Source organism: Castanea sativa, chromosome 4, assembly GCF_040712315.1.
Source record: "Castanea sativa cultivar Marrone di Chiusa Pesio chromosome 4, ASM4071231v1".
Taxonomy (NCBI): domain Eukaryota; kingdom Viridiplantae; phylum Streptophyta; class Magnoliopsida; order Fagales; family Fagaceae; genus Castanea; species Castanea sativa.
In genome coordinates, this window is record NC_134016.1 from 48,541,357 (window position 1) to 48,613,445 (window position 72,089).

At 34.0% G+C, this 72,089-nt stretch overlaps 4 protein-coding genes, 1 long non-coding RNA gene and 2 pseudogenes across 5 annotated transcripts; all 7 read right to left on the reverse strand.

Annotated features, from left to right (window-relative positions):
• Positions 1–5,095: 5,095 nt before the first annotated feature.
• On the reverse strand, positions 5,096–8,664 carry LOC142633060 (exocyst complex component EXO70B1-like; annotated as a pseudogene).
• A 3,275-nt stretch (positions 8,665–11,939) lies between these two features.
• On the reverse strand, positions 11,940–14,204 carry LOC142632103 (exocyst complex component EXO70A1-like). Its single transcript, XM_075806522.1, has one exon. The coding sequence runs from the start codon at positions 14,089–14,091 to the stop codon at positions 12,223–12,225; it is 1,869 nt and encodes a 622-aa protein (XP_075662637.1). The 5' UTR covers positions 14,092–14,204; the 3' UTR covers positions 11,940–12,222.
• A 7,187-nt stretch (positions 14,205–21,391) lies between these two features.
• Positions 21,392–23,199, reverse strand: LOC142633061 (exocyst complex component EXO70A1-like). The gene has a single exon (XM_075807338.1). It carries the CDS (start codon positions 23,197–23,199, stop codon positions 21,676–21,678), a length of 1,524 nt encoding a protein of 507 aa, XP_075663453.1. The 3' UTR covers positions 21,392–21,675.
• Positions 23,200–26,275: 3,076 nt separating this feature from the next.
• On the reverse strand, positions 26,276–28,157 carry LOC142631181 (exocyst complex component EXO70A1-like). The gene has a single exon (XM_075805281.1). It carries the CDS (start codon positions 27,984–27,986, stop codon positions 26,472–26,474), a length of 1,515 nt encoding a protein of 504 aa, XP_075661396.1. The 5' UTR covers positions 27,987–28,157; the 3' UTR covers positions 26,276–26,471.
• A 9,114-nt stretch (positions 28,158–37,271) lies between these two features.
• On the reverse strand, positions 37,272–39,954 carry LOC142631182 (exocyst complex component EXO70B1-like). Its single transcript, XM_075805282.1, has one exon. It carries the CDS (start codon positions 39,614–39,616, stop codon positions 37,622–37,624), a length of 1,995 nt encoding a protein of 664 aa, XP_075661397.1. The 5' UTR covers positions 39,617–39,954; the 3' UTR covers positions 37,272–37,621.
• A 14,408-nt stretch (positions 39,955–54,362) lies between these two features.
• Positions 54,363–58,745, reverse strand: LOC142630485 (uncharacterized). Its single transcript, XR_012843323.1, has 5 exons — positions 57,226–58,745; positions 56,563–56,613; positions 55,620–55,737; positions 55,448–55,524; positions 54,363–54,576 (listed from the first exon to the last, which is right to left on the reverse strand). It is a non-coding gene; the product is annotated as an uncharacterized LOC142630485 (long non-coding RNA).
• Positions 58,746–61,370: 2,625 nt separating this feature from the next.
• LOC142633062 (TMV resistance protein N-like) lies at positions 61,371–66,568 on the reverse strand (annotated as a pseudogene).
• Between the last annotated feature and the right edge of the window lie 5,521 nt (positions 66,569–72,089).

Below are 72,089 nucleotides of genomic sequence, written 5' to 3' on the forward strand. Positions count from 1 at the left end.
TGTCTATCTAAATATTATCAACAAAACCTAAAATAATAGGATAGAAAGAAAAAAAATCCAAAGCATAAAATATTGAAATGTGTAGTTGTATACGTAGAAGTATAGCTAATCCCATGAATAAAAAAAAAATCATTGGGAGGATATACACATGGGAAGAATTGATAATAAATTTATTATTTACTTTTTTTTTTTCAAATATATTTTGCTTTTTTTTGGGGGGGGGGGGGATAAATATCAAAATATCAAATTTTTGGATAACAAAAAAAAGCTAATAATGTTAACAACTTGATTTTTATGGTATATCAGAAAAAAATAATTGTAATTAACATTAACAACTTGATTTTTATATCAACTTCTTCACAACTTAAATTTATTGTTTTAAATAGAAATAACTTCTTATCAACTTTTTTTTTTGTTTAAGTTTACTGTGGTTGAAATTTTGTTTGTTGGATAAATATAGGAATGATTTGGGATAATAGTTTTATTCACATCTTTAGATTTTCAGGTCACTATAAATAATAAGGCCAGATTCATGATTTTTTTTATTAATATTTTGAACGTCCAAGTATCTATCAACGCTTCAAAAAGTAAACTCCCACTTTTATTTTGTTTTTTTATTTTTTTTTTTCAGGGAGTTTCCTTGAGATTTCGAAACACTCAATCAAACAATACTCTTGGTATTGAGTTTTTCTCAAAAAAATTTCTTGAAGTTTATATTTAAACATTTAAGACAAAAATTCAATTCTTATGTAAGTTTATCTACTTTTATTTTTTAATGTTTAATAATTTGGGTTGTTCATAATTCTTAACTATTACATTGAGGTTATCACTTAAATATACTTTGAATCTTTTTTTAAAATTATTGAATTCAAGGTTTTTCATTTAAATATGGGCTTTAATTATGCAAACTCCCTTTATAATTTTTTTAGGCATCTCCTTTTATATTGGTTGCATAGTTATCTACCATATTCCATTCAATTAATTTTGGACTTATATATGATTTTTTTTATTTATTAATAAAACCTTAATCTTACACAATATTCATTCATTATATAACTTAAAGTAAAAGGGTACTTCGTTTAAAAAATAGAGTAAAAGATTACTGAATTTTTATTATATATTTAATTTTACTTAAAATAATTTTTTTTTTCATCAATTTACACATGATTCTTGATTAAGCCGTGCATTGCACAGACATAATACTAGTGATCATATATTATATATAATAGCAGAAGCTGAGAGAAAATCAATTCCTATAATTAAGGAGGTGCTACCATATAGGAAAAGTGTCTATCTAAAATTCAAGCACGTATACAATTTAATCTTTAAAAAATCGTACAGCATCGTTTGGAGAGGCTTCATGTGAGAGTGCATGAAATCCTGCCATGTGGCATTTTAATGTTGCATTTAGCATTTTTTACCTATTTTCATTAAGTTTTTTTTATTTTTTACTGTTTTTTACCCAATAGATTATAGTAACTTATTTTTACTATTATATAAATTTAGCATTTTTTTACTTCTTTCATTAAGTATTTTTATAGTTACCCAATAGATCATAGCAACTTCTTTTTACTATTATATCAAATATGAGTTGTTCTTGACAATTAGACCAATTAGACCAGATGATAAAGAGTATCATTAGGAGTGGATGCCATAGGTTGAAACTCTCTAAAAAAAAAAAGACCAATTAGACCAAAAGTTATTCACTACAAAATGGAATACATTTTAAAAGTAGACCAAATCTTATGAAAAACTCAAACACAGTTATTACCTTACACATTGTGACCAAAGTTTGACCATTCCCACGTGTAAATCAAAGCAAAAACTATTACCCTCTTACAAACTCTCTTCTTCCTCCCCCACGTATAGATGATACTTCTAGAAAATCTCATTCTCATTCTCATGACATCATATCTCCATTTTCCCCCAATTTCAGTTCAATATACTTTTGTCTATTAATAATGTTCTATGCAATTAATATAGAAAAATTCTCTGTCATCAACCAGTGCAACAAAAATATATATAAATCTTAAGATTTCTGAGGTTGTTCAAATAATTAACAAGTGCATATTTTTAAAATTTATAATAACAAAGAGTCTAATAAATAGCATATACTATCTCACAAAATGCCATTAACTTAATATTTTCTTTAAAAAAAAATTCAATGATAGGAATGGTAAAAAACATGATCCTATACAAGAAATACCAAAAATACATGCAAAAAAAAATTTATAGGAGGATTTATCTTTAAATAATATGAAGACAATAGTAAAGACAAAATGCATTGAATGAGATCCTACGAAACAGGTTTGTTAATCATTTCAAATTATACTCATCATATATGTAAAAAAATAATAACACATCATATTATTTACATTAAAAAAATAATACATTTTAATTTCAAAGTTCATTGCAAGATGTGAACTGCTAGGCTATTGTAATAATAAGTTGTAGGGAATTAACTCGAAATTCCCAACCTGTGAGAATAAAAAAAATTAGAGAAAACACACGCCAAAGAAAAACAATCACACGCGCAAGACAATATTTACGTGGTTCGGCAATTTTCCTACGTCCACGGAGTTGCAAGGATTTCACTATTATCAGGAAAAAAATACAAAGTGTAGCCGTACAATTTCTCTCTCTCTCAAAAACAACAACAACAAAACCCTAATCACCAAAGCTGCGTTTTCTATATCCTACGCATAGAAAACTGTACTGCCCAAGCCTCCGCTCCATGGACTAAGTCTCAGAAAATGTCCCATTAAAAACCACGCAACATTATTCGGGTCATCAACCGGATCAAACACAACTAGGCTCCACAAAACCCAACATAAGTAACATTAATACAACAATGGGTTGGTATTACATTTTGTACAATTTTGTGAAATTAATGTCAAACCTCAAGCGGGATCACTTTGGTGTGCAAAATGTGAAACAAAAATAGATCTTTCTATTCCAAAGTTAGAGGCACTCACATTAACTACATACTCTCTAAATATTTATAATATATTTATCTCACTATAACTACTATACACACACACACGCACGCACGCACACACACACAATTGCAAACTACTTCAGATACAGGATTCAAATTGAAATTTTTTATGAAATTGACAAAATGAATTTTGTGATATTTGATCAAGATGCCGAGAAAATCTTAAATAAATCTACACGAGATCTTATTGAAAAATAAACTAAGGTAAAACTTATTTAAATTATTGTAAAACTATTGATTTTGGAGAAGGAATCCCACGTGATTTGATTTGAAAAAAAAAATTTGGAAAAAAATGAATTTTCCTACTTCATTTAAATGAATTCAATTTAAATGATGGTTTTGAAAATCATATAGTTGCTAAGATTTTTGATGCACCTTCAAATGACAAAGAGGTATGGAAGAAAAAAAATATATACACAATCTAATATACTATATTAATTATTTTTGCTGCACTATTCCAAAATTAACAAAAATAAAAAATAAAAACATTTACAAAAAACTGTCACATCATTGAAATTTAATATAAATATATATACCTACAAAAAATTTTAGCGACAAAGTCCAAATTTTGTAAGATCCAATCAAGAATCTTCCAGTACCAATTCATTAGTGATTAACACATATGATGCAACAAAAGGAAAAAGTGACGAAAGCTGAAATGTTGAAAATGGAGAAACTGATGATGATAACAAGCGTCACCATACCGCAATAACAAAGTGTAAGGACCCAAAAATATATATAACAGTCTCCTGCTTTATTTATTCAAGATCCTTGTACAATACATTTTGTAGAGAGGGTTCAACAACAAAAAGTCTCCCCTTCGTAGTCTCTTGATTCCTATTTATATTATTTTCTCCTTTCATCGTAGCCCTACACCTTGCAATCTGCGGTCCTTTTCCCATGACACTTGTCCGTCGGCAATGGAGCAAGATCCTACTTTTGCGTTCCGCACTGTTCAGGTCATGTCCACATTAATGCGACGGATAGAGGTGATGCTTGCTAATTAATGCGGCCAGAATGGTTGTTGCCGAGCATTTAATGCAACCTTCCAAATCAGCCTACCACATCCGGATATTTGTAACATGTCCCTTATGTAGTTATCGTCCACGCCACCTCATCTTCGGGCACACCCGGAGAGACCTCATCTTGCACACTAAATGTTGGCCTTCCTTTCTTCGGGTCTTCGGGTTCTTAGGTCCTCGGGTCCTCACACAAAGCATTGAAGAAAAAAAAAAGATTTTGTAATGAAGCTTTTTATTACATCACATAATAAAAATCAATAATATAGAATGAATTAATATGATTTTATTAACTTTTATTATACAATATTACTCCAAAGTTGTTTAATTATTACTTATTACTTGAACAAAATAATTATAATAGATATATGTGTACAATTTATAATTGTTACTTTTTATGATGAACTCATTACTAACAAAATTTTATAATAAATATGCTATAAAACATTACAACATTTTTCGTGCATCGCACGGACAGCTTACTAGTTAGTATCAATGTTCAAATATGTCATATTTCTGGAAATAATAAGAAACTATTGTGCATTTTGATTATTATCACCTGGCTCCAACCATACGTCAGATTTCCCATTCAATTACACTGAAGAAGAAGAGGTAATCTACATTCTACGGTACTAAATTTTTGTGAAATCCCATTTTACACAATAATGACTAGTTTTCTTGAACTAGCACACACTCAACAATAGAATTGCAATACCAAAATTGATATAAAAATACAAACATGCCAAAACAGCAAGTATACAGTCAAGAAGCCCATAGGACGCCCAATAAAGTATAGACACAAAGTTACTTGAGAGCAATGGGGATTCACATACAAAAACTAAAATCTATAGCACATGTACATTTTTTTTTTTTTTGGGAGAAAATATAGCACATGTACATGCACAATAAATTATTACAGTATATAGCATGGACGACAATTAAGTAATTAACATTCATAAAAACCCATATCTTTAACATCAAAAACTACTAAAATAAATATCATACAATCAATCACACTCATTCTCCACCTAGTACCCTTCATGAGAGCTGGACTCTTACCAGATGCAAGAGTTCACCTTTATCCTATGTACTTTTTCTCCTCATGCAGTACTCGCGGTGATCCCTCAAACAAATCCAACAAATAATTCTCTAAATCATCCGCTGTGTACTTCATGTAATTCCCAGCGTGCCTTCCATTCTATACTTGATTCCCAAACCTTCCCATAAATGAGCGGTAATCTGGGATCACCTTTTTTGATATAAATATCCTAAGCTCTTTCCGCAGTTTAGCATCGGGTACCTTCCAAGCAGTTTGAACCCTATAGATTTCCTCGAAATATGTATTGAAATTCTTAATTTTCTCCTTAAAAGCCACCCTGGAGGCATTACTCGAGCTCCCACCAATCTCGTCATCCTTCAAACAATGCGATACCTTGGTCCATGAAGCCCAAAAATAATTCCAAGCATATATTCTCATCTGTCCACGTGGCTCACGAACCCAATTATTACCAAATAGCCCACCAAGATCCGAATCTTTCACCTTCTGCACTACATACAGAATATTATTCATCAGAAAAATATACTGCAGTGCACCATCCTCAGAGCTTTGATTTCTCCTCAAGATTGGAATGTAAAGAGGTTATTAACACCAATAACCGCCTAGCTACCAGAGTCAATTTCAAGCTATCACTATCACCATTTCGTAAAGTCTCTAATTGGTCATCATATTCACGAATCTCCAACAAGAAGTTTAGAGTATCACTATACTCCACAATCAATTTCACATAATCCATCACGTACCGTGTCAGTGGGTGAATCTCACCACTTTGCATAGGCTCCTTCAAGGACTCACTCTACACCGTGTTCTCAAACTCAACAAATGTCCCACAAGCCGCCTCACCAAGCCCGGAGAGCACATCTCTCGCCTCATTGATCACAACATCATCGGTAACCAATACCTCCAATCTCGTCGTCGCCTCAGCCATCACATCATACATGTCGAGTATTCTAAAGAGCTTCTTAGGGGATCTTCTCCCGATGGCAACAGCTTTGCCAAAATTCAACAACTGCATCACGCAACCTTTCACAGTTTCGTTGAAGCAAATCTCCTTGGTTTCATCGGCGCCACAAAAAATCTGATCACAGAGACTCTTCTCACCGCTGAGAATCAACCAAATGACAATCTTCACAGCTTGAATCCATTGCTTCATCTTCTCATCTAGTGAATTCCACTCGATTTTCTAAACCTCTTCAATGCTCAACTTCTCAATCCCTAAGATCACGAGACACTCATCTAAAGTGTCGTGACGAACAGTACTATAGACTTGAATACACTCTTTCTTAAAGCCAGACCTAATCATTGTAGTCGCGATTTCTCTGAACTGATCCACAGCTTTGGGATTGATCAAATCGACCAAAGCGTTGTCGTCCAAGCTCGGACCACGCTCATCTTCACGAATTTCCAACAACAAGTTCTGAGTTTCACTATAATCCAAAATCAATTTCACATAATTCGTCACGTACCGTGTCAGTGGGTGAATCTCACCACTCTGCATAGGCTTTTTCGAGGTCTCACTCAGAACCGCGTACTCTAACTCAATAAATGTCCCACAAGCCGCCTCACCAAGCCCGGAGAGCACATCTCTCACCTCATATATCACGACATCATCAGTAACCAACACCTCCAAACTCGCCATCGCCTCAGCCATCACATCATACATGTTGAGTATTCTAAAGAGCTTCTCAGAGGATCTTCTCCCGATCGCAACAGCTTTGCCAAAATTCAACAATTGCATCACGCAACCTTTCACAGTTTCGTTGAAGCAAATCTCCTTGGTTTCATCGTAGACCCAGAAAATCTAACCACAGAGACTCTTCTCAACGCTGAGAATCAACCTAACGACAATCTTCATAGCTTGAATCCATTTCTTCATCTTCTCATCCAGTGAATTCCACTCGATTTTCTGAACCTCTTCAATGCTTAACTTCTCGATCCCTAAGATCACAAGACACTCATCCAAAGCGTCGCGACGAACAGTACTATAGACTTGAATACACTCTTTCTTAAAGCCAAACCTAATCATTCTAGTCGCGATTTCTCTGAGCTCATCCACAGCTTTGGGATCGATCAAATCGACCGAAGCGTTGTCGTCCAAGCTCGGACCACGCTTGTGAAACCTTGAGCAGGGCCGGCCCTAGGCCTAGGCCATTTAGGCCATGGCCTAAGGCCCCCTAACATGGAAAGGCCCCCAAATATGGGGGCAGTAATTTTTTTTTTTTTCAATTAAAAAAATATGAGTTAAGTGTACATTTTTTTTAAATGTCTAAGATATTAGAGTAATGCTAGTATGTTACAAGTTTTATTATAAAGTCCTATAAATTTACATTCACCAATCACATGAAATAATTCAATACTCATTTATTCTTTTGTTGAAATGTCACCTCATTACCACATCAATTTGTAAGCTTTTTGCAATAAAATTAATAGTAAGTTTAGCATTTTCTCCACACAAAAAAAAAAAAAAAAAGAATTAATAGAAATGCAACCTAATCTCCATTAAGTGAATGAAAAATGCTAAAAATAATAGAAATTTTGCGACAAAAATCTTACAAATTGATGTGACACTAATATGATTGGTGTCACTTAAACAGTATAATAAATGAATGTTTGAATAAATATGTATTTTTTTAAAATTGGTGATATGCTAGTTTGTAAAACTTATATAGTAAGTATCATTAGCTCACTTTGTGTGAATTATCTATATTAATAATAAGTATGAATTACTAATAAATTTGAAATAAAAAAATATAATAAAAAATAAACTAAAAAACTAGATTATTTAAGTGATATTTAAATGTAAAAGGCCCCTTTATAATTTTTGCCTTAAGCCTCAAATTATCTTGGGCCGGCCCTGACCTTGAGCTCCGATCATCCTCCGAAAAGCTCTCAAATTCACCGCTGTCTTCATCATCATCCTCATCATCATCTTCTCCGGCGATAATTTGGGCATCGTTGACTGGAAACGAAAGGCTCCTCCGGCGGATCGAGCCGTAGAATCTCTCAGCGTCAAGAGGAACAGTATTCCGAATCAAAACAAGTCGAAGCTCATCCTGGAGCCGAGAAATCGCGTGCTGAATCGCCGAATAATCCAAATATGTTTCATTAGATACCGAACTGGCAGTGTTCGAAAAGTAAGCTGGGAAGCATGATGAAATGGAAGGATTTTGAGCTATAATTATTTCATCATTTTCGAAATTGGTGCTTCACCTGTGTGGTGGGAAGATTGCCATTATGGAATTGGAATTGGGACGAGAGAATAGTGAACTACTATCAGTCTCAGACTTGGTGGCTGGGAATAGTGATGAAATGTCAAGTAGCATTCCATTCCATTCCCAACGGCCACTGCCAGATTCCGAGTTGTCTGGTTGAAAAAATGACCCTCCTACGTGTATTCTTTCTCTGTAGACTTGGATATACTCTTCGTCGTAGCTTGAGCCAATCGTTCCACAATCGACGGAAACGTCGTCGTCTCGATCATCCTCAGAGAAGCTCTCGGATCCACCGCCGTCTTCATCGGCTCTCGCCGGTGTGTTGAGACTGTTCGCAATGCCGCCAGTGCTGGTGCTAGTTGTCGTGGTCGTAGCCATGATTTTGGGTTTGAGTCAAGGAGAGAAATTGGAAGATTCAAAGAGAGAAATTGGAGGAGAAAGGAAGTAGAGAGTAATGGTGTAATACTGAATAATTGGTCTTTTGCAGAAAAGGGTGCGAAATGAACGGGCTGGTTGGTGTGGTGATTTTCAACAAAATGGAAATGGTGAGGAAACGAGGGACTACCGCGCGGGAACTTTCTTTTGGAAAGGATTGGGTTAGGTACTGCTTTAGTCAGACATATAAATGAGATAAAAAAAAAATTTCAGTGGTCTATAATTTGTGGGTTTGATTTGCATTCTTGGACCATTAATTGTGAGGCTGCCTCCAATTCTCTTTGTAGACAATTGGGCTTGTTTTGCTTTCCAATTACGTCGAGTTGTCCGAGTTCCGAGTTCCAACGGTAAATCGAGAATGTCTTCAGAGTTGTGGAGGCGTGTTCTTTTGGTTTGACTTGACTTGTTGAAACACTCTGCATGCGGCCCGAATTGGGTCAAATCGACTTCTCCGCTTTTTAATTAGTTTTTTGATAATAAAATTGTGTTGTGTTTTGATTGTGCATCTCCGTTTAGATATATTTGAGAGAGAGAAAGAAAGGAGTTAGGATGAGAAGCATAGAGTAGACAAAAGGATGAGAGGAAAGAGAAAAAATTGTTTATTTTATTCAATTGTGGAGTTTTTTTTAAAGATGAGGAAATCGTTTGGAGAGTGAATAGTACTCTCATAGTCAAGAGAGCTACTGTCGCATTTCTAATAATAATTTGCAAAAGTTGAATTTTAAAAAGGCTGTTAGGGTATCCACAGCAGTGGAGCTAAAATTTTAGCAATTTAGCTGCACAAAAAGTTACTTTATCTATTTTACCTACTTATTTTACAAAACATGCTGCAGCAGTGGATCTATTTTAGCTTTCAACACAATAAAATAATATAAACATCACAATAAAATAATATATCCCACTACCCAAAAAATATTCAACCACAATTTAATTGGAAAGATGAATAAAAAATATTTTTTTTATAGCTCTCAGCTACAAGAAAATTTTTTGTATTTGAGTGGAGCTAAAATAGCTATATAACTATTTAACTCCACTGCTGCAATTGATCTTAGAGCTGATTTTTGTTTTGGGCTTGCTCTCTAAAGATGGGTTTAAGAGCCTACTAGAGATGCTTTCTTATTGAATTGTTTTCGTTGAATCCATTATTTTGTACTTTTTTTGTTTCTTGTACTTAAAAGTACATCATAATTTCTAGTCCAGCTGATATTGTTCAAATAGTACTGGCCCATCACAAAATTCAAAATTAGTACACCCTTGATTTTGTGTCCAGTTATGACGCTACTCCAGATGATGTTGTTCAAATAGTAAGCACAACACAAAAACTCATACTTGTGCACCATGGTGGATGTTGATGTCTGAGGATGCTATTTTGATTGATAAATACATGGCGTTGTGTTTGTGGGAATTGATTGCCAAAGTTTTGAACGAGCTTATAAACAATAAAACTTGATTATGTTCATAGTCATTGTGGAACCTTCAACATCCACGACCTTCCATATATAGATGGCATGGTTTAGTTCTTTTGTTTCGCGCACATGAGTGGCTAATGAGCTGACTTCTTGTCTATTACGTGCATAATAAGTCCTACCTCATTAGAAGTCCATTTCTAAATCAACATTCATATGATGTTATTGATAAAAGAATTAGGCTAGGGAAGTATGCAATTTCATCAAATTTGTTTTTATTTTATTTTATGAATCAGTTAGCATCAAAGTGTTCAATCAAGATGACTCCGGTGACTTGTATTTGTCATGTATAACATATCTATCACAACAAAGAACTTCCTAACAGCTATTAGAAGTTAGCTAGAGAAGCATCATGAGAACTCTCGGAAGGCAATGACAGAATTTACATGAGACTGGACAGAGGCCTTGCCACGGCTGATTGGAGTAACCATTTCAAAAACACCACAGTTCACCATCTCATAGACTCCACCTCAGACCATTGTGCCCTTTTAATCTCAAATGTTCTCTCTGCCCAACCTCCGAGAAAGCGTCGATTCCATTTCGAGGCAATGTGGACACGGAAAGTGGAATGTAAGGAGCTCATTGAAAGAGTCTGGGACTCTTGCCTTGACACAAACACACCTGAAGGCCTCTCACAAGGTCTAAAGCTATGTGCTGCGGAGTTGTCAAGATGGAATCACTCTGTTTTTGGTCACATCCCCAAGAAGATCCAAGAGAACTCTCCATTAGCGAATGACAAGATTACGTGCAAAAGAGACCACACAATAAAGAATTGATTCAGCTGCTTGATTCCAAGAAGATCAACCGGATATATATTGGCGATTTCTTTAATGGTGTTCTATTACTGTCCCAAAACAACAGGGTTTAATATCAAAAATAGCATTGATTGACCTTTTTTGGTACTTTTATTTTTCTTTTACATGTAATGATCTCTGCCCTTGTCCTTTGGTTTCTTGGAGATGGGTTGATTATGGTGATTGCAACATAGGCATTTGTAATTAATTTTCTAAGAAAGTCTGGAGACACAAAAAATTTGACATATATTAATATGATAGGTTGTAAGTGGTAGGTATTCAATTGATGTGAAAAATATTGTCAAGTTTTTTTTATTTTTTTTTTTGTGTGCATGTAGACTTTTTTCCTCCAATGTGACTGAGATAACTTTTTTTTTTTTTTTTGCTGTATCCACGAGCTTCATGCAGAGTGTTCTTCATCAGCATTTGTACATTTTAATCTTAATATTCCATGCTCATTTTCTATATATACTAAAAAGATTATTCCTCAATGCTTTCAAGGTTGTCATCAATAGGCTAATCCCAATAATTAACCAAGCATTTAATACTTAGTTGATATATTTATGTATTTAATATTTTTGGTTAATTGTGCTCTGCCCCCCAAAACTATTGGGCCAATTTCAAGGCCCCACTACGCTATTATAAAGAAATCAACCTCCTGATTGATTATGATATGCCATTAACAATTTTTGCCAATTCAATATTAAACAGAAAATTCACAAGCTCATGATGGGAGAAATTCACTATTTGGACATTGCCCGATTACAGAATTTTTTGTTAACAGCATGGAGTATTTTGTGGGGATTACATTTGAACCTATCATTTAGGGGGACAGAGAGAAATTAACTCTAAGATTATCCTTGAGGACCATCTCTAAAAAGTTCCATGATGCTTCAGTTGGTTGTGGATGAAAACATGCACCTTTGGAAGAAAACACTAGCAGATACACTCAGCAATAGAATTGCAAGAACAAAATTGATATAAAAATATAAACGTGCTAGAATAGCTTCTAGCTAGTATACAATCAAGTAGCCCATAGGGTGTCCAACTAAGTACATATGGACACAGTTACTTCGTAGAAAATGGTGATTTACCTACAAAAACTAAAATCTATAGCACATATTATAAACCCATGTTTATAACATTAACAACAACAAAAATGGACATCATACAATCAAGCTACATTTAACAGGCACACTCCTTTCCAACTAGTCCTTCATCATTAGAGCAAGAGTCCTCCTTTATCCTATGTACTTTTTCTGCAGTACTCGCGGTGATCCCTCAAACAAATCCAACAAATAACCCTCTAAATCTTCTGCTGTGTACTTCATGTATTTCCCAGCATGCCTTCCACTCTCTACTAGATTCCGAAACCTTCCCATAAATGATCGGTAAGCCGGGATTACCTTTTCCGATATAGATATCCTAAGCTCTTCTCGGAGTTGATCATCAGGTACCTTCCATGCAGTTTGAACCCTGTAGGTTTCCTCAAAACACAAATTGAAATTCTTAAATCTCTCCTTTAAAGCCACCCTCGAGGCATTACTCGAGTTCCCACCAATTCCTTCATTCTTCAAACAATACAACACCTTGGTCCATGAAGCCCTTAGATAATTCATCACGTATTGCCTTGTCTGCCCAAAACGCTCACAAAACCAATCATCACCAAATAGACTCATAAGATCATCCGAACCCTTCACCTCCTCTACTATATACAAAACATTATTCATTAGAAAGATATACTGCAATGCACGATCCTTATAGAGCTTCGATTTCTCCTCAAGATTAGACAGTAAAGATGTTATTAGCACCAACACCCACCTAGCCACCGGCTTCAATTTCAAGTGATCATCACTATCATCATCATCTTCACCAAGTTCCAACAAGTTCATAGTATCACTATAATCCAGAATCAATTGCACATAATTCATCACGTACTGTGTTAGTGGGTGAATCCCACCACTTTGCATACCTTTCACAGAGGATTCATTCTGCATTGCGTTCTCAAGCTCCGGAAATTTCCAGCTGGCTGCCTCACCAAGCTCCGTGAGCACCTCTCTGGCCTCACTGATCACGACATCATCAGTAATCAACCCCTCCATTTGTGCCAATGCCTTGGCCATCACATCATACATTTCGAGTATCCTAAAGAGGTTCTCAGGCAATCTTCTCCCACTCGCGACAGCTTTACCAAAATCCAATAGCTGCATCACACAACCTTTCACGGTTTCATTGAAGCGAATCTCTTTGGTTTCATCAGCGCCACTGAAAATCTGATCAGACAGACTCTTCTCGCCGCTGAGAATCAACCTAACCAAAATCTTCACAGCTTGAATCCATTTCTCCATCTTCTTATCCAGTAAATTCCACTTGATTTTCTGCACCTGTCTGACGCTCAACTTCTTAATCTCTAAGATCACGACGCGCTCATCCAAAGAAATTCCATTAACTAGTGAACTATTATTATCAGTCTCTGAATCATTGGGTGGCAAATATAATGATGGTATGGAAAGCTGATGATTAGGAGTTGATGATCCATAACTGTCAGTGTCTGACATATCTGGTGGGAAGAAGTGATAATATGAGGGTATGGAAGGATTTCGAAATATTATTTTATAATTATCGGGGCTGCCTATTTCAGACATGGCGGGTGGGAAGATTGACATTATGGAATATGCGGGTATGGAACGACTTCGAACAATTATTTCATAGTTTTCAGGACTGTCTATTGGAGATGTGGCTGGTAAGAAGATTGACATTATGGAATCAGAATTAGAACGAGAGAAAACTGGACTACTGTCAGTCTTGGACTTGTTGGATGGGAAGAGTGATGAAATGTTAAGAGGGGAGTCTGGATTTGTTTCGTTCCAATCCCAACTGCCACTGCCAGCTTCCGACTTGGCTGATGGAAAAAATGACCCTGCTACTAGTGAGAAACTTCTTTCTCTATACACTTGGCGAACCATTCTAGTCTCGATTTCTCTGAGCTCATCCACAGCCTTTGGATCGATCAAATTCTCCTCGTTGTCTTCATCGGCCCTCACTGATGAGTTCAAACTCTGCACGATGTGCTGAGCAGTGTTGATGCCAGTCACGGTGGTCATAGACATGATTTTGGGGTTTGAGTCAAAGAGAGAAATTGAAAGAGAAAGGAAGGTTTGGAAGAAAGTAATAGAAAGAGGAATGAGCCGTGGGGAGGACCGACGCCACCACTGTTGATGTTAGTCTTATTTGGAAATGGTCAGAACTCCGAATAGAGAGAAAATTGGTGATTTGGGTTTTGACGAAGCTTATTAGAAAGGAAGTGTGACCTTCGAGGAAATAAGGAAGTAACGCCCAGCAACTTTCTTATGTAGTGTGTATTAAAAGGATTTCTTTATTATTATTATTATATATATTTTTTAATGGGATTGGGTTGGGCACAGTTTTAGTCAAAAATTGGGATAGAAATTTCTGTGGTCATTCTTGGTGTTTTTTATGGTATGGGCTTCATTTAAATTTTTGGCCCATTATTTGTAAGGGAAGCTCTGCTAGTATGGATGCATTTGCACATGATGCAAGTCATTTAACCCTTTTTTTTTTTTTGGGTGGTAAAAGTAAGTCATGTAACTTTTCAAATATAATATGCATCTTTGTATTGTTTTCGTTGTATCTATTATTTTGTAACTTTTTTTGTTTCTTGTACTAAAAGCACATCATAAGTTTTGTGTCGAGTAGAATTGATAGATGGAATACGAAATGCAATAAGGAGGCTACCATATAGCTAATGGCTAGTAAAGAAAAATGTATAAATAAGATCATTAGATGCCGAAATTAGTTACAATTACTGTCATTTAAGTCCAATCCCTCAAATAAGATCCATGAGCTTCACAATGATCTTACTAGATGAGATTCTTTTTGAGCTAGACGAGATTGGAGAAAAAACACACACATAGCTCACTACTTGCACCACCAAGCAGGAGCAGTTCTTATGTAAGTAGAGGTGAAACGCGCACACAAACTCAAGAAGAATATTACACCTCACTTCTCATGCTACAGAGTAGGAGCAGGTCTTCAAATTTAGTAGTTTTTATTTCTTTTGTAATTAGAGGTGGAAAAGAATAGGAAACTAGATCAAGTTGAGGTGGGAAATATTGATCACTTGTTCACCTCACCAAATGCTCTGCTTTCCATGTAACTTGTATTGACTGATGCTGAATGAATAGATAAGATACCGAAGTTACAATTAGTGGCATTGAAGTCCAATCCCTCAGATAAGATCCATGAGTTTCAGGACCAGATATGACACTTTTTGTGAAACTTTTGTCTAAAAGCATGTGGGATTATTTGCTCCAATCACCCGGGAACAATGTCAGGTGGGAAGTGGTTAAAGGAAAAAACTCTTCCATCTCCCACTAGGTGATTACCAAATTAAGATCTACCCAAAAAACAAAGGCATTACTTGCAAGTTGTGGAACTACATTCGCAAAGCTACCTCTAAATAACTGAAACATAATAGGCATTTAAACCGCAACCAAAGGTGGAAATGTGGCTGAGTCCTACAGTAACATCCTTCAACTGATACTGCATACTAAAACATAACAATAAGAATCCATGAATAACTAGTAAACGACAAAAATCCCACATATTTTTTGAAAATTTCCCGCACAAACTAGCAAAAAGGTCATAGCTAGTAGGTCAGATCAAAAGGTTGATATATACAATCCACTGCTAAAATGTGTTTGGAGCAGCTTCTACTGTTACACCTAAGAGGTTTCATAATTTAAGTAGCAGAGCAAGTACGATTCATTCAGAACCCAAACCACTTTGTTAGCACAGCTGAATATCTCACAGTGACTCAAGGCATTCCCATTACACACACGCACAATTGATGGGTCATAAACAAACAACCACACTCTTCACAATGATCTTACAAGACAAGATTCTTTTTGAGCTAGAGGAGATTGGAGAAAACACACACACACAGAGCTCACTACTTGCACCATTAAGCAGGAGCAGTTCTGCATCTTTAGATTTTTTTTTTCCTTATGTAAGTAGAGGTGAAACACCCACACCCACACCCACACACCCCACACACACAAACTCAAAAATATTACACCTCACTACTCACACTACAAAGAGGGCAGGTCTGCACATTTAGTTATTTTTCTTCTTCTGCAATTATAGGTCGAAAAAAATAGGAAACTAGATCAAGTTGAGGTGGGAAATATTGATTACTTGTTCTCCTCACTAACTGCTGTGTTCTCCATGCAACTAGTATTGACTGCCTTCATTTTCCCCCTTTGACAAAATTTCTCATCTACAAACTAGTTTATGAAACTATGTAGGTTTGTTACTTCTAAAGATTTCTCTTATCGACAGATGAGAATATTTAACAAGTGGATTCCATTAGAATGAAGTTATCTCCTAATACTTATTTTGTTGAGTTTTCTGAATATACTGCCGGACATCAAATCTATCATGAATCATCTCAAATATTCTGGAACAGAACATAGAAACACTTCTTCAAGATAGAAGCAACCAAGTTGAGGTGGGAAATATTGATTACTTGTTCTCCTCACCAAATGCTGTGTTCTCCATGTAACTTGTATTGACTGCCTTCATTTTCCCCCTTTGACAAAATTTCTCATCTACAAACTAGTTTATGAAACTATGTAGGTTTGTTACTTCTAAAGATTTCTCTTATCGACAGATGAGAATATTTAACAAGTGGATTCCATTAGAATGAAGTTATCTCCTAATACTTATTTTGTTGAGTTTTCTGAAAATACTGCCCGACATCAAATCTATCATGAATCATCTCAAATATTCTGGAACAGAACATAGAATCACTTCTTCAAGATAGAAGCAACCAATTAATACCACCTTTTCATAATCACCAGTGTCATCCAAATGCCACAGAAAGCAACTTCAAAAGCCAGTTTGATCTCGATCAACAAATTCAAAGGCAACCCAATGGTACATGTCGATGTACGGACATGATGGGTGATCAAAACATAATACGGTGCATCCTCATGCATGTAATGACACCCACTAGGTAGATGGAGTTGCTTCATAGGTGTGGTATTGTTTCGGTAAACAGATGTAGCTTTTGAGTAAGGTTTTAATTCTAGGATAAGACATATTTGTTCACTAACAGATAACCCATTCCCAAGGGATGCATAATTGCCTATAAATACAAGTTTGGACACAATTATATCTCTCTGCAGACGTAAGACTTAACGCCTTTGATCACCACTCTGACGAGAATGCCATCCACATTTGGGACCGACACATGCAGCCCCAAACATAAACCCTTTCAAAAAATCCATGTTGCTGATGAAGTCCGATCCTGACAAGATTAAAATTTCTAATACCATATCACTAAAAAATCATCTCCTATTAACGTAATCATAGTGGCACACCGCACACCATCATTTCAGATGTTTCTTCTAGTGTCTACCAAGCTATCCGCACCCACTTAAAATAATGTAGTTAGTCCTATGAGCTTCCTTATTCATCAACACCCTTTGAGAAATCTTCTCAACATGCAAAAGGGCTTCATGCTCCTCTTACTAGTACTTATGAGCCTTAAATAAGCTTAACAAGTATGCCTTAAGAGGTACAAAAATTTAAGATAAATGATTCTTCCACAAACTCCAAGACTGATTCTGCATCTGAGGCGCTTAAAGCTCATAATCTCAACACAATAACTAGTAAAATTTTTTAACATGAGCATCTGGTGTTGAGCAGCAACTTTGAAAATTTTAGATGGATGGACAGTGCATTGCATCTGTTTCTGTTGGAAATCTATTACACTAGAAGATGAATACATTTGTCATTACCAGTACAGTGTGCAAGTTAGGAAGCAGAAAGTAAAACTAAACATGATTTTTGTTACTGTTGAAAAAAATAACCTATGTATCGTAGTGTACAACATTTTTACCTTAAATAGGTGAGCCTCATTTTTACCCACAAACTTAACCTAATGGCCTTCCTTCCATTCAGGGAGAGCCCTTAACTTGTGTCAGATAACTTCCATATAGATGCAATCATTAACTTTTGTTGCACGTGACAAAACCCTCCTAATCTACTCCCTCACATCTTGTCAATGCTACTCCACACAATTCACAAATCACCCGACTCTTATTCTAGGCGTAAATGTACTTTTAGTCCCTATATTTTGAGGTCTTTTTTATTTTAGTCTCTACATTTTCATTTCACCACTTTTAATTCCTAAAACAATTAACGCATTCTATTTTGGTCATTACCATTACTCACTTAACAGAAATTGCTAATGTGACAAACGGCATCCGCTGTTGGCACATTAAATGCTGACGTAGCTAATAAAATAATATTAAAAATGTCACATCAGCTTATAAATTTTAAAAAAAAATTATTTATTTATTTTAACTAAATAAAAAAATTAAAAACAGATGGTTTAAAAAAGAAATTAAATTAAAAACGAAATTCTTTACATTTTGATCTTCCCAGTCATCATGATTCATGAGTTCTTCGTCAAAATCAAGAACATGCCAACATGAAACACCCAAAATCAAAAGGCACAGATCTACAGAATACAAAAACCTTCTTAACTCACACTTCATATCTCTCTAGATCCCAAACCAACCCCAATTCGAACCCACATTCCATTCCCATTTCCACAACAAAAAAAAACGATGTTGTTCCAGGAAGGTGACATAGAAGTAGAGGTGGACGATGAAGAAGTGTTGGAACACACACTCCTCGTAGCCTGCGAAGTCTCCGTCTACAAAATCCCACCTTGTTCCACCTTGGGCGGGTACAAGTGCGGGGAGTGGCTCCAATCCGATAAGATCTGGTCGGGTCGACTCCGGGTCGTGTCGTGCAAAGCCCAATGCGAGATCTGACTCGAGGACCCAGGTTCCGGCGATCTATTCGCCGCGTGCTTTGTACTGCCCGGTCAGCCTCAGGAGTCTTCGGTGGAGACTGTTCTAGATTCCTCGAGGTATTTCATTTCAGTGTGTTTCGGTCACTCTTCTCTGCTCAGATCCGGCGACATCCGACGACATTTCAATCTCCTCTACTCAAATCCAGTGCCGTGGTGGTGGGTTTGCAATTTCTCTTATCTCTTCCTCTTTGCGGTGGCGCTGTGGTGGTGGGTTTTGTAGTGGATCAGTTTTGGTTTGGATTGGTGATAGGGAATTTGGTTTTTTGTGGGTGTGTTGGATTTTTGTGCCTTTTGATTTTAGGTGTTTCATGTTCGTATGTTCTTGATTTTGAGGAAGAACTCATGAATCATGATGACTGGGAAGATCAAAATGTAAAGAATTTTGTTTTTAATTTAATAAATTTAATTTCTTTTTTAAACAATCTGTTTTTAATTTTTTTATTTAGTTAAAATAAATAAATAATTTTTGGCGTAAACGTACTTTTAGTCCCTACATTTTGACGTTTTTCCATTTTAGTCCCTACATTTTATTTTTACCACTTTTAGTCTCTAAATCAATTAATGCGTGTTATTTTCGTTATTTCCGTCAATTAACCGACGAAAATTGCTGAGGTGGCTGCCGGAGGAATTAAAAAATTATAAAAAATGCCACATCATCATGACACATTAGCATCTTTTTTTTTCATAAATAATTCTCAATTTTAACTAAATAAAATAAAATAAAATAACAAACTCAATTTAAAAACACAAAAACACAAACCAGAAAATCAAACCAAAAACACGAATTCAAAATTAAAAGAAATGACCTACTAGGTTTTATAAACTAAGGTGTTATGAGAATTTCTCATAACACAAATTCAACTAAATACATAGAATTTCATCCCAAACATATCTCCAAAACCAGTAAATCAAAACCCAACCAAATTAACAACAAAAAATCTAAATCATCCAACATCAACAACAAAACAAAACCCAATCATCAAACCAAAATCCATAAATTCCAGACCACAAATCCTCAACAAACCCTAGAGAAAACTCAATCATCAAACCAAAACCCATAAATTCCATCCAAAATCATCAAACCACAAATCCTCAACAAACCCCAAAGAAAACTTGGATCCTCAACAAACCCATATATTTCAATTTTTTGATTTTGTTTTTGGTTTTCCGAGTAACCAAACAAATCAAATGATCAACCGAAGTAATCACAAAGAAAGATCCTGAAACTCTCTATCGACGGCGTGAGCAAATTGGATCCTGGCGGCTTCTTCCTCAAAACGTACCATTTCACTGAATCCCCTATTGATGATCTCACCTCCATTAGATATGTAGGATTCGATTGCCCATGCCCGAACTATAAAAACCCATCAAAAAATTCTCCAATCGCTACAGATCGGCCATGGGTTTAAAGAGAGACAAAGATGTTGACTTAGAGAGAGGATGAACCATACATCTAGAGCTTGAACCAAGAAGATAAAAGATCTGGGTTTTCGACCGTCTGTGGCATCATCCATGTTCAGCTCATGATCTGGAGTTCCGACCGTCAGAGGTGGTGGCGGTGGCAGTGGCTTGAATTGAGAAGATGAGAGAGCTTGCTTGAGAGAAGAGAGAGAAAGAAGTGATATTTTGTTAATGGGTTTAATTTTGAATTCGTGTTATTGGTCTGATTTTCTGGGTTTGTGTTCCTGTGTTTTTAATTTTCAGTTTGTGTTTTTAATTTGTTTTAGTTAAAATTGAGAAATTATTTATATATAAAAAAAAAAATTGATGCTGATATGTCATGGTGATGTGGCATTTTTTATAATTTTTTAATTCCTCCGGCAGCCACTTCAGCAATTTCCGTCGATTGACTGACAGAAATGACGAAAATAACACGCGTTAATTGGTTTAGGGACTAAAAGTGGTAAAAATAAAATGAAGGGACTAAAATGGAAAAACGTCAAAATGTAGGGACTAAAAGTGCATTTATGCCATAATTTTTTTAAAAAATTTATAAGCTAACGTGACATTTTTAATATTATTTTATTGACCACGTCAGCATTTAATGTGCCAACAGTGGACACCGTTTGCCACATCAGCAATTTCTGTTAAGTGAGTAACGGTAAGGACCAAAATGGAACGCGTTAATTGATTTAGGGGCTAAAAGTGGAGAAATGAAAATGTAAGGACCAAAATAAAAATGACCCCAAAATATAGAGACCAAGAGTGCATTTACGCCCTTATTCTATCCTTCTTGGTTCAGCACTCATTTAATATCATATTCAATAAATTGTTAATTAGTATCAATGTTCAAATATCTCATATTTTTGGAAACAATAAGAAATTATTGTGCATTTTGATTATTATCACCTGGCTCCAATCATATGCCAGATGTCCCATTCAATTACACTGAAGATGAAGAAGAAGAAGAACAAGAGGTAATCTACATTCCACAGAATTATATTTTTGTGAAATCCCATTTTACACAATAATGACTGGTTTTCTTTAACTAGCACACAAAATTGATATAAAAATACAAACATGCCCAAACAGCAAGAATACAGTCAAGTAGCCCATAGGACGCCCAATAAAGTATAGACACAGTTACTTCAGAGCAATGGGAATTCACATACAAAAACTAAAATCTATAGCACATGTACATGTATAATAAATTATTACATTATATAGCATGGACGACAATTAACATTCATAAAAACCCATTTCTATAACATTAAAAACAACAACAAAAATAAGCATCATACAATCAAGCTACATTTAACAGGCACGCTCTTCTCCATCTAGTTCTTCATGAGAGCCAGGCTCTTACCTGATACAAGAGTCCACCTTTATCCTGTGTACTTCTTCTCCTCATGTGGTGCAGTACTCGCGGTGATCCCTCCCACAAATCCAACAAATAATTCTCTAAATCATCTGCTGTGTACTTTATGTATTTCCCAGCGTGCCTTCCACTCTCTACTTGATTCCCAAATCTTCCCATAAATGAGCGGTAAGCTGGGATCACCTTCTCTGATATAGATATCCTAAGCTCTTCCCGGAGTTGAGCATCTGGGACCTTCCAAGCAGTTTGAACCGTATAGATTTTTTCAAAACATGCGTTGAAATTCTTAAATCTCTCTTTCAAAGCCACCCTCGAGGCATTTCTCGAGCTCCCACCAATCCCTTCTACCTTCAAACAATGCAACACCTTGGTCCATGAAGCCCTAAGATAACTTATAGCGTATTGCCTTATCTGCCCATGCCGCTTCCGAACCCAATTATCACCTACCAGCCCACCAAGATCCGAACCTTCCACCTTCTGCACTACGTACAGAATATTATTCATCAGAAAAATATACTGCAGTGCACCATCCTCATAGAGCTTCGATTTCTCCTCAAGATTGGAATGTAAAGAGGTTATTAACACCAACAACCGCCCAGCTACTGGAGTCAATTTCGAGCTATCACTATCATCATTTCGTAAAGGCTCTAATTGGTCATCATCTTCACGAATTTCCAACAAGAAGTTCAGAGTTCCACTATAATACACATTATCCACGATCAAATTCACATAATTCATCACGTACCGTGTCAGATGGTGAATCTCACCACTCTGCATAGGCTTTGACGAGGTCTCACTCTGTACCGCGTTCTCAAACTCAGCTAACGTCCCACAGGCCGCCTCACCAAGCTCGGAGAGCACATCTCTTGCCTCATTGATCACGACATCATCCGTAATCAACACCTCCAATCGCGCCAACGCCTTGGCCATCACATCATACATGTCGAGCATCCTAAAGAGCTTCTCTGGGGATCTTCTCCCGATCGCAACAGCTTTGCCAAAATTCAACAACTGCATCACGCAACCCTTCACAGTTTCGTTGAAGCAAATCTCTTTGGTTTCATCGGTAGTCGTACCACAGAATATCTGATCACAGTGGCCGCTAAGGATGATCTTCATAGTTTGAACCCATTTCTCCGCCTTCTTATCCAGCAAGTTCCACTCGAGTTTCTGAATCTCTGAGATGCTCAACTTCTCGATCCCTATAATCACAAGCAACTCATCCAAACGTGTTTCATTAGATACCGAACTGGCACTAGTGTCCGAAAAGTAAGCTGGGAAGTATGATGAAATGGAAGGATTTTGAGCTATAATTATTTCATCATTTTCGTAATCGCCTATTGACCTGTGTGGTGGGAAGATTGCCACTATGGAATTGGAATTGGAATTGGGACGAGAGCATAGTGAACCACTATCAGTCTCAGACTTGGTGGCTGGAAATAGTGATGAAATGCCGCCAGTGCTGGTGCTAGTTGTCGTGGTCGTAGCCATGATTTTGGGTTTGAGTCAAGGAGAGAAATTGGAAGATTCAAAGAGAGAAACTGGAGGAGAAAGGAAGTAGAGAGTAATGGTGCAATATTGAATAATTGGTCTTTTGCAGAAAAGGGTGCGAAATGAACTGGCTGGTTGGTGTGGTGATTTTCAACAAAAGGGAAATGGTGAGGAAACGAGGGAGTAACGCGCACGAACTTTCTTTTGGAAAGGATTGGGTTGGGTATTGCTTTAGTCAGACATATAAATGAGATAAAAAATAATTTCAGTGGTCTATAATTTGTGGGTTTGATTTGCATTCTTGGACCATTAATTGTGAGGCTGCCTCCAATTCTCTCTGTAGACAATTGGGCTTGTTTTGCTTTCCAATTACGTCGAGTTGTCCGAGTTCCGAGTTCCAACGGTAAATCGAGAAGGTCTTCAGAGATGTGGAGGCGTGTTCTTTTGGTTTGACTTGACTTGTTGAAACACTCTGCATGCGGCCCGAATTGGGTCAAATCGACTTCTCTGCTTTTTAATTAGTTTTTTGATAATAAAATTGTGTTGTGTTTTGATTGTGCATCTCCGTTTAGATATATTTGAGAGAGAGAAAGAAAGGAGTTAGGATGAGAAGCATAGAGTAGACAAAGTGGATGAGAGGAAAGAGAATAAAATTGTTTATTTTATTCAATTGTGGAGTTTTTTTAAAGATGAGAAATTCGTTTGGAGAGTGAATAGTGCTCTCATAGTGAAGAGAGCTACTGTAACAATTCTAATAATAATTTGCAAAAGTTGAATTTTAAAGAGGCTGTTAGAGCTGATATTTTTTTGGGGCTTGCTCTCTAAAGATGGGTTTAAAGAGCCTACTAGAGATGCTTTCTTATTGAATTGTTTTCGTTGAATCCATTATTTTGTACTTTTTTGTTTCTTGTACTTAAAAGTACATCATAATTTTTAGTCCAGCTGATATTGTTCAAATAGTACTGGCCCATCACAAAATTCAAAATTAGTACACCCTTGATTTTGTGTCCAGTTATGACGCTACTCCAGATGATGTTGTTCACATAGTAAGCACAACACAAAACTCTTACTTGTGCACCATGGTGGATGTTGATGTCTGAGGATGCTATTTTGATTGATAAATACATGGCGTTGTGTTTGTGGGAATTGATTGCCAAAGTTTTGAACGAGCTTATAAACAATAAAACTTGATTATGTTCATAGTCATTGTGGAACCTTCAACATCCACGACCTTCCAGATATAGATGGCATGGTTTAGTTCTTTTATTTCGCGCACATGAGTGGCTAATGAACTGACTTCTTGTCTATTGCGTGCATAATAAGTCCTACCTCATTAGAAGTCCATTTCTAAATCAACATTCATATGATGTTATTGATAAAAGAATTAGGCTAGGGAAGTATGCAATTTCATCAAAAAAAAAATTTTATGTGATTTTATGAATCAGTTAGCATCAAAGTGTTCAATCAAGATGACTCCGGTGACTTGTATTTGTCATGCATAACATATCTATCACAACAAAGAACTTCCTAACAGCTATTAGAAGTTAGCTAGAGGAGCATCATGAGAACTCTCGGAAGGCAATGACAGAATTTACATGAGACTGGACAGAGGCCTTGCCACGGCTGATTGGAGTAACCATTTCAAAAATACCACAGTTCACCATCTCATAGACTCCACCTCAGACCATTGTGCCCTTTTAATCTCAAATGTTCTCTCTGCCCAACCTCCGAGAAAGTGTCGAGATTCCATTTCGAGGCAATGTGGACACAGAAAGTGGAATGTAAGGAGCTCATTGAAAGAGTCTGGGACTCTTGCCTTGACACAAACACACCTGAAGGCCTCTCACAAGGTCTAAAGCTATGTGCTGCGGAGTTGTCAAGATGGAATCACTCTGTTTTTGGTCACATACCCAAGAAGATCCAAGAGAACTCTCCATCAGCGAATGACAAGATTACGTGCAAAAGAGACCACGCAATGAAGAATTGATTCAGCTGCTTGATTCCAAGAAGATCAACCGGATATATATTGGCGATTTCTTTTATGGTGTTCTATTACTGCCCCAAAACAACAGTGTTTAATATCAAAAATAACATTGATTGACCTTTTTTGGTACTTTTATTTTTCTTTTACATGTAATGATCTCTGCCCTTGTCCTTTGGTTTCTTGGAGATGGGTTGATTATGGTGATTGTAACATAGGCATTTGTAATTAATTTTCTAAGAAAGTCTGAAGACACAAAAAATTTGACATATACTAATGTGGCAAATTGTAAGTGATAGGTACTCAATTGATGTGAAAAATATTTTCAATTTTTTTTTTTTTTTTTTTTTTTTTTGTGTATGTAGGCTTTTTTCCTCCAATGTGATTGAGATAACTTTTTTGTATATTTTGCTGTATCCATGAGCTTCATGCGAGTGTTCTTCATCAGCATTTGTACATTTTAATCTCAATTTCCATGCTCATTTTCTATATATACTAAAAAGATTATTCCTCAATGCTTTCATGGTCATCATCAGTAGGATAATCCCAATAATAAACCAAACATTCAATACTTGGTTGATATATTTATGTATTTAATATTTTGGTTAATTGTGCTCTGCCCCCCAGTACTATGGGGCCAACTTCAAGCCCTCACTACACTATTATAAAGAAATCAACCTCCTGATTAATTATGATATGCCATTAACAATTTTTGCCAATTCAAAATTAAACAGAAAATTCACAAGCTCATGATGGGAGAAATTCACTATTTGGACATTGCTTGATTTCAGAATTTCTTGTTAAAATTTTAAAATTGATGGAAATTGTTAACAGCATGGAGTATTTTGTGGGGATTAAATGTGAACCTATCATTTAGGGGGATAGGGAGAAATTAACCCTAAGATTATTCTTGAGCATGATCTCTAAAAAGTTCCTTGATGCTTTAGTTGGCCGTGGATGAAAACATGCACCTTTTGAAGAAAACACTAGCAGATACACTCAGCAATAGAATTGCAAGAACAAAATTGATATAAAAATATAAGCATGCGAGAACAGCTACTAGCTAGTATAAAATCAAGTAGCCCATAGGGTGTCCAACTAAGTACATATGGACACAGTTACTTCGTAGAAAATGGTGATTTACCTACAAAAACTAAAATCTATAGCACATATTATAAACCCATGTTTATAACATTAACAACAACAAAAATGGACATCATACAATCAAGCTACATTTAACAGGCACACTCCTTTCCAACTAGTCCTTCATCATTAGAGCAAGAGTCCTCCTTTATCCCATGTACTTTTTCTGCAGTACTCGCGGTGACCCCTCGAACAAATCCAACAAATAACCCTCTAAATCTTCTGCTGTGTACTTTATGTATTTCCCAGCATGCCTTCCACTCTCTACTTGATTCCGAAACCTTCCCATAAATGATCGGTAAGCCAGGATTACCCTTTCCGATATAGATATCCTAAGCTCTTCTCGGAGTTGAGCATCGGGGACCTTCCAAGCAGTTTGAACCCTATAGATTTCCACAAAACATGCGTTGAAATTCATAAATCTCTCCTTCAAAGCCACCCTCGAGGCATTATTCGAGCTCCCACCAATTCCTTCATCCTTCAAACAATGCAACACCTTGGTCCATGAAGCCCTAAGATAACTTGTAGCGTATTGCCTTGTCTGCCCAAAACGCTCACAAAACCAATCATCACCAAATAGACTCATAAGATCATCCGAACCCTTCACCTCCTCTACTATATACAAAACATTATTCATTAGAAAGATATACTGCAATGCACGATCCTTATAGAGCTTCGATTTCTCCTCAAGATTAGACAGTAAAGATGTTATTAGCACCAACACCCGCCTAGCCACCGGAGTCAATTTCAAGTGATCATCACTATCATCATCTTCACCAATTTCCAACAAGTTCATAGTATCACTATAATCCAGCATCAATTGCACATAATTCATCACGTACTGTGTTAGTGGGTGAATCCCACCACTTTGCATACCTTTCACAGAGGATTCATTCTGCATTGCGTTCTCAAGCTCCAGAAATTTCCAGCTGGCTGCCTCACCAAGCTCCGTGAGCACCTCTCTGGCCTCACTGATCACGACATCATCAGTAATCAACCCCTCCATTTGTGCCAATGCCTTGGCCATCACATCATACATTTCGAGTATCCTAAAGAGGTTCTCAGGCAATCTTCTCCCACTCGCGACAGCTTTACCAAAATCCAATAGCTGCATCACACAACCTTTCACGGTTTCATTGAAGCGAATCTCTTTGGTTTCATCAGCGCCACTGAAAATCTGATCAGACAGACTCTTCTCGCCGCTGAGAATCAACCTAACCAAAATCTTCACAGCTTGAATCCATTTCTCCATCTTCTTATCCAGTAAATTCCACTTGATTTTCTGCACCTCTCTGACGCTCAACTTCTTAATCTCTAAGATCACGACGCGCTCATCCAAAGAAATTCCATTAACTAGTGAACTACTATTATCAGTCTCTGAATCATTGGGTGGCAAATATAATGATGGTATGGAAAGCTGATGATTAGGAGTTGATGATCCATAACTGTCAGTGTCTGACATGTCTGGTGGGAAGAAGGGATAATATGAGGGTATGGAAGGATTTCGAAATATTATTTCATAATTATCGGGGCTGCCTATTTCAGACATGGCGGGTGGGAAGATTGACATTATGGAATATGAGGGTATGGAACGACTTGGAACAATTATTTCATAGTTTTCAGGACTGTCTATTGGAGATGTGGCTGGTAAGAAGATTGACATTATGGAATCAGAATTAGAACGAGAGAATTCTGGACTACTGTCAGTGTCAGACTTGTTGGATGGGAAGAGTGATGAAATGTTAAGAGGGGAGTCCGGATTTGTTTCATTCCAATCCCAACTGCCACAGCTAGCTTCCGACTTGGCTGATGGAAAAATGACCCTGCTACTAGTGAGAAACTTCTTTCTCTATACACTTGGCGAACCATTCTAGTCTCGATTTCTCTGAGCTCATCCACAGCCTTTGGATCGAATAAATTCTCCTCGTTGTTTTCATCGGCCCTCACTAGTGTGTTCAAACTCTGAACGATGTGCTGAGCAGTGTTGATGTCAGTCATGGTGGTCGTAGAGATCTTTTTTGGGGTTTGAGTCAAAGAGAGAAGCTGAAAGAGAAAGGAGGCTTTGGAAGATAGAAATAGAATGATGAATTGATGAGCCGTGGCGGGACTGACTTGGTCTCGCCGCCATTGTTGATGCTAGTAATCGTGGTCCTGGCAATAATTTCAGGATTTTGGTTTTAGTCTTGTTTGAAATAGTCAGAACTCAGAAAAAAACAGAAAACGAAAAAGCGAGGGAACTTTCTTGTGGGGGTATATGCTAGTCCTCGTGCTTAGAGGATCTCTCTTTTTTGGTGTTTATTATGGTGTGTGGGCTTTGTTTGCATTCTTCTTGGCCCATTATTTATGAGGGCTACCCTGCTTCCAAAGCTTTTTGTAGACAATTGGATGTCAATGTTAACAGTATGCATCTTTGAACGTTTTCGTTGTATCCATTATTTTGTATCTTTTTTTTTTTTTTTGTTTCTTGTACTAAAAGTACATCATAATTTTTGTGTCTAGATAATAGTAATAGCCCAACACAAATTTCTTAATGCACTAGTGATGGATGTTGATGCCCCTGATGATCTCAGTTGCATTGTTGAGTTTTCGGAGACTGGATTTACCAAAGTTCTGACCTAGCTCATAAACAATGATTTATGTTCATGGTCATTGTGAAACATTCAACGCTCACAGACCTCCATATAGGCATGGTTTGGTTCATTTGAGGATGTTGATGCACTTGAGGATGTCAGTTGCTTTGAAAGATTATTCTTGAGCGTAATTTCTAAAAAGTTTCATGATACTAAGGGCCGGCCCTAGGCCTAGGCCACTTAGGCCACCGCCTAGGCCCCTGCTAGAGGAAGGCCCCAAATTTTGGGGTAAAAAATGATATATTAAAAAAAATGGAGATATAGGAAAAAATTTAGTTTTATAATTTTCCTCTACGCCTCCATTTGGATTGAAATGAAAAATGAAAATTATTTTACTATTCAGCTTATTTTTGCTACTATTCATGGGTCCTACTGCACTTTTTAATACTATTCATGAGTCCTACTATATTATTTCAACTAATTTTTACATTTATCTACAGTACTTTCAGCAAAAAGTTTTTAGTTTCAGCTAAATAAGTTATTCTCAAAGTATTGAGTAATGCTAGAGATAATACAACTTTAAATACATGGGTCTTACAAATAAAGTAATGTTATAGTTTTATAAACTATTTTATAACATTTTTACAAACTATTATTGTGGTCAAATTTTTACTGGTCCTCATCTGGGCCCACCGATAACATCACTTTTTTATTTATTTATAATCATTCACCACATCATCAGTTTGTAAAAGTTTTTGTAAAAGAATTTGTATCTCTAGCATTTTCCCTTACAATTATGTGTCATTAATCGCAAGAAATAATTTAGATACAAAAATGCTAGAAATATTATTAATTTTACTTGAAAATTTTACAAATTGATGTGACAATTAATATGATATGTGAACGTCAATAACCTATTAAATACATTTTTAAATTATTTTTTGTGATTAATGATACATCGTTGTAAGCCTTATGTTTTAAAATTTATAATATCTCCAACATCATTCATGCAAATACTTATTTATTATCTTCTTGAAGTGTCACTAATCGCATTCATATCTACATCATTTGAAAGTTTTTTTTAGTAAAATTTATTATAGTTTTAGCATTTTTTCACCAAAAAAAAAAAAACATATTACAAAATAAAAGGAATAGATTTTTGTAATAAAAAAAATTATGATATTAAATACTAGTTAAATATTATTTAAGTGATAAATAAAATGGCCCATTTAAATATATCGCCTTAGGCTTACAAATTTGTTGGGCCGCCCCAATGATGCTTTCCTTGGTTGTGGAAGAAAACACACACTTCTGATTTAGCAGCAACACAACCTAAAAATGTATGATCAATAGTTTCTAACCAAACAATTTAGTTTGACCTTCTAATTATCTTATGAATTTCACGATCAGTACAAATTCTATTCCTTTGAGAGGGTTATGTGGTTAGCACACTCTAATCTGCAAAGAAATAAGAGTGGTTTGTGTTGCAAAATTAGTTCTTGAGTTTCGCTCGAAATTAATAGTCTACATTCTAAGGCTAAGTAGTAAGCAAGGCAGACAACGTAATTTCAACAGAAACTAGCATCAAACGTAGTTCTCTCCCTTACCAATTGGACACCCTAGCTCATAATCATTATAAAAGAAAATAGATATCCTCATGGGGTAACCCATATCGTGAAGATGAAAGTCAGCCAATTTTTTTTTGTCCAAGGTTCTAAATTGATAGAAACCTTAAAAAGTGGGCTTGTCTAGCTATAGGAGTTCAATGGTCAAATTCAATGGACATCTTTATACAAAAAGGCCAAACTCAGCTTTCACTTGAGAGTTCCTCCAAATTGGGTTTGAGCCTCCAACCCATAATGTGTTAGTTTATGAGACCATTCTCGTGTATTAAATCACATGCATTAAAACACTTAAAACACATTACATGATCATTAAGTTTGTCATTTCATAAATACTCGTGAAGTGTCTTTTAAGTTGGCATTTAAGTGGATGGAAGGAAATTCTAACCTTTTAACTTTGACTAAAATTCTGATTTGACTTAAATTCTGATGGGTTGTCTGCGACTACCAACAATTGAGTTCCATACCATTCCCTTGTGTTTTGTTAATTATTAGAGCATCCACATCAGTTGGTAGATAGTCATGTATAATGCAAAAATTCCTCAATTTTACACATTTTGAGTAAAAAATCTCCTATATCAATGGAGCAAAACTGGGTAAAATCGTGCAAAACCATCCACAAGCTACAGTAACCGTGTAAATACACACGACTACTGTAGCTCATTTATATAATATTTTATCATTTTCTCCTTCACTCATTTTTTTCTCTCTCTGATCTGTGCTCAACAGACTCCATTCTCTCATCTTTTTCTCAACACAGAATATACACAGAGATATACTTTGCTCAAAAAAAAAAAAAAAACACAGACATACACAAACAAACACAGATCGGTGCTTGACTGGTCGAAGCTCGTGGGTCTTGCCGTGGATCGGAGCTCGCGGACGCTGGATCGGAGCTTGCGGATCGCGATCGGAGCTCGCCGATCGCCGATCGGAGCTCGCAGATCGTGATCAAAGCTCGCAGATCGTGATCGGAGCTCGCGGATCGTGATCTGAGCTCGTGATCGGAGAGGGAGTTGATCGAGAGGGAGAGGGAGAGTTGATCAAGAGGCAGAGGGAGTTGATCGAGAGGGAGAGGGAGAGTTGATCAAGAGGCAGAGGGAGTTGATCGAGAGGGAGAGGGAGAGGGAGAGTTGATCGAGTGGCAGAGGGAGAGGGAGAGTCTGAGAGATGGGTATAGAGAGAGAGAGAGAGAGAGAGAGAGAGAGCAAAAGTCAGAAATGAGTTGGGAGAGAGACAGAGCGCGGTAATTATATGAGGTAGTTGGGAAAATAATAAAATATTAAAGAAAATTGATTATTTAATTAAAAATGGTGATAGGATAGATGAACTGACGTGGGTGTTTTGTACAATTGGATGTGTAGAATAGAAAAAGTGGGCTTTTAATGTAAAAGTGGATGTGTAAAATGAAGGAACTGATGTGGATGCTCTTAGGAGCATATAGTCCACGACCTCATAATGCCTTGTTGGTGGTTCTCATTTGATTGCTTTAAAATTTGAATTTTTTTAATAGATATTAATATATTATAAAATTTAAAACTTATAAATATGAAACCCAAAAATATGATTATTAACAGATTTGGGGTAACTAAGATTATGTTTCTTCTCTTAAAAAAAAATTATGTTTCTTCTAAGGACCAAAATAGGGTCCTCTGCCTAAGCCCGATTGAACCATGCAACAATTGGTAGACTCAAACCTAGTCCTGCAATAATGGAACACCAAATGCAGCAAGGAGGCCCTCTTGGGTCAAGCCATACGGGCCCTGCAATAGGGCTCATGGCAAGGAAAGATAATGAATAGATAAGATGTTAGTAATTGCACATGGTTAGGCAGACTGTTGGTAGACTCAAACCTAGTCCTACAATAATGGAACACCAAATGAAGCAAGGACCCCTTGGGTCATGCCATGAGGGCCCTGCAATAGAGCTAATGGCTAGGAAAGATAATGAATAGATAAGATGTCGAATTAAGTTACGACAACTGGCATTGAAGTCCAAACCCTCATATAAGATCCATGAGTTTCAGACCAGACATGGAAATTTTAGGATCACGCTTGTCCAAAAGCATGTGGGGTTATTTGACTTCAATCACTTGGGAACACTGTCAGCTGGGAAGTAGTAACAGGACAGAGCCCGCTCATCTTTCATCACCAAATTTAGATCAATCCAAAAATAGCAGCATTACTTGCAAGTTGTGGAGCTACAATACATTTACAAAGATATATCAAAATAACTGGAACATAATTGGCATTTAAACCACATAACCAATGGTGGAAATGTGCCTTTCATTCCTACAGTACCTTCCTTCAACTGAAAATGCATATAGGAGCAGAGCAATCAGTGACTAGTAAACGACAACAATCCCACATATTTGCCATAGTTTCCCGCCAAAACTGAGGATACAAGACAATACATATCCTCATGGGGTAACCCATGTCGTGAAGATGAAAGTCAGCCATTTTTTTTGTCCAAGGTTCTAAATTGATAGAAACCTAAAAAAGTGGGCTTGTCTAGCTATAGGAGTTTAATGGTCAAATTCATTGGACATTTTTTTTTTTTTTTTGTCAGAGGTTCTAAATTGATAGAAACCTAAAAAAGTGGGCTTGTCTAGGTATAGGAGTTTAGTGGTCAAATTCAATGGACATTTTGATATGAAAAGGCAAAACTCAGCTTTCACTTAAGAATTCCTCCAAATTGGGTTTGAGCCTCCAACCCATAATGTGTTAGTTTATAGGACCATTCTTGCGTATTAAATCACATGCATTAAAACACTTAAAACACGTTACATGATCATTAAGTTGGTCATGTGACTATAAATACACGTAAATTGTCTTTTAAGTTGCCATTTAAGTAGATGAATTGTCTTATAAAATTTAAAACTTATAAATAATTGTTTTTACTATCACCATATTTTTTTTAGATGGTATTCAAACTGACAACAAGAGACTATACCGTTAATCTATCTAAAACCCAAAAATATGATTATTAACTGATTTGGAGTAACTAAGATTATGTTTCTTTTCTTTTAAAAAAAAAATTATGCTTCTTCCAAGGACCAAATAGGGTCAGCTGCCTAAGCCCAATTGAACCATGCAACAAACACCATATGAGAGGGTGGTCCATGAGATTAGTAATTGCTCATGGTTAGGTAGACAATTGGTAGATTCAAACCTAGTCCTGCAATAATGGAACACCAAATGCACTTGGGTCAAGCCATACGGGCCCTGCAATATAGCTAATGGCTAGGAATGATAATGAATAGATAAGATGTCAGTAATTGCTCATGGTTAGGCGCCAGACAATTGGTAGACTCAAACCTAGTCCTGCGATAATGGAACACCAAATGCAGCAAGGAGACCCTCTTGGGTCAAGCCATACGGGCCCTGCAAAACCTAGTCCTGCGATAATAGAACACCAAATGCAGCAAGGAGGCCCTCTTGGGTCAAGCCATACGGGCCCTGCAATATGGCTAATGGCAAGGAAAGATAATGAATAGATAAGATGTTAGTAATTGCACATGGTTAGGCAGACTATTGGTAGACTCAAACCTAGTCCTACAATAATGGAACACCAAATGAAGCAAGGAGGCCTCCTTGGGTCATGCCATGCGAAAATGATATTGTGTACCCGGCATATATGCCGGGCACACAGTATACCACCTCCATGCCATGAGGGACCTGCAATAGAGCTAATGGCTAGGAAAGATAATGAATAGATAAGATGTCGAATTAAGTTACGACAACTGGCATTGAAGTCCAAACCCTCATATAAGATCCATGAGTTTCAGACCAGACATGGAAATTTTAGGATCACGCTTGTCCAAAAGCATGTGGGGTTATTTGACTTCAATCACTTCGGAACACTGTCAGCTGGGAAGTAGTTACAGGACAGAACTGGCTCACCTTTCATCACCATATTTAGATCTATTAAAAAGTAGAGGCATTACTTGCAAGTTGTGAACCTACATTTACAAAGTTATCTCTAAATAATTGAAACATAATTGGCATTTAAACCACAACCAATGGTGGAAATGTGCATTTCATTCCTACTGTACCTTCCTTCAACTGAAACTGCATACAGGAGCAGAGTAATCAATGACTAGTAAACGACAACAATTTCACATATTTGCCATAGTTTCCCGCCAAAATTGGCAAAAAGGACATAGCTATTGGATAAGATCAAACAGTAGATACATATAATCCACTGCTAAAATATGCTTGGAGCAGCTTCTGTAGTGACACCTAAGGTTTCATGATTTAAATAGTAGAGCAAGTCCGATTCATTCATAACTAAGCAGTTTGTTAGCACAGCAGAATACTAATTGAATTTTAGACCAAATAAAGGATTGGATTTCCTCCTTGTAGATTGCTTTGTAGTTGATTGGATGATTATCCCAAGCTTCAAAATTCAAGTGTAAATTCAAAATTCTAGTGTAAACACTTTTTACTGATAATTTACACACAGGCAATGCTTCTGTACCAATATGTGACCATTTTAGGGCATGTGTAGTGTTTGTGTCAACAGATAGGTCTTAAAGTAACGACTGCACTCTTTTCAATGATCTTAGAGGAGATTCTTGTTGAGTTAGAGGATACTAGAGAACAAGTGCACACGCACGTGACACACACACACAACTCCACAAAAAAATTATAACACACAACTGAACAAAATATTATACCTCACTACTTGCACCAATAAGCAGAAGAAATTCTGCATATTTAGATTTTCTGTTTCTTATGTAAGTAGAGGTGAAACACACACCCGCACACCCCACACACAAACTCAAGGAAAATATTACATCTCATTACTCACACTACAAAGTAGGAGCAAGTCTGCACATTTAGTAAATTTTTACTTCTGTAATTAGAGGTCGAAAAGAATAGGAGACTAGATCAAGCTGAGCTGGGAAATATTGATTACTTGTTCTCCTCACCAAATGCTCTGTTCTCCATGTGACTTGTATTGACAGCCTTCATTTTCCTCCTTTGACTAAATTTCCCATCTACAAACTAGTTTATGAAACTATGCAGGTTTGTTACTTCTAATGATTTCTCTTATGGACAGATGAGAATATTTAACAAGTGGATTCCATTAGAATGAAGTTATCTCCTAATACTTATTTTGTTGAGTTTTCTGAAAATACTGCCTGACATCAAATCTATCATGAATCATCTCAAATATTCTGGAACAGAACATAGAAACACTTCTTCAAGATAGAAGCAACCAATTAATACCACCTTTTCATAATCACTGGTGCCATCCAAACGCCATAGAAAGCAACTTCAAAAGTCATTTTGATCTCGATCAACAAATTCGAAGGCATCCCAGTGGTACATGTTGATGTATGGTCCTGATGGGTGATCACAGCATAATACGGTGCACCCTCATGCATGTAATGACACCCACTAGATAGATGGAGTTGCTTCTTAGGTGTGGTCCTGTTTCCGTAAAGAGATGTAGCTTTAGGGTAAGGTTATAATTCTAGGATAAGACATATTTGCTCACTAACAGATAAGCCATTCCCCAGGGATGCATAATTGCCTATAGATACAAGTTTGGACACAATTATATCTCTCTGCAGACACAAGACTTAACACCTGTGGTCGCCACTCTGATAAGAATGCCATCCACGTTAGAGAAAAACACATGCAGCCCCAACCATAAACCCTTTCAAAAAATCCACGTTGTTGATGAAGTCCAATCCGGACAAGATTAAAATTTCTAATACCTTATCGCTAAAAAATCATCTCCTATTGACGTAATCATAGTGGCACACCGCACACCGTTTTTAGATGTTTCTTCTAGTGTCTACCAAGCTATCCACACGCACTTAAAATTATGTAGTTAGTCCTATGAGCTTGCTTAATCATCAACACCCCTTGGGAAATCTTCTCAACATGCAAAAGGGCTTCATGCTCCTCTAAACAAGCTTAACAAGTATGCCTTAAGAAGTACAAAATTTTAAGATAAATGATTCTTCCACAAACTCCAAGACTGATTCTGCACCTGAGGCACTTAAAGCTCATAATCTCAACACAATAACTAGTAAAAAGTTTTAACATGAGCATCTGGTGTTGAGCAGCAAGTTTGAAATCTTTAGATGAATGGACAGTGCATTGTTGGAAATCTATTACACTAGAAGATGGATACATTTGTCATTACCAGTACAGTATGCAAGTTAGGAAGCAGAAAGTAAAACTAAACATGATTTTTGTTACTGTTGAAAAAAATAACCTACTTATCATAGTGTACAACATTTTTACCTTAAAGAGGTGAGCCTCATTTTTACCCACAAACTTAACCTAATGGCCTTCCTTTCATTCAGGGAGAGCCCTTAACTTGTGTCAGATAACTTCCGTATCAATGCAATCATTAACTTTTGTTGCACATGACAAAACCCTCCTAATCTACTCCCTCACATCTTGTCAGTGCTACCTTACACAATTCACAAATCATCCAACTCTTATTCTAGCCTTCTTGCTTCAGCACTCATTTAACATCATATTCAATAAATTGTTAATTAGTATCAATGTTCAAATATCTCATATTTTTGGAAATAATAAGAAATTATTGTGCAATTTGATTATTATTACCTGGCTCCAACCATACGCTAGATGTCCCATTCAATTACACTGAAGAAGAAGAAGAAGAAGAAGAAGAAGAAGAGGTAATCTACATTCTACAGTACTAAATTTTTGTGAAATCCCATTTTACACAATAATGACTGGTTTTCTTTAACTAGCACACACTCAGCAATAGAATTACAATAACAAATTGATATAAAAATACAAACATGCTAAAACAGCAAGAATACAGTCAAGTAGCCCATAGGATGCCCAATAAAGTATAGACACAGTTACTTCAGAGCAATGGGGTTTCACATACAAAAACTAAAATCTATAGCACATGTACATGTACAATAAATTATTACAGTATATAGCATGGACGACAATTAATATTCATAAAAACCCATGTCTATAACATTAAAAACAACAAAAAAAAAAAAAAGCATCATACAATCAAGCTACTTTTAACAGGCACACTCTTCTCCATCTAGTCCTTCATGAGAGCTGGGCTCTTACCTGATACAAGAATCAACCTTTATCCTATGTACTTTTTCTCCTCATGTGGTGAAGTACTCGCGGTGATCCCTCAAACAAATCCAACAAATAATTCTCTAAATCATCTGCGGTGTACTTTATGTATTTCCCAGCGTGCCTTCCACTCTCTACTTGATTCCGAAACCTTCCCATAAATGAGCGGTAAGCTGGGATCACCTTTTCTGATATAGATATCCAAAGCTCTTCCCGGAGTTGAGCATCGGGGACCTTCCAAGCAGTTTGAACCCTGTAGGTTTCCTTAAAATATGCGTTGAAATTCATAAATCTCTCCTTCAAAGCCACCCTCGAGGCATTATTCGAGCTCCCACCAATCCCTTCATCCTTCAAACAATGCAACACCTTGGTCCATGAAGCCCTAAGATAACTTGTAGCGTATTGCCTTATCTGCCCACGCCGCTTCCGAACCCAATTATCACCTAACAGCCCACCAAGATCCGAACCTTTCACCTTCTGCACTACGTACAGAATATTATTCATCAGAAAAATATACTGCAGTGCACCATCCTCATAGAGCTTCGATTTCTCCTCAAGATTGGAATGTAAAGAGGTTATTAACACCAACAACCGCCTAGCTACTGGAGTCAATTTCGAGCTATCACTATCATCATTTCGCAAAGGCTCTAATTGCTCATCATCTTCACTAATTTCCAACAACGAGTTCAGAGTTTCACTATAATCCACAATCAATTTCACATAATTCATCACGTACCGTGTCAGCGGGTGAATCTCACCACTCTGCATAGGCTTTTTCGAGGTCTCACTCTGAACCGCGTTCTCAAACTCAGCAAATGTCCCACAAGCCGCCTCACCAAGCCCGGAGAGCACGTCTCTCGCCTCATTGATCACGACATCATCAGTAACCAACACCGCCAATCTCGCAAACGCCTCAGCCATCACATCATACATGTCGAGTATTCGAAAGAGCTTCTCAGGCGATCTTCTGCCGATTGCAACAGCTTCACCGAAATTCAACAACTGCATCACGCAACCTTTCACGGTTTCGTTGAAGCAAATCTCCTTGGTTTCATCGGCGCCACAGAATATCTGATCACAGAGACTCTTCTCACCGCTGAGAATCAACCTAACGACAATCTTCACAGCTTGAATCCATTTCTTCATCTTCTCATCCAGTGAATTCCAGTCGATTTTCTGAACCTCTTCAATGCTCAACTTTTCAATCCCTAAGATCACAAGACACTCATCCAAAGCGTCGCGACGAACAGTACTATAGACTTGAATACACTCTTTCTTAAAGCCAAACCTAATCATTCTAGTCGCGATTTCTCTGAGCTCATCCACAGCTTTGGGATCGATCAAATCGACCGAAGCGTTGTCGTCCAAGCTCGGACCACGCTCGTGATACCTTGAGCTCCGATCATCCTCCGAAAAGCTCTCGAATTCACCGCCGTCTTCATCATCATCCTCATCATCATCTTCACCGGCGATAATTCCGGCACCGTTGACCGGGAACGAAAGGCTACACCGGCGGATCGAGCCGTACAGTCTCTCAGCGTCAAGAGGAACAGTGTTCCCAATCAAAACTTGCCGAAACTCATCTTCAAGCCGAGACATCGCGTGCTGAATCGCCGAATAAGCCCGATCCACAATCTCCGAATCGGACCTCACCGACAACTCGTCCATCAGATTCAAAATCTCGTCAATCGCCGACAAATACTCGCCAGACTCGTCGCCGGAGTCCCCCCAATTCAACGACCTCCTCGAACCCTCCGAGCTCGGATCCCACCGCAAAATCACCTTCTCCGCCAGAGCAAACCGGTCCTCCTCGCTCTTCGACGCACCGTCGCCGTCGATCAAGCTCGTGATATTCGAGAGCCGATTGTCGAAGCTCGACAGAATCAACAGCATGTCCTGCCGAACCTCCTTCGGCGTGTTGTTCAAGCTGTTCACGATCTGCTGTGCCGTGGCGAGGACTCGGTCCTCGCCGCCGGTGTTGATGCTGGTCGTCGTCGTGGTACCCATTGTTGAAAGATTTTGGGATTTTAGGGTTTGAGTCAATGAGAGAGAAATAGAATAAATAGAGAGAAAGAAAAACAATAAATGGTTTTGGATTTTTTAGTGTTTTATAAATATTTGGGAATAGAGAATCAAGAATAATAGAGAAAAGTAAAACAAAGCCAGGCCATTTTTTTTATTTATTTTTTTGGTGTGCTTGTGTTTTGGGGTTTTTGAAGAAGTGAAATGAACTGCGAAGAAAATATAGGTAGTGAGGTGAGCCGGTTCTCTGGGGGTTTGGGAAGGTAGAGGTGAGGTGTTGTGTGGCGATTTTCAACAAAAAGGAAAATGGTGGGTGAAGGGAGTAACGCGTAGGAACTTTCCCTTGTGGGGTTTTGTATACGTAGTACTGCATATTTTATAATCGCGCTTAAAATCCGTTTGGGAACAACTTATTTTATTAATGGTAATAAAATTTGTTAGTTAAAAAAAAAAGTTAAAAACTAGATTAATAGTAATTAAAAGTGTAATGAGACTAATAAATAGTAGTAAAAATAAGTTAAAAGCTTTAATAAGCTGTGAATTTCATCACTTCTTAAGCACACTCTTTAGTGTCCATTTGGCACCACTTATTTTTGTCAGTTTATTTTATTATTTAATTTTTTTGGTATTATTTATGGGTCTTACTACACTTTTTGGTACTATTAATAGATTTTATTGTACTATTTTAACTAATTTTTACTTTTATTTACAGTACTTTCAGTAAAAAAAATTTAGTTTCAGTAAAATAAACGGATCCCAAATAGACGCTTAGTATTAGGATTTTCTTTTGTGGTTTTTTTATCTTGTGTTTTTGTATTGGATTTTAGATAGGTTTAGTGTTAAAGACCATATTGGATTTTTGGTTTAAGTTTGAATTTTAGATCTCTCATTCAATGGTCAAAGATAAGGGAAAGAAAAAGAAAAAGGTATCTCTTGCGCCCAATTTATGAAGCATTTGTCTCATGACACGTGGGAAATTTATCCAAAATAATATATATATTCAATTCAGATTCTTTTCAATTTTTCTATAAAAAAATTCTCACATGGAAAAAATATATAATTAATAAAAATACTTGTTAGATTTTTTATGTGAGTTTTTTTTATAAGAAAAATTTATTAGTTAATTACATATTTAATGGCAAATTTCTAATGAATCAGACAAAAAATCTGAATTGAAAAATTTTAATATTTAAAAGACTGAAAATAAAATTAAATGTCTAAAATGAATCTCAAACAAATTTAAAATGTGCTATTTACATTTTAGTGTTTTTCTTTTATTAAAAGTCAATAAATATAAAGAAAGATTGAGTATTGAAACCAAAGTACCAATCATTTGAAATACAATTGAAGTACAAAAACAAGACTGTTTACAATACTTTACAAATTGAACTGCGTGGAAGCTGATGTATTAGATTACTAGTGATAATGGTCCTAAAAATATCTATTTTATTAGCTATTGTTGGATGGGATTGGGTCGGGTCCCATGCTTACTCATCTACTGTTGTCTTATTGTGAATTCTTTTTTCGTTTCTGTTTATGGGGTTTTTTTTTTTGGTAGTATCTCATTCTTGCCTTGTGTTGCAAACTTGCAATTCCAAGCTTCTTTTTTAACTCTAGGGAGATGGTCTCCTTTTTATGTGATATTTGAGTTCTTAAAGTTTATCTTTTTTGGTGAGTTGGTGAATTTTTGTTAGAAAGTTTTAATATATAGAGTCCACTCTAGATGATAGCTTTTTATCATCAAATCAAGATACTAATTGGTTTTTGGCGTAAGTGGAGATTGAATTGAACCACAGATTTCTTATTCAACTATAAAAAATTTCACCAATTGAATTAATTGGAATCCACTCATAACTTGATGAAGTGATTATAAATTTATTCTTTTTTTTTTCTGATCACAATTGACCATTTCAACAAATTATTACAAGTCATAAGATCATAATTTTTTTAAATCTATTAACTAGTATCTTAGTAAATAAATAAAAACAAGATCACACTAACAAAAAGCTAAAAAGGAATGTTCTTTTTCTTTTTCTTTTTTGGACATATCATCATCCCTTTCATTCAGAATAACCCTTACCAAAAAGAAAAAAAAAAAAGTGTTGGATATTTTTTTGGAATAAATGAAAGGTTTATGTACCCATTAATTTATTTTAGAATCAGAAAGGAGGAGAGGGGGGCTTATAATATGGGGCCACATTAGCAAAAAAAAAAAAAGAAAAAAAAAAAAAAAGAAAGGAAAGTTATTTTCTATTTTAGGGCAGATGATCCCTTTCATTTGAATAACCTTTACCAAAAAAAAAATGTTTTGATTTTTTTTTTTAAAGAAATAAGTGAAAGTGATAAGGTTTATATATTGTTAATTTATTTTTAGAATCAAGGGGGGGGGGGTCATGCAATCAATTTTACTTTTTCTACGTAAATATTATATATATATATATATATATATATATATCTATCTGTGTGTGTGGAAATAATCATTTTATTCCCTTAGACATTGCTAAAAGACTTGGGCATTAACCAATGGCGTTAAAGACCGTGTCGTTTACTATCATTGTTGATTGGTGAACTTATGTGATACGTACAAACAATTTTTTTTTTTTTTTTTTGAACACATACGTACAAACAATCTTTAATCAGCATTTGACATTTAAAATTTATTGGTATGAGTTATGACATTTTAGCGAGTGCATTCTTGTGGGTGGATTCTTACCATTCTTGAGGGTCATATTTCGAGATGATTTGGAAATAAAATTGAAAATTAACCAGAACTTTTGTTGCGTGTGTTCAGGTAAAGAATTTTTTAAAACGAATTTAGATTTATCACTTTTTTTTTTTTTTTTGAGAAGACTTGATTTTAGATTCAATCACAAACAGTTCTAGATTTTGGTGAAGCATTAGAGGAAATTTTAGTTGGAATTTGAGGTCTCAAAATCACAACTAAACTTAGCTCATTTACTCAATAAACGAACATAAATAAGAAAAAAATTTTAAGTCAAATATGACATATTCATAAACATTTCAGTTCATTTCAACCCTATTAACGATGACTGTGGTGCTTTTAATAAAGGGTTTCAAATTAGGTATTTTTTTATTGTCAGTTAATTAAGGGTTTCGAATAAGATATTTCTCTGCTCAATTAATAAATATTGAAATTTTGAATGACAAAATTGTAAATCCAATCATTCTAAAACTTTCATAAAAACGTTGATTCCTTTTATTTTAAACAAGACATCAACACTTTTCTAGAAAAAAAATGAAGGAATTTTGAAAGAATGAAAATTAATCAAACATACGGCTATGAAAATTCTGTACTTGAAAAAGTTGAACATCAAGAGAGGGAAAAAGAAAAAAAAAAAAGCGTATTCAACACTTCCGTATAAGTGGACACCTACCTACCACATTCCTCTCTGCTTCTTGAACCTCATTTCCTTGTTGACCATCATACAAACAAACAAACGGTACGCGTTTAGACTGACTAAGTGCCTTTTTCTCATATCATAATCTAATTGAAGGCCCTACTCTTTTTCTCAAAGTCGGAAGTCCCACCTTAATTGACTGCAAATGTATATCTTTACCTATGTAGATATCAACCATTTGTGAAAAAAGCTCTTATCTTTGATAATGATCTATTGGCTTGCATTGCACTCTCAGGGCTACATGCAACAAGTCTGCAGATAAGTTTAGATCCTATGTTATGTCATCATGGGCTTAGCTAAAATGGAATAGTACATGGAAAGTCAAGTAAACCCTTTGCCCTATTATTGTTACTATTTTTAGATATATTTATAGTATCTTTTGATGCATTTTCATTAATAAAAAAAAAGAAAAATAAAAAATTCACATGTATTAACTTATATAAACTCCATTTTTTTATAATATAGACATGAATATATATCTTAAAATTATTTCTTAATATAAATCTTACTTATTTGGACAAAATATTGTTAGGTAAGGAATCCCACTTAGCAACGAGGCAAATTAGTGACACTTGCACATGAGAAAGTGATTATTCAATACTTCATGAGCAATTTTTTTTGCGTGAGGGGATGATACAATAATTTACCAAAACTGTATGAAATAGTCATATATAGAACAAACTATATATATATATAAACAATTATTTGTTAGACCTTTTGTATCTAATTGTTTGGCCTATATTTCATTTTGAGATGTCCTAAAATAAAATCCTCTTTGACAAATTAACTCAAGCTTTCTAACATGCCCCTTACTTTATTTAAAAATTCAGTACCCCTCTTTCACTAGAGTTTAAAGTAATGGGATAGTTTGAAAATTTGTACATCTTTCTGCAAAAAAACAGCACATTAAATGATATTTCCTCAAAATATTGGATTTTCTAAACAGCCCAAACAAAATGGAATGGATGAAGTATTTATGATCAAGTACTCAATATTACCTACAAACCCATCAATAATATTGTACATAAAGAATAGAAACTACCCCTTATCAGAATTTGAAAAGTTCTTCACATCATTGTCCATGTGAACACGGTTCATTTTTCTCATTGGAGGTACTAATTTCCAATTAGATAATTGTGCCATTAATTTATTCAACTCAACCCCAAAAATCTAACTAGAACCCCTAGATTTTCTAAAGCAGGATATTTCTAATTGGCAGATGATATATCTAGAGGAGCACATTTGCCAAATTATATTCATTATTTCCAAACATGGTGGGTTGTGATTTTGAATTAGTAGCAAAAATAAGCTAAAAACTCTAATAAGTTGTGAGTTTCATCACTTTCTGAGCACACACTTAGTGTTAGGATTTTCTTTTGTGGGTTTTTTATTTTGTGTTTTTGTATTGGTTTTTAGATAGGTTTAGTGTTAAAGACCATATTGGGTTTTTGGTTTAAGTTTGAATTTTAGATCTCTCATTCAATGGTCAAAGATAAGGGAAAGGGAAAGGTATCTCTTGCGCTCAGTTTATGAAGCATTTGTCTCATGACACGTGGGAAATTTCTCCAAAATAAAAAAAAAATATATATGTATATATATATATATATATATATATATATATATATATATATATATATATACTAGCTTATAACCCCATGCATATGCATTGATGCACTTAAAAGTATACAATAAGATGCATAATATAATTCATATATATAATTTAAATACTGTTGATAGTCAATTTTATATTTTGTTAACTCTTTAAAAAAATTTGTAAAAATATTATTTGGTATAACATGTAAATTGTCCATTTAAAAAAAAAAATTATTGTGAAGCACTTTTTTTTTTCAATTCATTTAGTCTAGACTCTTTGGTTTTTGTACTTAATAACTCATTTGGATGAATATTTATGATATGGTCTCATATTTGATTCTAAAATTAAGAAATAAAACTCTTTAAGAATAAATAACTTAGGACACATGGAGCATAATTGGAACTCTAATTTGGAGTTCTAATTTGAGTTTCTCTAGCTTCACCTATATATATATATATATATATATATATATATATATATATATATGTATGTATATATGTATATATATTCAATTCAGATTTTCTTTTCAATTTTTCTATAAAAAATTTCTCACATGGAAAAAGTATATAATTAATAAAAATATTTGTTAGATTTTTTATTTAATTTTTTTTTATAAGAAAAATTTATTAGTTAATTACATATTTAATGGAAAATTTTTAATGAATCATACAAAAATCCTGAATTGAATAAATTTAATATTTAAAAGACTAAATTAAATGAAAATAAAAATAAATATCTAAAATAAATTTTAGACAAATTTAAAATGTGCTATTTACATTTTAGTGTTTTTATTTTATTAAAAATCAATAAACATAAAGAAAGAATGAGTATTGAAACCAAAGTACCAATCATTTGAAATACAATTTAAGTACAAGATTGTTTACAAATACTTTACAAATTGAACTGCTTGGAGGCTGCTGTATTAGATTACTAGTGATAGTGGCACCAAAAATATCTGTTTTATTAAGTATTGTTGGATGGGATTGGGTTGGGCCCCCATGCTTACTCATCTACTGTTGTCTTATTGTGAATTCTTTTTTCGTTTCTGTTTATGGTTGGTGTCTCATTCTTGCCTTGTGTTGCAAACTTGCAATTCGAAGCTTCTTTTTTAACTCTAGGGAGATGGTCTCCTTTTTATGTAATACTTGAGTTCTTAAAGTTTATCATTTGTTTTTTAATGTATAGAATGATAGCTCTTTATCATCAGATTAAAATATTAATTAAATTTTAGAGCATGTGAATGTTGAATTGAATCACAGATATTTTATTTAACTATTAAAAACTTTGTCAATTGAGTTAACTGGAACCTATTCATAACTTGATGAAGTGATAATGAATTCATTATTATTATTTTTCCAATCACTGGCAAACCATTTCAACAAATTGTAATAAAAATCGTACCATTATAATTTTTTTAAATCTATTAATTAGTATCTTAGTAAATAAATAAAAACAAGATCACACTAACAAAAAGCTAAAAAGGAATGTTCTTTTTCTTTTTCTTTTTCTTTTTTGGACATATCATCATCCCTTTCATTTAGAATAACCCTTACGCAAAAAAAAAATGTTGGATTTTTTTTGGAATAAATAAAAGGTTTATATACCCATTAATTTATTTTTAGAATCAGAAAGGAGGAGAGGGAGGCTTATAATATGGGACCACATTAGCAAAAAGAAAAAAAAAAAAAAAGGAAAGTTATTTTTTATTTTAGGGCAGATGATCCCTTTCATTCGAATAACCCTTACCAAAAAAAAAGTGTTTTGATTTTTTTTTAGAAACAAGTGAAAGTGATAAGGTTTATATATTGTTAATTTATTTTTAGAATCAAACGGGAGGAGGGGGGGGGGTCACGCAATCAATTTTACTTTATATATATATATATATATATATATATATATATATATATATATATATATTATGTATTATATGGAAATAATCATTCTATTCTTGCTAAAAGACTTGGGCATTAACCAATGGCGTTAAAGACCGTGTGGTTTACTATCAATGTTGATTGGTGGACTTATGTGATACGTACAAACAATTTTTTTTTTTTTTAACAAATACGTACAAACAATCTTTAATCAGCAATTGGCATTTAAAATTTATTGGTATGAGTTATGACATTTTAGCGAGTACATTCTTGTGGGTGGATTCTTACCATTCTTGAGGATCATATTTCGAGATGATTTGGAAATAAAATTGAAAATTAACCAGAACTTTTGTTGCATGTGTTTAGGTAAAGAATTTTTTAAACGAATTTAGATTTATCACTTTTTTTTTTTTTGAGAAGACATGAGTTTAGATTCAATCACAAACAGTTCTAGATTTTGGTGAAGCATTAGAGGAAATTTCATATTTTAATGAGAAAATTGTAGTTGGAATCTGAGGGCTCAAAATCACAACTAAACTTTACTCATTCGCTCAATAAACGAATATAGATAAGATTTTTTTCGGGTTGAATATGAGCTATTCATAAACAGTTTGATTTGTTTACAACCCTATGAACAATGATTATGATGCTTTTAATGAAAAGTTTCAAATTAAGTATTTCTTTATTGACAGTTGATTAAGGATTTCAAATAAGATATTTTTCTACCCAATTAATAAATATTGGAATTTTGAATGACGAGATTGTAAATACAATCATTCTAGAACTCGCAAAAACATCGATTCTTTTTATTTTAAAGTTTAAACACAACATCAAGACATTTCTAGAAAAAAATGAAGGAATTTTGAAAGAAACAAAATTAATCAAACATATGCCTATGAAAATTCTGTACTTGAAAAAGTTGAACATCAAGAGAGAGAGAGAGAGAGTGTATTCAACACTTCCATATAAGTGGACCTACCTACCACATTCCTATCTGCTTCCTGACTCTCATTTTCTGGTTGACCATCATACAAACAAAACAAAAGGTACGCGTTTAGACTGACTAAGTGCCGTTTACTCATATCATAATCTAATTAAAGGACCTACGCTTTTTCTCAAAGTCCCTCCTTTTAATTGACTGCAAATGTATATCTTTAGCTATGTAGATATCAACCATTTGTGAAAAAAGCTTTTATATTGGATAATGATCTATTGGCTTGCATTGCACTCTCAGGGCTACATGCAACAAGTCTGCAGATAAATTTAGATCCTATGTTATGTCATCATGAGCTTAGCTAAAATGGAATAGTCCAAGCAAAGTCAAGTAAACCCTTTGCCCTATTATTGTTACTATTTTTAGTTATATTTTTAGTATCTTTTGATGCATTTTCATTAATAAAAAAAAAGGAAAAATAAAAATTTACATATAATAACTTATATAAATTCCATTTTTTTTTAATATAGACATGAATATATATTTTAAAATTATTTTTTTAACATAAATTTCACTTAATTGGACAAAATATTGTTAAGTAAGGAATCTCACTTAGCAATGAGGCAAATTAGTGACAATTGACTTGCACATGAGAAAGTGATTATTCAATACTTTATGGGCAATTTTTTTTTTGCGTGAGGGGATGATACAATAATTTACCAAAACTGTATGAAATAGTCAAAGAACAAACTATATAAACAATTATTCGTTACACCTTTTGTACCAAATTGTTTGGCCTATATTTCATTTTAGGATATCTTAAAATAAAATCCTCTTTGAAAAATTAACTCAAACTTTCTAACATGCCCCTTAATTTATTTAAAAATTCAGTACCCCTCTTTCACTAGAGTTTAAACGGATGGGATAGTTTGAAGATTTGTACATTTTTATGCAAAAAAACAACACATAAATGATGTTTTCTCAAAATATTAGATTTTCTAAACAGCCGAAACAAAATGGAATGGATGAAGTATTTATGATCAAGTACTCAATGTTACCTACAAACCCATCAGTAATATTGTACATAGAGAATAGAAACTACCCCTTATCAGAATTTGAAAAGTTCTTCACATCATTGACCATGTGAACACAGTTCATTTTTCTCATTGGAGGTACTAATTTCCAATTAGATAATTGTGCCACTAGTTTTTTCAGCTCAACCCCAAAAATCTAACCAGAATCCCTAGGTTTTCTAAAGCAGGATATTTCTAATTGGCAGATGATATATCTAGAAGAGCACGTTTGCCAAATTATATACACTATTACCTAATATGGTCGGCTGTGATTTTGAATTAGTACTTAAAATAAATGGGTTTAAGAGTCAAAAACTATTGTGTTCACACTTTGTCACTCTGACACAATTTACAACTAATTGGTGTAGGACTTTGAACTTGACTAGAGATTGGTTCGAGGTTGCTACATCCCCTACATACGACAAAAGGCCTATTCCCTTAAAAAATAATCAATCAACTTGAACGTCGAGACTTTGGAGAAGAATAAACCTTGAGACTTGATGTTAAATTAAGGGTCTTCACTATTTTATACTAACCAATTAAATTAATTAATGGTTCTGGTTATATTTTAAGGTTGATGAATCGTAATCAAATCATAATGACCATTAAGAAATTGTAATAATAATAATAAATCTTACTCGTATACCTAATGATCTAATACTTTAATTATATAATAGTACTTCTTTTTGAAATCACAAAAACTAGAGGCTCTTTATTTTTTCTTTATTTCTTTCTGTGCCTTTTCTTTTTCGGTGCAATTGTAACTTATCTCATTGACAGGGATTGCGGGTCAACGGCTCACTGTTTTGCAAAAGTTCATCTGTTGTTTGAGCAATTGCAGCAGTGGAGCTAAATAGCTATATAGCTATTTTAGCTCCACTCAAATACAAAAAATTCTCCTGCAGCAATGGAGGTAAAGCAAAAAAATTTAGCTAAAGTGCTACAGTGCTCATGTATCAATACATGAGCACTGTAGCTGAGAGCTATAAAAAAAAAAAAAAAATTATTCACCTTTCCAATTAAATTGTGGTTGAATATTTTTTGGGTAGTGAGATATATTATTTTATTGTAGTAGATATATTATTTTATTGTGATGTTTATATTATTTTATTGTGTTAAAAGCTAAAATAGATCCACTGTTGCAACATGTTTTGTAAAATGAGTAGGTAAAATAGATAAAGTAACTTTTTGTGAAGCTATATTGCTAAAATTTTAACTCCACTGCTGTGGATGCTCTTAATAACCAAGTTTTGGAATACTCTGATTGCTATTTGGTTGGAGTCTGTTCCTCTAGATTTACTAGCTTTTGTGAACTCTGATTTACCTCCCAATTAATAAAAGTATCCACAGATGGAATTCTCAAAAAAAAAAAAGTTTGGAATACTTTGAAATGTATTATAAACCCGATTTAAAACATTAATATTACTATTTTCGTGTGTGTTCTAATAAATATTACTGTTTACTATAAAAAAAAAAAATTCTAGAAGTATGCTCCTTTTCTATTTGCTTAAAAGAGGTATTAGCAATTTAGCATAAGATGTAGCCATTGACAAAAGCTAATTCAATTAACTCATCTATACATATATAGCTAAGAGAAGGTTCAATAAGAATTTGAAATTAGAATCTAATTGTGCGCTATGTGTTTGAATTTATGTAGAGACCACACCATAATTATCCAGTTGAGTTTGTGTTATGTATCCACTAAAGTTTTTTTAATTTTGTGTTAAGTGAATTAATGAGTACAAAATACTAAGCATCTAATATTAAAGAACTATAAATTTTATAAATAAAAAAAACTAATCACATATGCTCGATAAAAATTATCACACAACAAAGATTACCACATGTTCAATCTTACTAAAAATTCGAAAAAAATGATAATAAGTAGTATTAAATTTAGGTAAGAATTTTAATATGTGACTAATTATGTTTACTTTTTCAAAAAAATAATTTGACCAATTATTTATATTTTTATAATAAAAATTGTATTTAATTTTAAATGTATCCATACGTATGCATGTGTTACATGCCATTTTTTTTTAATAATTTGACTAATCTATAAAACTGAAACCTCTGAAGCTTTCACAATTTTTCACGTTAGCACAATATTTAAATAAAATTTTCATTTTATTTAAATAAAATTATTTTTGTTTAGACCAAACTTAATAAGGAGTAAAACTCTATTTCTTTAACAAGTTCAATTTAAACTGAAACTCATTATTTTTTTAAATAAAATTATTTTTGTTTAGTCCAAACTTAACAATGAGTGAAACTCTATCTCTCTGACAAATCCAACTTAAACTCAAACTCAAACATTGATAATTTTTCTCTAATATTTTTTGGTATTTCAGAAGTTTTAATATCTGAATTTTTGAATTATTTTTTTGCAGTATCAGAAATTGTTTGACAAATTTTTTATAAGCAATTGTACGTTTAAGCAATAATTTTTTCATCAATTTGTAACACAAATTGAAATTATACAAGAACAAATCATGCAATGATGTAGTTTGTTAATCAATTTAAGATTTTATAAAATTATTTTAGTCTACGTCACAAATAGGTAAGTTCTCGTGCGTAGTACGGGTTAGGGACTAGTTATTTATATTTTTATAATAAAAATTGTGTTACATGTTAGTTATACATAATAATGGTTTTTAAGTATCAAGCCAAGATATATACTTAGATTAAATTAAAGTAAATTTAAATCTAAATAATAATAATAATAATAAAGTCAAGATATCGATTATTTATTCAAGAGTAAGAGACATTAAAAATTCAACTAACTAAAATGGTATAACTTATACTTGTGTAAATTGTTATTTACTTATGAGTTGGTGAATATGGGACAATAGATGAAACCACATCGAAAAATGCTTAGAATCTGATTGGATGAGGTGCAACATGGTAGCTTAGGCCTACTTGGATGGGGTTGGTTGAACATTGAAGGCACTTCGATGGAGAAGTTAGTATGGTGACAATTTATTTTTATTTTTGCAATAAATAATGACTTAAGTGGGAAAATTTACATACCTTGTCCTCGTAAATATGCAAGGTTTTAATATGGAGACTTTATAGCCATTTTGTTTTATTTTGTGCATAAATCAAACCCTTAAACCTAGCTTTTCAAAATGCTTGAAGTGAGTTCCTGAGTCAGCTGATTGGATATTTTTTTAGGACAACACACTTCAAGCCACTAGTAAGGCTTTTTTTTTTTTTTAAATAATAATTTTATTTATATTAAATGTGACTGAATGTGTGCGAGACATAATAAATGTTGATGTAAGATTAATTTGTAAGGGGCACAACTCTTCTTTTGAAAAAAAAGAAAGAAAAAAAACCCAATCAGTCTGGCCGTGGGGTGAATTAGAGCATTAGTTTTAAACCGTTGGAGAGATCTAATTTTTAAGCATGTCATTACTAGTCAAAAGAGCTTATAGGTTCAAAAAAGTATGTATAGTTGGGATTGAAGCATGTCCAAATCAGGGCTGATTTTGTAGTTGACTATCCTACGCGAATGTCGATCGATCGATCCCAACATTGCTACTTTCCTATGTATATATTTTTATGCATTTTTATTTATTTATTTAATTTTGTCGTATGTGTTATGTTCAAGTAAATATGACAATTGAGTTTAATATTATTAATGGTAAAAAAAAAAGAAAAAGTGACAATATGTCAATATCCATCAAGGTTAAGTTAGTTATAGAAAGCTTTTTATCTTACGAAATCCGTGAGCCCTGTTTTTGGGGATATTCATGCATAGTTGATTTAACATGATACTTGCACCACAGTTCTAGGTTTGTCAAAATCGTATGAAAAGTGAATTACTATTATTATTAGCAAATGGGAATCCAAAAGCTGTAGTTTGAAGTTTCTTCAATAAAAGGATTCGAGTTGCAATTGTTTGACGTTGATTTAGGAGCGTGTAAGCAAGATAGGGACGTGTCACTCTTTCGTGTGTCACGAAACAGAACCAGAAATAACTTTTGTTTTTTGTTCAGAAAGAAAATTAGAAAGATTTGAGAGTGCATGATGAGGAGGACTATTGAAGTATTGATTGCACAAATTGTTGAATTTCTAAGACATTGTTTTCAATTTTTTTTTTTTTGCTCATATGTTTGACTTCTTTTATGCATATTGTGGCTACAATATAATTTATATTAGAATATTATTTCAAAAAATTAAAATTATATTTAGAATATAAATTGACTGCAAGTATGAAATTATGAATTAAAGATAATTTGATTGTGCTAAACTAAATTGGCTTTTGCCAATAAAAATAAAAACTCAATTCACTTTTCATGACTCTCTAAATGTAATTTTATACGTATTTTTTTGTTGTTGTTCTAAGTTCTATATTATTCGAAATGATACCTTTTGTCACATCTATAATTAATATGTATCTTTTTTAGATATTTTTGTAACTCTTTTTCATTTTTTTAAGTTGAATCAAATTACTTTTTATCATTATTACGTTAATTGTTCTACTTTGCACATTACCAAACCATCTCTCATGATTTTTCGTCACATTTTCCTTAATAGAAGCCACACTTATCCTTAAAACTTTTTTTTTTTTGTTCATTTTGTTTATGGTCGTTACTTATATTTTCACTTATTCATTTTTTCATTCTCATTTTATCTACTCATTTTATAAATAAGTTGGTTTTTTACAACCCAATAATCAGTACCCTATATCATGACTAGTCTATCAATTTTTTATCTCTGTATCTTTAACTATCAAGTTATACAATATTTGAGAATATTAGGGTGTCCATAAGGGTTTGTAATTCTTGTAAGAGCAATGTTGAGTTTTCGGTTTACACAATTAATTTCTTTTTGTACATCTATCTGCAATTCTTCGATTCTTCGAGGCCCACCTTTACCTTCTAGTAATAATTTTGGGAATCTCATATAGATTTGCCTTTGGAATATACCTTCCATCCAGATTCCATGTTAGAATTGACTCCGCTTTAAGTTTCATCCAATAAAACAATATTGTTTGCAAAAATCATAAACCAAGTAATTTCATCTTGAATCAATAATTTTATCTAGAAATTATAAGTTAGATTTTTTGGTTATACAAATGACCATGAAAGTCATGATAGACCAATCGCCAAACCCCTTGTGACTGAATGGTTTATCTGGTTCTTTCTAAACTTGGATTTGAACCCCCTTTCTTATTTGTAAGATGAAAGAAAAAAGCCAATAGACAGGTCTTTACTGCCAACAATTTTATAGCATTCTAGTTTAATTAATTTCATACCAAAGCTTTTTGACAGCATTGTTTATGTAAACAGAGTTACAAATTAGCAGCGAAATGCAGGCTGAATTGTGACAACTCAAGAAAAAAAAAGTAATTTTATCCATGTTTTTTTCCCAAGCAAAAGGTCCTCACAGAATATAACAAAAAATAGCATCATTTCAATCCCTACTTTCACAACATTTGACAGTGACTTTTAGAGAAACTTGTATCAGAACCTTCTAGTTTGTACACTTAAAAACACAGTTCCACTCATAAATGGGTCCATTTTATGGGGGGTCCTAACAAAGGTTTTGTATTTGGACAGGGTATTGTTTTCCCAAGGGATTTTCTAACAAAAGCGGATAGCTTAGCTGCAAACAATTCCTAGTTGGTATACTATTCTCTCATTCAAGTAGTGCCTTTGAATTTTTGAACGTGTCAATATCTGCCTAACTTTTAGATGGCACATTACTTGTGACATCAAAACTTTAGAAGAGTCACACTGCATCATCAGCCACAAGGGACTAAAGTAACAACTAGTTTGACATATGGATTATATAATTATATGTAACATGAATGAGAACATTAACTTCCTCAGAATATTGACAAAAAAACTGCAGAGAAAATTTGATATTAAAAAGGTTAAAAGAATCCAGATTGTATTATATACAATTACAATTACAGCTTTTTATACCCAAGTACAGTACAATATTCAATGTTCATCTTTCAACTTGTATAACCATAGATGAGGTCCTGGTCATGACTTCCAGATTTGAAGTCACAGACATTTGATCAAGATCCATTTCCTTAACCTGCAGTACAACAGGTATCAGCATAACTGTTAAATACAAGACACTATTGGTCCCATGAATTACCTCTGTAATCAACATGTTTTAAGAAAATAATTTTAAGAGAAGAAAGAGGATCCAACTAGAACAATTCCATAAATTATTTAGTAGTTAATAAATCTGACATGTACTTTGGTTCAGTGATATAACTCTTGTTTCTCTCATACGGTTTGGAAAATATAACATGTAATAATATTGCCTACAGCAGTGAGAGGATTATGTTTCTATTCAGAACTTATCCATAATCAGTGATGCGTATAAAAGAAAATGCACTATTCTAAGCATTTTAAGTATTGCTTCAGGAACAAACATTTTACTTTTCCTTTCACTTTTCTTATACTCAAGAAGTACAAGCAAAACGCCTAAACAAATAGTACCTGCATGTCATCATTGGTTAATTTCTTTTCTCTTCTTCTTTATAGCTTCTATGAGTGAGTTCTTAGTTTCCAATATAATGCACACATTTATCTACTATTTTCCATGTGGGAACAAGTTTTTGTCATGTTCTTTCTGGAAAGGTTTACTACGGTATCGGCATACACATTTCAGAATTCCTAATCTATTATATCAAATATTGACTATGTTGAACCAGTCAGTCGCCAGATTATAACTGCCCATTCAATCTGCTCAGAATACCTCACAACACCAATCCTTGATCACTTTCTCTCACTCTTCCCCAATGATGTGCAAGGAGACCACAGGTCCCCCAAGAACACACACACGCACGTGCAAAGTTGATTACTTTATATCTCAGGTAAATTGGCCACTTTCATTCAACACACAGCATATATAGTGAAATCTATTAAAATAAAAACAGATTGAGGCCAAATCATACCACAGTATTCCTATGCATATCATAAACTACACCACATTGGTTTCTTGGGATAAATGCATGTTTTTTGAGGTCTCATCCTGAAAGGAAGATGATAGAACATATTTAGACAACCACATTTGCACTTTGAAAAATATTTTGTATTGAAGAAACAAAAATCAAGGATGACACTAACCATTTTAGAGTACTGGTCTCTAATGGAGTACTTGGAACTCAGTATCGTCTCTTGAATATCTTTAGCTGATTGGAACTTCATGTCCAATTAACCTGAATGAGACTGCATCATTTTGAAGCTGTAAAAAGAGTAGTTACAGTCAATAGGCAGATAATCAAACAGACCATTGAGCATATTTTTTGTCTTACATGTAAGGTGGTGACAAATATTCAGATGCTTACTAAGTCAATTTTTTCAGAAGATTTGTGCCCTCCCAATGAAATTTCCAAGTTAAGAGGTTATTGAGACATTGTCTTTAGTATAAAACGAGCTTAACCATTGTTATACATCTTAAAAATCTCCACACACTTGTAAAGATGATACTTTACAATATATAACTCATATACTTACAAATCTCCACATGCTTGAGAAAATGCTATTGCAATCAATGCAAAATGAAGTAGCACACATATATTTAGACACGCCGCATACCTAAAACTAATTGCGCACTGACTACAGTCCAAAGATTTGAAAGAGGGAATAAAATAAACAAGGTTGCAGACTGCTTATAAGCTTGTCAAAATCTACCCTACACCATTACAACAAATGTCTTGACCTGCTTTGTTACAACCTTATTAGAAGCTGGATTTCCATAAATCAAGCAAAAATCATTTAATTTGGTTTCAATTTGGTTCTGTTTGAAATTGTTTCTGGAGATTTCAACATAAAGAAACTGTTAGCCACATATATTTGAAACTACATCTAAGAATACAATAAGTTGACAACACACCTTTGTATAAGCATCCCAATCAATGTAAGCTGAGATCATTTGCCATGTTTCATCACATGTAAACCCTCTCAGTTAAAGGAGTTTTCATATCATAGTACTGACTTCTAGAAAGATTCTTGAGAAGTTTTTTTTGTCATATTGCAATGCAAATCTTTCATTGAACAACATTTATACCTGCTTGATTGTTGAAGCTGTAATCATTCTTCTTCTCCTTTATGCATTTCCCTAGCATTACATCATTGAGATATTTTTCCATTAAAAGCTGGGGTAGCACTCCTTTTTAGATAAGAAAAAGTATTTCAGAGATGATCAATTCAATTCAGCAACTGATGCTTTCTTTTACAAAATAAATGCTGAGGTGTGAATCAAAAAACACAAAAAAAACAAATAAATGATGGGGTAGTACTCTTTCTTTAACAAGGGTTACATGGATCAACATTATCTACCCTGGTCAGTAACAATGTATACTATTTGGATTGATAATTATATGGGTCCTATTAAATTAGACTATGGATAGAAATGACAGAAAGGAGACTTGATATTGTAGGTTAAGAATAGAAGAATGAAAAGAAGGAAATATTAGTAGACAATGACATTCTTAAATGATTTGGGAAGATTCACTTCGACATCAAGATCTGCATTGCATGCATTACATACTGAAACACTGTACTTTTGTTAGAAACCTCTGCTCCATATATACTGCATAATTTTTTATAGCACATAAGAGATATATTTCTATATGCGCATTAGGATGCACCTGTATATTATATACACAAGCAACATAAAAAAAACAACAAATTATTTAAAAGAGATAAGAATAGTTAACTGGCAACTGACCTTGGTATAAGAATCCTAGACGTATACCACAGCAGTTATCTCCGGTTGAGCAGTCTGACCATTTCAATTCCAATGTTGACGTCCAATTTGTTCTCAGACATTCACTATCATCAGAGAAGCAACCCTCCTTTTCTTCACCTACTGGAATAATAGAATAGATTAGTGGGAATAGCTATGGATTGAATCAAACATTTCAGAGCTTTATACATCAACTATACAAGAAGCATATACTGTACTCGTCATCGTTGACAAATAGTAATTTATCAAATTGCTATGATTTGGGTACATAAACAATATACACAGCCAGTAATTCTCACTATCTCATTAGAAAATAAAAAGAAATTAATGACTGTTATATGTATGTCTATCTCTATAATTAAACATGTTTGATAGAATTAAATTTTTATGAAGGATGTACTAGCTAGACACCAGAACAGAGTCATGATAATGGAGGGGTTTGGTTGCTTATGACTTTATCATGTTTTATGCTTGATCTCTAGAACAATAATCCTAATAATAATAACTAAATAAATAACTATCTTTGTAACCAAGTTAATCAATACCCAAAATAGGCTCAATATAAGAAAAATACCAATAGCATACATTTTGATGCTAATTATAGCTGCAACATTTATGCATATGCAAGACATGATATAAAGACAAATTTTCAGTCCTTGAATCACATGATATAAGCCCACATTAATATATTCAAATTAGTGCAATGACTTGACCTTTGTGCGGCAATCTCCTCCCTGACCTGAACCCCTTCCCCCTCCTCTACAACTACACCATTTAATCTTATAAATCTAAAACTTCAAAAACAGTTTAAAATCATTTCATGAAGTCCTTAGAAAACTCTATGCATTTGTATAAGTACCATCTGCTAACAAGAATGTTGCTCATGTTAATTTGTGCACATGTTGTCACACCAATTGTCTTTCGCTCTTCTCAATAATCCCATATTACTAGCTACCATTGTGCTCTAATTCCCAATAACACAAATTCCTGGCTGATATTGCACTCACACTTGAAAACATATCTGTAAAACAGACTCCTCCTCACATGTGTTATTCCCAAAATAAGACCTTTTTGCATCACTTACCTTAGTCACCTTAATAACTTTCCTACTGAAAGATCCCAAGCATTCCAAATGCCTTCCAAAAACTAATTGTTATTGCAAATTAAAGCAGAAAAATCAACCACCACAGAACACCTAAGCTTGAATCTCTCACTTTTATGAAAATTTTCAATAGCAATTCCTTTTCATCAAGGAAAATAGTCTCACACTTGTATGTAAATTTTCAAGAATAATTCCTTTCCTTCAACGTAAATAATCAATTTCGTACTTGTATGCAATTTTTCAATAGCAATTCTTACCATCAAGGAAAATAGATTAACACTTATATAAAAATTTTCAATAATAATTCCTTTCCTTCAATGTAAATTCTTTTTGCACGAAATGTGAAATAATAAACTACTAAAATCTCCTCAAACACAAATTGGAGCTCTATAAACAACTACAAGGATTACAAACTATAAAATCATACATCTCCTTATACTATACATCAAACAAAAATTATATCCAAATTGAGATCCAAGCTACCATAAATATATCTTCTCAACCAGAATCTCTCTCCCACCCCCGCCCCCCAACCTTTCCCCATTAAAAAGGATATGTAACTTAGATTGTAAATAATCTGGGCTTAACAAATCTAGGAGCCTATGGATCTCAAAAGCCATTCTGACGAAAATAACTAACAATCTCAAACCAATTTGTACTTAACAAAATCAGGATCCATAAAGAATAACAATTAACTTACCTAGTTATGAATTGCTCCCCCATATACAGCATTACCCACTCCTTTCAAACCCCTTGCCAAACTCCAATATATTAATATGACTATCACCCTACCTCCCTCAACCACAGAATTAAGTCTTAAACAAGTGCTAGGCAAAAATCTAAAAATCAAGATAGATGAAAACTCACCTTAAAATCCATGTATGTGAGGCAGGAGAAGATCAAAGAACATCTCTGGTCTAACTGGAAACAGATATTATGGTCTAACAAGTAAATAATGGCATAGGATATTGAAATTGAAATGTCGAAAGAATTGGATTTTTAATCGGGTTTTAGTCATGGGCTTCTAAATTTTGCAAAATTATGTGACAGATGCTTTCTTTTTTCAGATCATTCCAATATTATCACTAAATGCCACCCTTTGTCTAGAAGCACATTTTCTCAGATGACTTCCCAACTTCTGTATTGCAAGAACCTACCCCAAGCATTGCCAATGCATTTTATGGTTTTGTTCCCTTCTTGATCTGCTGGAATTTTGCTTGTCTTTAAGCTAGAAACGAGAAGTAATAAAAATAAAGCAGTACATTTGCTTCTTTGCTGTTTGTTGTATAGTTGAGCTTACAAATATACTATAATTCCATTAAGAATTTTTCCTTATTAGGATGGTTGATAAACAAACAAGTGTGTATGAGACAGATGACCTGATATAATTCGATGCCCCTCAAAAAAAAATTATCATATACAATAATACATTAGTCCTTAAATATACCATAACATATATCTTCTTGTATGTGATTTAGATTCTTCTTTATACACGTGCTAAACTGAAAACTTTTGAATTTCTGAAAAATCAATCAAATCAGTAAGAAGTAAAAACATAAGTATTGAATGAATAGAAGAATAATCACCAACTGCACAAATGCTTGCCCCTACTTTTTTCTTTTTTTGTTATCTTCTTTGACTGGATCAAGCCAATAATATTGTCCCTAAGACCTTTTAAAAAAAATTACATATTTCAAGTCCTCAGCCTTCCCAGTGAAAGGACTTTTATATTTAAAGGCAAGAATGATAAGATCATATAAATGCCTATTATAGAAAAAATTGGGCAGTAGGTTAGCATAAGAAAAACGAATTTACATCAAAACAGAGGAAACAAAATTGTATACTTAAAAAATTGTTAGTTCGGAGACTGCAAAGTTTGAATACAGAGAAAGTTGCAGCCATGAGTTATAAGGTAAAAATCTTCAGCAGAAATGTATTAAAAATATGTCTAACTAGCAAAAAAGCTGATCCATGCATAAGATTTCTCACTACATAGAAACATCATTGCACGCTTATTTAAATATCTGAGTAGAGCCAACTATATTTCTGTTTAGTACAACCAAGATAAAATAACTAATGTCCATTTCACACAAACAATTGGAGGGAAATCAGCATTGGGAATTGGCTTCTACTATGCAAAGGTCTAGGCAGGTGATCATAGCATTAAGTACTAAATTGCCCAAGCTCATTCAAACCCATCTTTTATCACAATCTTCCAATTCAACTGCATTTAAGATAATTAAAATCATGAACCATTCAACTAAAATAAAAACCATTATTTTTCTATATTTTGAAGAGAAAAAAAAAGATGTTCCTAAGATTTTAAGTCACTCCTAGTTAAAATGCTTAGTTCTGCCAAATCCTGCAGACCTGACACACTTTGTAAAATTGTTCTAACTCTCAAACTTTCAATGCATTGTGTTTGAACAAAGTCTGCTAACTGAAAATCAAAGGCACCTGACCATTCCATCAATCAAACCTTAAATTTCCAACCACATTCACTCAAACTATCAATTTCAGAACTAATACCAGTGAGCCCCCTTCAACACCCCATAACAAATAGGCTCAACAAATGACCAATAATTCTAATCAGTGCAAGTAATCTCTTGACTATTTCCTTAGATGTTGATCTTTGTGAGTCTAAAAAAGCATAGGCCTTTTGACTTTACTCATCCATTAACAAGATAAATTTAAATGCATTTTTCTCAAGTAATTTTGAAAACTCTTGTATCATTACAACTTTACAAGAAATTGAATTCAACAACAAATCAAAATGACCATCAATTCTGCTTCTTATTTGTGTTAATGTCCTCTCCAATTGAATTAGTGCCTGTATGAATGAGCCTGTGAATTTAGAGAAAGAAAATGGGAAGTGACAAATACCGCCAAAGATGCAAATCAATAAGCAAAAGAGGGAGACATACCCGGCATTTTACAATGTAAAAGATATCAAATGAAGATGATGCAAAGGAAAACAGTGTCAATGGAATAGTAGTACCTGGGCATATTTTTTTTCAAACTTTGATTAAGAGATTCTAAGTTTCTTTGATGGTGAAAATGGATTGAAGCTGGCGTCATTTTTTATGGAGGGATGGGCCATTGAAGAAGAATCCAAATCAAACGCATCCCCATTGGTTGAGTCATTAGCTTTGTCCTTTGGAAGCCTTAAATAAGATGTCAAGGAAAGACAACTAGTGTCATCAGCGATTAGAGGAGGTTGAGGTTCTCCTGTGTCTGCGTCTGCGTCCGTTGAGACTCACATGATTCATATGTGAACCATCGGAAGTGGTGGCAGGAAGTAGTAATGGTGCGAACTCAGTGTTGTCAGAGTTGTCATCAACATTTTGAGAGTAGTTATCGATGATTATGGAATTTTGAGGAGGACAAATGCATTTCACATGTACCCCCATCCCTGCAATAACAGGTGCAAACTTTCCGAATTCACTTGTCCAATGAGAGATTTTACATGAAATCTCAACACAATTTTGATCACCTTGCAACAAGTCTCCAAATTTCTGCTGCAATTGGCTATGAGGTACAGCGTAAAACCACAAATGATCACACTTCAGATACTGAAAGATCGGCTGTTGCATGAAAGATTGCGCTTGACCATTGATGGAAATGTCGACAGCACAACACCAACTGATTCTATCATCACGGAGAGAACCGCACTTCTTAGCATAATTGTCTTTCAACGGAACTAGATGAAAAGCAATACAAAAGGCAAATGTTGAAAATTTTGGACCAATCCGGAATAATATGGAACTTTCAATGCTTTGATGATTGAACCATTCTGGAATATTCCTTTCTGGTACTATAATACTATATCTCTCTGCAAAATCAAACAGATTTATATCTGAAGTTGGACGTAACTCTTTTACAATTAGGAAGAACTTGGAGAAGGAGTGCCGGGAAGAGTAATCAATCCGATGTGAATGTGAATCCGCTAATACGTTGCCTTTCTCACGTGAACATATCATATTTGGTGGAAAATCTAAAATTCTTCCAAACTGCATGCAATTAGGAATTTTGAGAAATTAGAAATTTACCAAATCTAGTATAGTATTTGGAAAGGTAAACAAAATTGTTTTTTTTATTATTTTTAATATCTTGAAGAGAAGAATGTACCTGATCGAATAAATTTCTTATTGATTGTGAATTCAACGAGATACAGTTTGATGCACACACAGATTTTATACTTTCTGGAAGCTCTGGAATTTCCTTAAGGAACTTGGAATCCTCAATTAGAAGATAACGTAATCCATTGAATCTCATAATGTTATCTTTAAGGTTCGAAGTTTTTCTCCTTGATAATAACCATTTCTTTGAGAGGTGGAAACAAGAAGTCAATTTTTTTAGAAAATTCAACTTCAGAAAACCATATTTTGAAAATCCACCACAAGAATTGTGTAGTGCTTGTATACCAATCTGGACATCCTTTGGAAATTGGACACTGCCATAAATAAAGAGTTTTTGAAGATGTGGCAATTCATAGATGCTACTTGGAAGATGACATGTACAGGAATAGGAACCTATATCTAATCTCTCAAGCCCATAGAGATTCCTAAATGATGAAGGAAGCTCTCTAATGGCAGTGCATGCTAAACTTAGAAACTTTAAATTTTCCATTTCTTGTGAAATATCAGGAAACCTCTTAACCCTTTTGCATTTATGAAGAATTAAAATTTTAAGAGATTTCATTTTGATGCAGCTTGGAAGAATTTTAAGTCCAATGCAACCCGTGAGGTCCAAACTTTCAAGCTTCTCAAGACATCCAACAGAGTCATGAACCTTGACTAAATTTATACATTGACAAAGATTCAATTGCTTTATGTTTGGGGTGGTAATCAATAAGTCGGGTAATTCCCTAACGTATTGGCAGGATTCCAAATTCATATATGTCAAGCTTTTACACTGTATCCTCTGTAGACAAAATTAAATCAAAATTAACTTCAACAAATATTAAAATATATTTTAATCATTAATGAAGTAATAATAATTTATTTTAAAAAATAAAAATAAATATTATACCTCAAGAAGCTTGGGCAATATAAGTGGACTTTTTGGCATGTTAAGAACAACGAGTTTTGGAGGACGAAAATTGGATGGTAAGGAAGATGAAGGAAATCCAGGCCAATCAAGCACCCTTAATCCGTTGGGAAGATATTTAAGATCTCCACAAGTATCTACATTACTAGCCATAAGGAACTTGAGATTTTCCATCTTTTCAAGACATTTAGACTCTAATTGAATCTTTGATGGTTCAGGTGCGCATATCATTATGCCTCGAACTTTTTCTGACCCCTAATTAGACAAAGAATTAAGTGAATCACACTATACAATAAGAAGTATAATGACAATAAATTTAAACAAAAACCAATATAATTAATTTACATTTTCTTCCACGTTTAATTGGAAAAAAAATCACTACATATGGCATTTGAAAAATGAACTAAAATGATGCATACCGTATTTTTAGTTAGTACATCAAGAACATCCTCATAGCACCATAGTCTACTACGCTCTCCAGGTTTTGTTGATTCTTGTTGAACAATGTCCTTACCCATTCGTTGTAACAAATTATGCATCGACAATTTGTCATATTGATCAACAGTTATTAGGCACTTTTCAATAAGTCTTTTAATTTCATAAATTGAACCTAAAACGCAAGAATCCAATATATCCGTGACATATTGCTTAAGAAATCCCTTAAAAAAACATGCAATATCAAGGAAAATATCTTGTTCAATTTCATCCAATCCATCATAACTTATTTTCAATACTTTTTGAATTTCTTTGTTAGGAATTCTTTCATACTTATCTATTGCACTTTTCCATTCAAGTTTAGTTCTTCCACTCAAATCAGCACCCATTACTACTAGAGCTAAAGGAAGTCCCTTGGCATATTGTATAACTTGGTTTGCAAGCTCTGAATAATCTTCTTTGGGTTCTTTGCTTTGGAAGGCATGCCTACTAAAGAGTTCAAGAGCTTCATCTTGATCTAATTCCTTAATCTCGTGCGTTGAAAAACATTTTCCAAGAGTAGCTACCAAGTGTTTGTCTCTTGTTGTTATAATGATTTTGCTTTTAGAAGCAAACCAATCACATCCTCCAAGCAAATTTTCTACCTGGACCTTTTCATCCACATCATCAAGAACTAAAAGGATTCTCATTACAGAAAGTCTTTCCTTTATCATATTGATTCCTCTAGATTTGTTACTCACCTTTAAATTTTTATCCCCTAAGATATCAAAAAGAAGTTCCTGTTGTAGTTCAATTACACCATCATTTGTCTCTGATTTTTCTCTAACATTTTCTAGATAACAAAATCTTTCAAAACGACCACAAATTCTATTAAAAATCTCTCTTGTGATTGTAGTTTTACCTATTCCACCAAGACCATAGATCCCTATCATGTGAGCATCATTTGACTCAATATCTGAAAGAATGGTCTTTATACGATTATCTATTCCAACAGGGTATTGAGCAACAAATAATGATGGGTATTGAGCAGCAAAAAATGATGTGCTATTTAATTTCAACTTTGAAATGTCTTCAACAATTCTTTGGATAAAGTCAAACTCATTGCAACTGTCATTCACATAACATTAAAAAAAATATATAACGAGTTAGACTAGAAAATAGAAATATGAAGATAAACTATGTTTAAGATGTTTGGTGTGCATTAATTTGAAATGCTGACAATTAAAGTAAGTGACATGTACTGATTTATAAATCTATAACTATCATTATGTTAGCACCTCTTTTTTGTTAGGAAAGTATCTTTTTTTTTTTTTTGTGTGTGGCTTTTTGCGTAGTTATCCAAAAATATTAAGCATTAAACGGTGAAGGGAGTGGTATGGTGGTTCATTGGTTCAAAAATTGTGTCACTGGCTCAATTTAGACAAATAATTTTATTTATTTTAAATAATAATAAATTATAAATTAAAAAACAAAAAGAAAAGAAGAGAAAATACTATAAAAAGAAAAAAGAAAAGGCAATGGTACTCAATTAGTACATAAATGTGAAGGTATTACATAGATTGAAATTAATACAACATTATTGTTAAGAAAATTTATGTAAATATAGAATTTAATATATGCTTATATATAAAAATGACTAAATAATAGGACATCTTGAATTGATCAAAATGACTTAAAACATTAAAAACAAAACGGTTCGAGTAAAATCATGTGATTAGGTATTTTAAAAAAAAAAAACTGGTGGTTTTTCATGGTTAATTTTTTTATTAAATATGATAGATTCTTTCATACCAGTCTAGAATTTCGTATAATTCATTGGTTTGACGGTTCAATCATCAATTTGGTATGATTAGGATAACTATACTTTTAACATGAAGTTTCATGGAAATTCTAGTTAGGTGATAACAGAAAATTACTAAATCCCACTTTTTTAATACTAGAAATAAATTATTGAGGAAGTTTTTCAAAAACATAAAAATTAAATGTATAATATATGGGCGAAACTCCTATTTAATTGGTAAGGTACTGTACATTTAAATTCTTCCTTTACCAATTCTTTAAAAAAAAAACCAAAAAAAAAAAAAATCTTCTTTCTACCATTGTGAGCTAACTTCCATCGTAGAAAATACGAAGAAAATAAAAGATTCATAATTTGGACAAAAATTAGTTGCCATAACAAACCACTAAACCAAATAAAAAGTATAAGAATTATCAATGAATACCTATCATTATAATGCCGACCAGATATACTGGCTGCTTCTTGGAGAGCGGTTCTCCATCTTTGTACTTTCTTGTTGTCCATGTTTTTTTCATGTTCAGCTAGAGCATCCCCGAATTTTCCATTTTGCTTACGTATTTCTGATGGGTTCACCTTGTAAAAAACTGGTATCATTAACTGACTATTCTTCTTACACTCAACAATCTTGGCAAGCTCATCCAAACACCAAGTGGAGGATGCATAGTTTTCAGAAAATACAATTATTGACATTGTTGACTTCTCAATGGTTTTGAAAAGCTGTGCAGAAATTTTTGCTCCCCTTGGGAGCTTATCATCAATGAAGGTGTGAATACCCCTCTTATGCAAAGCCTCGTACAAATGACTAATAAAACCATAGCGGGTATCTTCACCTCTGAAACTCAAGAATACATCAAATTTTTCGGGTTGGTGGATGAAAGATGAAGATGAGGCTCCTTTTTTGATCACAAGAGCCATAAGGATTTATGAGCAAATTGTTGTAAATATCTGAAAGGAGGAGAAAGAAAACTATGAAAGGGTTGTCAATATTGAAGAATTTATGAACTGTGCAATCTAGAACAATGGAGATCAAGATTACATTCGTGTATTTCAAGCAAAGCACAACAAGAACTATAAGTGAAAGAAAGAGGAAAACTGGAAGAGAGAAAATCTTTTATGAAAAATTACATTACTTGCTTGAATGAATATTACAATACAAGAACCAATATATATACTTATATAGTTCTATCAGTATGAAATAACTGGAGCTACCACTGTACAAACTCTGGTTTGGACTCTAACAGCCTTTCCTATTTTCCCGCGTGTCTAGCCTATTTGGTGGAGGTATTTGAGTATTGTTGTTCAAGATGATATAAAAATTGTAGTTTAAAAAGTGTTGTGAAAACATGTATTTAAAGTATTCATAATACAAAAAATGTGTTTGGTACTATATTTCTAATAACGTCTTTTCAAAAGTGAAAAACATATTGGTGTGTTTGATATGTGTTTTTTTTTAAAGTGATGACATATAGTCTAATCAGTGGGACCTACAGTTTTTAAATATTTACAAAAGTGTCATTAAGTAACATTGTTTGAAAACAGAAAATTGGTAAAAAAAGTTTTCTAAATTCAGTACCTAACTAAGCAACGTAACTCAAACATTCCAGTAAAAAGCACCCTTATCAAACACAATGTTTTTTTTTTTTTTGGGTCCACTGTTTTCAATGTTTACCCACTGAAAATTGTTGTTTAAATACCCTAGCCGAATACGCCTACACACTTTCAATCTGTAATTGATAAGTGAGCAACAGCTCTCTCTCTCACTGTGCGTTACTGTTTAGGCAATAGGTTGAGTTGTCACACATGCATGTAGCTTTAAGTTGAGCACGTGAGTCCTTTTAAGGAAACAGTAGCGTTTTGGCTTGTCTTATTATCATGATTAGCAGAAATGTTGTGGTTTAATTCTTGGCGTAAATGTATTTTTGGTTTTTACATTTTGACCTTATTTATATTTTAGTCCCTACTTTTTTAGTTTACTGCTTTTAGTCTCTAAATGGAAAAAAGGGTTCCATTTTAATCTCTATCGTTACTCACTTAACGGAAATATCTTATGTGGTAAATGGAGTACACTGTTGACCTACTAAATACTGACATAGCAAATAAAATAATATTAAAAATGCCACATTAGCATCTAAATTTTTTTAAAAAAATTAATTTATCAATTTTAACAATATAATAAAAGAAAACAACATAACTAAAATTCAAAAAATACATAAATTTAGATTTGGGTTCATCTTCAACAAGAACACGATGAACACAAACCCAAATTTAAATATAAGAACACACACCTAAAGTTTTTAGCATTTTCTTGCCATTTCTTGTCAACCAAACACAAAAACACACACAAACCCGGCAATTGGCCTTTCTTGTCAACCAAACACAAAAAAATAAACACAAGCCCAAATTCCAACAAGAATACAAACACAAACCCAGCAATCCATCTCTAGCAAATCCAGAAAATCTAAATGCAAACACAACAACCAAACACAAACCCAAATCCGACCAAGTCGAGCCCCTCCCCCCTCAAATCTCCTCTCTGTAACACAAATTTGACCCCACCCACCACTTGAACCAGCCAACCACCGCGACTACCAAACACAAACCCAAAAGGTAATATTTTTCTCTTACCCACAATTTTCTTCACTAGCTCCATCCAAACTCACCCATGGAATCTCAGAAACCAAAACTCAAGCCCCAAACAAAGACCAAAACTCAAGTATCTTAGCTACACAAATTCACCCAAATACTCAAACAGATTTCTCCAAGCCCTTTTTTTCCACTCTCAAACGAACCCCCTAGGAACCCAGAGAGAGAAATGCCAACTACAACCACAGTTACCCGCATTGCACCTAAATCCACATAACTTGCACCTCGAGAAAGCAGTGAGAGTGAGAGAGATCTTTGGCAACGTGCTACCGCTTCGGTTGCGAGCTACGCCTCGAGCAAGCAGTGTCGCGCTTCTTGTAGTGGTGCTCGATTAATATAGAGAGAGAACCCAAATGGGTAAGAGAAAATAGAGAGAGTGACAGTGATCTTTCTCTTGAAGGAAATCGAAAATGGGTGGAAGAGCTGTGTGTGTGCTTGGATATGCATTGGTTTCAAAGGAATTTATGAGTGTTTCAGCGGGTTTGTGTTCTTGTGATTGAATTTTATGGGTTTGTGTTGATGTTAAGATCTGAATTCATGTGTATTTTGGGTTCTAATTTTTTTTTGATTTATTTTTCTTTAAAATTGATAAATCAATTTTTTAGAATCAAAGGCTTATGTGGATGCTGATTTGTCTTTTTTTAATTATTATTTTATGTTAACGTGGCATTTATTAAATAACAAATAATATTTATTATTATTATTTTAATCGTCACCTCAGCATATATTGTATCAGCACTATACTTCGTTTGTCACGTAGGATTTTTGCTAAGTGAGTAACGATAAGGACTAAAAAGGAACCCTTTTTTTCATTTAGGGACTAAAACAGTAAAATAAAAAAGTATGGACCAAAATAGAAATAGAGTCAAAATGTAGGGACCAAAAGTGCATTTACGCCTTCAATCTTCTATTCTAACAAATATAACCCAGGAGCAGGGGTGACTTAATGCATTTAGGGGCCTAAGGCGAAAACTAACATTGAGGCCTTAACAAAAAAAATTAAATACTACTTAAACTCTATTATTTTGTTTTATATGCAAAATTATTACTAATTAACATGAACCATATAATTTTTTTTTTAGAAAGTCTATAGACAAAAAAAAATTTGACATAAATTTTTACACTTATTGATGTGGTAGATTAATAGTGATAAGTAAAAGAATAATGTTAGTTGTGGATCTAAGTGAGAAATAGTAAAAGTTTGCCAGCTCAACTATTGTGAAAAATGTTGTGATTTTTTTTTTTTTTTTTTTTTTTGTGTATTGCTCTTTTTTTATTTTTTGAGAAGTGATACATTCAATACAAATTCTAGGTATTAAATTGTCACTGATTCAAATTTGAACCTAGCTACTACTAGAATTATTTTTTTACAATCAATAATGGCTAGTAACAACTTGCAATTTAGAATTTTTTTGTAAAAATATTGTGAACGTGGCTCTCTTTATTTCTTGTCTTTTATTTGATAATCAACTATTTCACGAGGGATGAGCTCTATGGCTAATTCGTTCGACTTGGAGTCTTAGGCGACCGCATCAACTGCATTTATTGTAGGGCCGGCATTACTTAGGAGTAGGGGTGTCAATGTTTGACCCAACCCGCGAACACAACACGAATCCAACACAAGTTTTTTTGGGTTAGGATTAGACCTTAATGGGTTTTGGGTCATAAATGGGTTGACCCAAAAGCGACACGATAAAAACGCGTTATAAGCGGATCAACTCGCGTAACTCGCAATAGACACGTTTGACACGTCAATTTATTTATATCAACCCGAAATGACCCACTTAACACAACCCATTTAACTCGTATAACAAATAAATATTTATTTTATTTTAGATTTGTCAAATACCTTTTATATCCAACATATATTTTAAATTTAAAAAGAAAAGTGAGTAATTACAAAAATTTACAAGAGATATAATTGGAAATTGAAACTTTACAGACCCTAGAACTACTAATACTTTTTTTTTTTTTTTGGCATAGAACTTGCACAAATGAAATTGGATAAGCTTGTGGAAGATGTTATGAATTTGGACATCAACAAAGAATCTATGGATGATAGTCGTGGTCATAGTTAGGATTAGTCTACTGTTTGCTCAAATTCTTTCAATATTGATACTTAGCATTTGGTGAGTTCCAAAGATATTATATTTTTGTTGAACTATGTTATTTTATTTTTGTTAAACTTTGTTATTTTGAATTTGGGTTGAAGTGTATACACTTTTTTTGGAGTGTAAAGAACTTACTTCTAAATGAATGTTATATTTTTGTTGAACTATATTATTTTGAATAAGAGTTGAAGACTTGAAGTGTATGCACTGCCTTTTGGGATGAAAAAAAAAATATTTCTAGATGGATGTTATATTTAATATTATGCAGGTTGAAATGGGTTGTGTTATATTCGTGTTAACCTAACATGACTCGTTTATTAAGCGTGTTAAATGGGTTGGGTCAGGTCAACCTGCCTTATTAACAGGTCGGGTTAGGGTTAAAAGATCATGACACGATTATTAAATGGGTCGGGTTAGGGTTGAGCTATTTAGTAGAATACCCCTACCTCGACACGATACGAACCCGACACGCTAATCCGAATTGACACCTCTACTCAGGAGAGTGACTTAAAAATTTGGAAGAGGTGAATGCAAGCAAGAGGAGCCTTTAAAGTGGTTTACTTTCAGTGTGACCAGTAACTTTTGAACATTTAAGTGCCATATTGATGCTTTTTTTCATTGCAATATCATGGAAGCACTTGTCAAACATTTGGAATTTAGTTTCGTTGTGTTTGATGTGTTGTTTATGGAAGCAGTGCAATAGGCAGACGTTTGAGGATGTGGATAGTTTGGAAGACCAGCTGCTTGCTTCTTTTAATGGTTCTTTGTTTAACTGGTCTCAGGCATGAAGCTATACAAAATATTAGCCTAACAGCAAAAGTTAAGCCCAAGCAACACCCCCAAAACAAACATGTGCAACTAGTAGGGGTGTTTACCAAACCGCATAAACTGCATCAAAACTGCCCGTAAAATGGCATAACCGCACCACACCGCAAGTAATAGTACACCGCACCACATGGTGCAGTACAATTTGCAGTTTTATAATAAGAAAACTGCATCGCACCTCACCCTCTCTCTATATTAATATATTTATTTTTTAAGATTAAATAAATTATTAATAGTTTAATAACCCTAATTTTCATTAAAAGAAAGTTTAATAACCCTAGTGGCTAGTCGCTATAATATCAAATACACATTATTAATAATTTAATACTTGTTGCGTATAGCATTGGATGGACAAACCTTTTTTTTGTTGTGTTCATATTCATTTAAACAATTTCTTGTTGGGTTTACAATTAGTTCTTCTTTTGGATTTGTAATTCATTTCATGCTTTGCTTTAGACTTGTTTACATTATGGTTTTGATAATTGAAACTTGAAATTAGTAGACATAACTAGCATTGCATTGAATCTAGGTAATTCTTTTTTGCTTTGTACCTAGTGTTTCACTTAAACTCTCTAATTCATATTCTTTATCTAAAGTGAAGAGCATTAGATTTTAATAGTTAAAACATTTAAGTTGCTTGCCACTGTACCTTGTTTAAACTACTTGACTTCATTTAAATGTTTGATGTATACCTAAGAATCTAAGATAGTGATATTACTGATATATGTTAAATTGTATGGTGATATATGTTGAATTTTTATATAGCAGGTGTATTATGAGTTGAGATAGTGATATATGTTTAATATTTGTTATATACCAGGTGTATTATAGTTCTTGAAAACAAAATTTTGGGCTGGCCCAAACCAACCTACAAGTGTTGATT

Excerpts from the sequence above, each read along its gene's own strand:
- LOC142632103 (XM_075806522.1), bottom strand. The coding sequence starts at position 14,091 with ATGTCTATGACCACCGTGACTGGCATCAACACTGCTCAGCACATCGTG.
- LOC142633061 (XM_075807338.1), bottom strand. The coding sequence starts at position 23,199 with ATGGCTACGACCACGACAACTAGCACCAGCACTGGCGGCATTTCATCA.
- LOC142631181 (XM_075805281.1), bottom strand. The coding sequence starts at position 27,986 with ATGTCAATCTTCTTACCAGCCACATCTCCAATAGACAGTCCTGAAAAC.
- LOC142631182 (XM_075805282.1), bottom strand. The coding sequence starts at position 39,616 with ATGGGTACCACGACGACGACCAGCATCAACACCGGCGGCGAGGACCGA.